The following is a 72,089-nucleotide window of genomic DNA, read 5'->3' on the forward strand; positions in this document are numbered from 1 at the left end:
TGGACGGCCAAGATGCAATAAACCGAAGGATCAAAGGAGCACAAGAAGACATGTCATTAATCCGCAGGAGGGGAATCTTTTTCTTTTGACATGCCTGAGCCTATATAAAGGGCTCTAGGGATCATTTCAAATAACAATCAAAATTTTCTCTTCTCCCTATTCCAAGAGTATAGATAAAAAGGGCTCTAGGGATCATTGGGGAGAAAAGAAATAAATTTTTTTTCTTCTCCTCATAATTTTTCTAAGTTTCTTTTGAGCTATCTGCAAGCGTGAACGTGCTCTTCTTTCTTCCTTGGAGGCGCACTGACGTGAAAAACGTGGTTCTGTATTGAGTCGTCGTATCTCTAGGAGATCTGTGCCAGCAGACCCGTACGTGGGGGGCATAAACTTTCCTGAGACAACGCATCAGCATGCTTCGATCCACAGGTCATCTTCTCTCTCTTTCTTCATTTAATTATTATATTGTCAAGTTAATTGTTTGCTAGTTTATTCTTCTTATTTACTGTTTTTGAATATTAGAAATATTTCATTTATCAATTATATTTGTGCATCTAGGCTAACACAAATTAGCATTTGCATTTCATTTCGTTCTTGCTTAAAGAGGTGACGGGAGAGATTAGAGTTTGCATTTGGAAAATTGCAATGGATGTGCTTGGAAGCTTCGATATGGTTGAAGGGACAACTAGCTCAACAACGTCTAGGAGATCATATGTTATGCCATGATCAAGTTAAAGCTGGGTTTTATATTTTATGGAGTGAAAGAAAGTCAAAAAGGAGATTTCTGCAATGCCGATTTTGGAAGGTACGATGTTTTTTTTTATTAGCTAACGTTAGGAGAGCCGGTACTTGTTGATGTAGTAGAAATGTTGTTTTGCATTTCCAATGAGTTGATCATGATAACATGATCATGGGAAGGAGGTGGCTGCTATATTCAGTAACCAAGGGACGGGCTTAGAGTGAAGCATCGGAGGTAGTTTGTGCCGCCATATATGTATCGTGATCCCCTGGAATGGACGGTGGATGAGATTCCTCGTATCTAATCTAATGGCCCTCCGGTATCGCACTCTTTTTATCCACGTAGGTGGAGGGTGCTGGATGAGATACAGTGTTCCCCAGCACCTGGCGATGACGCCTTCAAATTTGTGCACTTATTTTTTCTTTTTTCTAAAAGTTAAAGATAAAAATGCGGTTTAAACGGAGCTGCAGAGTTCTACGTGCAACTTTTCGTTTGGCGAGAATTGCTGACTTGGTCCCACTTTGACGTCTGTATCTAAATGGGAATTAGCGTATTGGTGGTTTTTTTAATAAAATTCCAAAAAATTAATAAAAGTTCAAAAGTTTTTTATATAAAAAATTAATAAGAATCCTATGTGAATTTTTTTAACTGATTTTCTTTTACAAATTTTTTATTTTTTTTAATTTTGGAGGGGCTCCAACTTTCTCTCTCTTTTCCGTATGAAAAAAAAAAATTAATAAAAATCTAAGTTATATGGAGTTCCTTTTTCATCTGATTTTTTTCTACAGGCTCCTTTCAATTTTTTTTTTTTTGTGAATTTTGGAGAGAGCCCTAACTTTCTCTCTCCTTTCCATTAAATAGGTATGGATATATATGATATTATTATTTTCATAATATTTTGATAGTTAATTATTTTCATAAAAATAATTTTTCTTTGATAGAAAATAAAAAATGTATTTCGTTTTATTTTAGAAATTTGAAAATTTTACTATTATGAATATCAGAATTATTATTACATTTCTATATTATATAATTTTTTAAATTAGATGATTTATGATTATTTTCTATTTATGCTACCGTAGATGATTGAAAGAGTAGTATTTAAAGTAGAAATGTAATTGTATATTATCTATATTTTATAATTTTAATTTTTTAAATATATTTTAAATGTAAACTCTATCTGGTGGATTGATTTGTTGGAACCTATGATCTAGATCGTTGGCCAGTCTGATCTTTACCATGGGTTTGATAACGAGTTTGAATAGCAAGATATGTGAGGAGAGTCCAACTCTAATTTTGCAACTATTTCTTAGCTTACTTCTCATACAGGGCCAAAAGTTGGACTCCTCTCCTCAATGTTGTTTGCGTGTCGGGGGTTGGGGGGGGGGAGGAAGTGGCGGGAGCGAACCAAGTCATTTTCAGATGTAATTGAAGGCAAAGGAGAAAGATTTAGGAAGCGGGGGGGGGGTTTATAATATTTTTTGACCAGCTCGTTTCAGAGCTCAAACAATAGAATTTTGGTCCTTTTAGATTCCTAAGAGGTTAGCTCTACTATGTAGATCTTAAAAAGTTATTTGATTTTAAAAATATATATATATCTCAATTAGTCACCGTATGACCAAATTATGGCCTTCAGAAGTTTGGCATGCAATTTGGCTTTTCAATGTGGTGAATTTTGCTCTTAGATCCTTTTCAACCCTACTCATAGTAGCCAAAATGGTCTATATCGAATCTTATAATCCTCTTAGATCAGGGCTCCTCCAGTTTAAAAGATTTAGCTCCTACTAAATCAACATTGAAGATAGGAAAATGCTTCACCATCTTGCAGTTGAACTACTTATCTTTACACGAGATGGTTTCTGGTCTTGGTCTTCTTTGCTAGATGGTAGATCATTCTCTCTAGATGTGGAAATAGCTTTACTACAGGACTTATTGATGTTTGTCTTAAAGGCATCACCAATCGAGACAAGATCTCGATGAGTTAGGTAATCATCTTCTCTAGTTATAGGAGATGTTTCTTCATCTCATCATCTACTGAGATAAAACTAGTAGCCATACTTGCCTTTGTCTTTCAATGCACTTCATGCATGGATAGTCGTTATCCTCATTGCTTGTATTGTTCGCACATCTTGACCATGAACTAAGACCCTCGTAAATTTAGAGGACTGAAACTCTGACACCAACTTGGTCCAATCGAAAAGCAGAAAGAATTTCCTCAAGTCGCCCAACTCGAATCTCTCAAAAGAAAATTTTAAAAAAATAAAATATGCGAAAGTTGGGTTTACATCTCTTTTCATTCATTGATGATGATAAAACAAAGGTACATGCCTCTATTTATAGAAGTAGTGATCAGATCCTCCTTTACACAATTTAGGTTCTAATAGTACTCACTTTCCTAAAATAGACATGAGCAGTAGAAAAAAAAAACTCGAAACAATTAAAATTCTACCGGAGATAGATCTCGATTCTATATCAACTTTGTCTTCTGCTTCCCCATCAATTTTTTCAGATTGAAAGATACGGTCAAAATCTTTTTTAAAAATAAAATTTTTGATTTGACCAGCCGCTTTAGGCCCAAATGATGAAATTTTGGTCCATTTTAACACCTTAAAGGATCGACTCTACGATGTTATTATTTTCATAATATTTTGATAATTAATTATTTTCATAAAAAATGATTTTTCTTTGATAGAAAATAAAAAATGTATTTCGTTTTATTTTAGAAATTTGAAAATTTTACTATTATGAATATCAGAATTATTATTACATTTCTATAATATATAATTTTTTAAATTAAATGATTTATGATTATTTTCTATTTGTGCTACCGTAGATGATTGAAAGAGTAGTATTTAAAGTAGAAATGTAATCGTATATTATGTATATTTTATAATTTTAATTTTTTTAATATATTTTAAATGTAAACTCTGTCTGGTGGATTGATTTATTAGAACCTATGATCTAGATCGTTGGCCAGTCCAGATCTTTACCGTGGGTTTGATAACGAGTTTGAATAGCAAGATACGTGAGGAGAGTCCAACTCTAAGGGCTCGTTTGGTTCACGGAAAAAGAAGGGAGAAAAGTGTGGTCAACGGAAAAGTAATGAGATGCCTCTTGTTTGGTTGGAGTTTTCAAAGGAGAGAGACGGAAAAGTTGTATTCCCATGGGAATATGATTCCCACATTTCATTAAAAAGTCTTTTCCATGAGAAACATGGAAAAGTTACTTTTCCATGAGGCGGAAATCACTCCATTTTTATTTTTTTTCAAAAAAGCCCTTCAGCATTAAAGAAGCATTAAAGAGGCATTAAAGACCTAATTTTTATTAAGGGCATAATAGAAATTATACATAACTTTTCCAGAAAAGTGGATGGTCAACCAAACATAAGCATTTTAGAAATTTGTCACTTTTCCATTGTCAACCAAACATGCCAAAAGTGCTTTCCTAGGCATCCTCTTCCTAGGAATCTATTTTTCAGGAATCATATTTTTAGGAGGAAAAATGCTTCCTGCGAACAAAACGAGCCCTAATTTTGCAACTATTTCTCAGCTTACTTTTCATGCAGGGCCAAAAGTTGGACTCCTTTCCTTTTAACTCTTCGTCGTCTCCGTCTTATGGATAAAGGAAAGGCGGCCTCCCATCAACCCTTGGCTCTGCTTCTTTTCACACCCCTCCCGGCCCTTTTCTTGAAATGCAGATGCATGTGCCAAGTACTAGCTTCTCTGGGACATGATCTCCTAAAGCTTATAATACGAACAACTTTCCTGCACTTTTAGAAGTACAATGACATGGAAGGAGAATGCAATATCTCTAGTTGGATAGTCTCTGATATATACATATAACATAAATAAGAATTGATAAAGATAAATATACAATATAAGCACCTTCGGTGGATGGGGACATGTCAACGTCATTCCAACAATTTGTAACTTAGCCCAGCTTTTTGGTAGTCTCAAGTAGATTTTTTAGCTTTTTCATCATCTCGGCGATTGCACATTCCGAGTTGCGACTGCAAAACTTTCGGGTGACCAATTAATCAACCATTATAAAGCCTTATGGATGCTATTTGACTTTCATAGGTTTTTTTTTGTGCCTTTTAATAATTCAATTAGAGAGTAAGAAAACTTTTCCCAATTCGCTCAACTCGAATCGCTCAAAAATAATAATAATAATAATAAAAAACAAAAGCAGGATCTCTAGCTATCTCTTTATCTTTAATTTATGATGATAAAATTGAGGTACCTAGCCTCTCTTTATTCTTTTCTTACATAACTCAGGTCAAATTCATCTCCTAGTTCTAATAGAACTCACTTTGTTGAAATAGATATGATTAGTAGAAATAAATTTAGAAAAGTTAGGCTCAAAAAAATTGAATTTTGGCCCTTTTAAACTCCCAAGAGGTTAGCTCTACAATGTAGATCTCGAAAAGTTATCCAATTTTTTTTAAAAAAAAATTATATTAATCAGTCATTGTATGACCAAATTATAGCATCCAGAAGTTTGGCATGTAATTTGGCTTTTCGATATGGCATATCTTGCTCTTGGATTTTGTTCAACCCTACTTGTAGGTTTTTCTTTCCTTTTTGCGATCGGAATACGAATGAGATCAGAGACGCCATCATTGGGGCAAACGATGCAATAGCTTCGGTGAGAGCAAAGCCCAAAATGGCATAACCAAATGATTGTTTAGCCAATGATGGATTTCGCGCCACGGAATGAATCGAGGAACTGAGGACGTTTCCAATACCGACAGCAGCTCCGGCTGAAGCAATTCGACATAGGTATTTCCTAAATCAAACGATTTTTCTTCTTTCAGTTTGAACAAAGGACAAATGTTTCTCTAGATTTTGTTGAGTCATTACATCCGGATATTTTGAAAAAAAGGGGGGTACCCCCACAAAAAAAACCTCAATATTCAAGTAGTGGTCAAAATGGTCTATATCAAGTCTTGTAATCCTCTTGGATTAGAGCTCCTCCCATTTAGGAGATTTAGCTCCTACGAAATCAACATTGAAGATAGAAAAATACTTACTTCACCATCTCGCAGCTAATCCACTTAGCTTTATACAGAGATGGTTTCTAGTCTGGGCCTTCTTTGTCATATGGTAGATCCTTCTCACTAGGTGTGGAACATAGCTGCGGCCAAACAAGGACAAATTACAGTAGGCCCAATTATGTCTATCCCGGTCAACGAGACCTAAACAACCAGAGCAAGGAGTTTCTCCCATCACCGTCTACTTCACAACCCACTTCCTCTATATCTACCACTCACTAATTCGCTGAATGGGGAATTTGACCATCATAAAATTTTAATTGGTGCAAAAAAAAATTGTGACCTATGCTCAACCTAATTAGAGATTGGGCAACCAATTGGGATAATGCTTTAATCTGATCATAATTTTCAAATAGAATACTACCTTTAAGATCCAAGTTGTGACAATGCTCTAATCCATACTCGATTTATTTAAAATTAATCTGATCATAATTTTCAAATAGAATACTACCTTTAAGATCCAAGTTGTGACAATGCTCTAATCCATACTCGATTTATTTAAAATTTGAATTAGAAAATTTTATCCATATCTTATTCTAATTTATTTTTTTTTTATCCAGACCTGACCAAATAAAATTAGGCATGGTCGTGTCTTTTTTGTTTTGGTAGAGGAATTTTTTTCTTTTCTAATCTCAACACACTGTGTGAAGAGAATCCAGACCGCACTCGTCATCCGATCACTATAAGCTACAACATTATCTTAAGAAGTATGCGAAGCACAGGATGGTAGATGGACGTCGAGGAGCTGTTTGCTGATGCAATCTGGATTTTTTTTTTTTTGGGGGGGGGGGGGGGGGGGGGGGAATATGAATCAATGGTGGCGGTAATATTTTTCTTAAAAAATTACTATGCCATAGGAAATAATTTGTATTAATTATCTTTGGCCACTATTCCTTCCTTTCTTTTCTTGTTTTTTTTGCCTTCACTTCTTTGGTTTCAACTCGATGAGTGAAGTGACAATTTTTATTCTAGGATCTTAATAATATTGGCCACTATTCCAAAACCGAGATCCCTCTACCCGAATCTCAAGCTGTCCAGATGCTGGTCAAAAATCTTAGAGATCCACTTCGATCTCTCAATCATTCATCCGGGCCTCCCCAGACTCACTCTACCTTCCAACCATGAAACCATTCGAGCCGACGATATTAAGGAAATAAATTATTGTTTATTTATTCATAAACAAATAAATTTCTATTGCAGCAGGATTGATATTAAGGAATTTATGCAGATTTAAGCAATTATGTTCCTATTCACATCTTTTTCATTCATATTTTTTCGATAAAAAAAAATATCGAAATCAAAATAAAAAGAAATAAATATAAAATAGAGAAGGTTGCTGTATCCAATTATTCACTCGACCCTACTGTAGGGGGGGGGGAGGAATATGTGGGTGCAATTAAAAAGTGGGGAGGGGGAGAAAGAATAAGTTTCGGGGGCAATTAAAGGGGGGAATATGTGGTGCAAAATGTCCCAAGCCATAATATTATCTTGAAAAGTAGGCGGAACGGGGTGGGTGTATGTGATGCAAAATGTCCCAAGCCATAATATTATCTTGAAAAGTAGGTATAAGAGAAGGTAGTTGATGCACGCCAGGGCCCAAATGATCCGCAAGGGTTATTAGGGTAGTTTTTCTAAAATTTTAACATAGGGCAGCTTATCTCTCTCCCTCTCGAACTCGAACTTACTATTTTTACCATCTGTCAAAATCTCATTGATGTGGGGAGCAAAGAAAAAATAAATTAATCACATAATTATATTTTATTATTGGTCATTTGTCTCGATTACCATATAAAGCAAAATCAAGCAAAAAAGAAAAATGCTATACATATCCCTTGAATGCCTGCAGCCCATTGAGTCTACTTAAACCAAAATCTCCGAACACATCTGTTGGGGAAAAATGGATTGCCCAAAATACATAGACGGTACGCCGGTACGTGATGACAAGCGCAACGGCAGCTATCCTTAAGGCGCCCGACCTCAAAGCGCCAGACCTCGGCGTGCCCGACCTCAAAGCTCACAGCCTCGCGGCCTTAATCTCGGTCGAGCTGAGCCCGACCGACCTCAAGCCCCAAGAAGACCCAGTCAAAGGATGTAGCAGATCTCTCCACTCCATCGAGAATCGAGCCCCTTTCCTTCTCATCCGAGATCCAATCTCGTGATCTCCGTCTGAGCGACTGTCAACAATTAAATGTGCACGATCTCCACGGATCTCCAGCCAGTCCAAAATCTTAGGCCATCTACGACAACTCGTTGACTCACTCAATCCCGTCCAGTCATCCACGGCAACTCATTAATTCACGCGATCACGCCCAATCATGATGGTAACTCATTAATTCGCTCAGTCACATCACAGGTAATCCTGGCACCCTTTCTATAAAAAGAGAAACTTCTTTCTTTGAGGGGGGGGATTCTTTGACTTCTACATGCAATCTCTTCCTTTCTCCATAAAAGCCATTCTCTGACTTAAGCATCGGAGGACTGGCGCCGAGAACTCCGGCCAGAAGAGTGAAGGTAGCGGGACGGCACGTTCTCTTGCACTAGAGCATCTGCTCGATAGAAAGTAAGGCCAAAATCGTTGTTGGGGACAGGTGGTGGAAGTGATTCATCTTGTCTGGGGAATGGTGGCCAAGACGATGGCGGCGCATACAGGGGAGGCTCAGTGGAGTGAAGGTGGCGGCGTGTATCACCATCCGGATCGTAGTCCATGGTTTGGACTATTTAGGATGGGCGGAGATGATGAATACGTTGTTGTGTGTGCGTGTGTTTTGGGGGCCGGGGGGCTTTTTATAGGCGTATAGGGATTCCTGGGTTGGGGGATGTTGGATTGCTAGCGTACAGGCGTAAACCAGCTGGCCATACCCCCAACCCACCCAAAGGCCTCGTGAAAGGAAGGGCCAGGACATCAAAATGCCTGCGATGGGTTCCGTTCCGGATTCTCAATGAAGTGCGTCATCTGCAACGTCCGTGGTGGGGCCGGGGGCATCATCAAAGTCATTTATATCGTGTCCGGACCTCAAAGTAGGGGAGTCATCTTGCGCCTCAAAATAGAAAGTTCATCCGAACGAAAACAAGCCAGGTCGACACCGCCAAGTCTACCGAAGAAAAATAAGCCAGGTCGACATCGCCAGTTCTACCGAAGAAAACAAGCCAGGTCGACATCGCCAATTCTACCGAAGTTCTAAGAAAAACAAGCCAGGTTGGTGGCTTGTAGAATTATTATAACATATATATATTATATAATTTTTTAAATTAAAATTATTTTTTATTTATGCTACAGTGGATGATTGAAAGAGTAGTATTTAAAGTAGAAATGTAATCATATATTATGCATATTTTATAGTTTTAATTTTTTAATATAGTTTTATATTTTTTAAAAAAATAAAAAAAATAGAAAAGTAGGATTTAAAGCGATTGCCACCCGGTCATCAAGTTTTATAGGGTCATTGTTTTGTCCCTTTGTTTACAATATGGGCCTAGCATGTGGCTGAGCCGCAGAGAGATCATTCCTTTTGTGCTCTTTCAACTTCCAGACTATTTCTTTTTTAGGATCAGATTGACGAATGACGAGGATGTGTCCCCAGTCAGCGACCGCATTGGATGGTGATTGATGCGCACATGCATTTCTATTGGCACTGTTGGAAACCAGCAATTTGGATTCCATGATAGATATGCTAAGATTTAGAATCACAATAATAGTGTATTTAAGTTTGAGATATACATGCGGAAGACATATTGAATACGATTCTTCAATCACCTGTAATAATAGCGTCTGAATCTTTTCTTCCTTACTCCTCACAAAAGATAGCTGTTAATGGGACAAGCTGGAAAGGATGGAGGGCGGGGGTTTGGGTGCAATTAAAAAGTGGGGATGGGGAGGGGAATAAGTTCTGGGGGCAATTAAAGGGGGAAATATGTGGTGCAAAATGTCCCAAGCCATAATATTATCTTGAAAAGTAGGCGGAACGGGGTGGGTATATGTGATGCAAAATGTCCCAAGCCATAATATTATCTTGAAAAGGGACTCTCTTTTGCGGGCTGCATCATGTTATCGCGCTAGTTTCTTTTGGGGTCGGAGTGACGCAGAAGCGCACCTGAAGAGCGACCGCGAAAAAATATAATTTGATGATAATAGAAGAATAATAAAATTTTAAAAATAAAATTAAAAATATTATTAATAAAATATATTTAATGATTACTGATAATGTTACTATTAACATCTAACCAACAAAAAATATTAAATATATAAACTTTAATGTAAGAACTTTTATGAGTATGAATATATAACGATTCATAAAAAATGTAAATATTGAATATTAAATATAAATGTTAATATAAGATATTAATTTTCTTTATTAAATAAGTATTAAAAAAAGAAAAACCTTTTATTTAACTTCTATATCAAAATATTAATATAAGAATTTATATTAATATGAATATTAATATAATAAAAGGTTCCCGTATCTTTAACCCACACTTCTCCACGCAACTTTTCTCGTCCTTTTCAGTCAGGCGAGCGACAATAGATAATGTATCTTCATGCGCCCAATCTTGGGGGCCTGCCGCCTGCGACAACCTTCGGTATGTTAAAATTAGAATATATGCGTGGTCCGTACAGGTAATTATTTCTCAGCTTACTTCTCATAAAGAGCCAACGTTGGACTCTTTTGCGTGAATGTGGCCCACCACGGCGCTTCGTCGTCTCCACCTTTATGGATACGAACAAAGGCCACCTCCCATCAACTCGCATATATACCTTGGCTCTACTTCTTTTGACATTTCCATCCCATCCCTTTTCTTTTACGGGAGCGGCCCAATATATTTAAGTGGCTAAGTTTATTTTATCTTTGAGATTTTTTTTTTTTTTTTTATAGTGGATCTGCCCTAAGACAAATTCATAATTTTTTTTTTCATTTTATCTTTGATGCTTTTCTTGTGGTGGGCCTTCTTTGAGCCGAAATCTTAGGCGACTGCCTAAACTGTCTAAAAGTTGAGCCGGTCCTATTTCTTTGAAATGCAGATGCTTGTGCCAAGTACTAGTTTTATTAAGTTTAGCTTCTCTGGTAACATAATCTCCTAAACTTATAATGCGAACAACTTTCTTGCAGTTTCGAAAATACAATGATATTGGAGAGGAATGTAATATCTGTAGTTGGATTGTCTCTGATACATACATATAACATAAATAAGAATTGATAAAGATAAATAAACAATATAAGCACCTTCGGTGGATGAGGATATGTCATCGTCATTCCAACATTTTGTAACTTAGCCTAGCTTTTTGGTAGTCTCAAGTAGATTTTTTTAGCTCTTTCATCATCTCGGCAATTAAGAGGTAACACGTACCTATACTTGAACCAGTGCAACCAGATAAGAAAGGATGAGAAAGCGACCGAGTACAAGAAAGTATGGTTTACATCCCTTTTCTTTCATCGATGATGATAGAATTAAAGTATATGTCTCTATTTATAATAGAACTGATGAGATCCTTCTTTGTACAAGTTAGGTCAAATTTCTCTTTTAGTTCTAACACTATTCACTTTCCTAAAATAGACATGAGTAGTAGAAAAAAACTCGAAATAATTAAAATTCTACTAGAGATAGATCTCGATTCTATATCAATTTTGTCTTCTGCCTCTCTATCAAATTTTTTAGATGGGAAGATACACTCAGTCAATTTTTTTTTTGAAAATAAAATTTTTGATTTGACCAGTCCGCTTCAGAGCCCAAATGATGAAATTTTGGTCCATTTTAACCCCTTAAAGGACTGGCTCTACGATGTAGATCTCTAAAAGTTATTTGATTTCAAAAGAAAAAAATCATCTCAATCGAGCGTCGTATGACCAAATTATGGCTTCTAGAAGTTTGACGCACGATTTCAGCTTTCCAATATAGTAGATTTTGCTCTTGGATCCTATCTCGCACTACCTATAGAAACTAAAATGGTTCGCATCAAGTCCTATTATTCTTCTAGGTCATTCAAAGAGCAAAAAAAAAGTAGTTTGAGACTCTTGAAGGAGGTTTCAATTTTTAATAGCAAAAAAAGGTTAAATGATAAAAAAATTCTGATATTTTTGCAAATTTTTCAAATACAGCATATTGTTTTAAATTTTTGCAATGGGGGCAGTACTTTATTAATTGTTGCAATGCTGGCTTGTTGTCAACTAGCATTCAATTTTGCTGTTAAAGTGCCCATGTGGAAATGACATGAAAAATAACAAAAATGAGATGGAAATGACGTGGAATAAACTAAGTTAAAATGGAAATTAAAAGCTTTTGTACGTAGTTAGAGGGGAAGAAGAGAGAGAGAGAGTAACCAATACATAGAGAGAGACTCATGAGATTAGAGATCGAGGGGACTAGGGGTTCTTACTAAGAAGGTTTGCATTGTGAAATTGGGTCCAAATTAGCGTTTGCATTTCATATCTTTCTTGCTTAAAAAGGTGAGGGGAGAGATTAGGGTTTGCAATTGGAAAATTGCAATGGAAGTGCTTGGAAGCTTCAACATGGTCGACGGGACAACTAGCCTAACAAACGCCTATGATGTCTGGAGATCAAATGTCATGCCATTATCAAGTTAAAGCTGGGTTTTATGGAGTAAAAGAAAGCAGGAGGTCTCTACAATGCCGATTTTGGAAGGTCTGATCTCTCCAAACTATTAGCTAGCTAGCGTTAGGAAAGCAAGTAGTTGGTGACTTTCAATTTTTTGATAAATTTCTTGTGCATATTAAATTTCTTTTCGTAATCCTTCAGCTTTCAGAAATTTCTATTTTTTATCGAACGGAGCCTATGTTCAAACCAAACAATGCTGGCCCCAAAGAGGGATTCCCTTTTGCGGGCTGGGACCAGTAGCCCTCCCAGACCCCGTGTCCGAGCAGGACGCATCCGATCTTCACAATTTAATCGACGCCCACACGTTTCAAACTCGGAACCGCTTGGTTGAAAGTAAGGCTCCGTTCCACTGGGCTACCACCTCAGTGGCGAAGCGCACCACATTAGATAGTCATGCATTCCTATTCCCATTAGCACCTCACTCGTCCTATCAAACAGTTATAATGATGTTATTATGATAATTTATTATTTATATATTACAAAAGTATTATTTTCTTTGTTATTAATATTATACAAGAATAATATCTGCACAATACATAGAAAAATAATGAAAATCAAAATATAATTTGATGATAAAAATAATAAAATTAAAAAAATAAAATTAAAAATATTATAAATAAAATATATTTAATAATTACTAATAATGTTACTATTAACATCTCACAAACAAAAAATATTAGATATATAAACTTTAATGTAAGAACTTATATTAGTATGAATATATAACGATTCATAAAAAATGTAAATATTGAATATTAAATATAAATATTAATATAAGATATTAAATATCTTTATTAAATAAGTATTAAAAATAAGAAAAACGTTTTATTTATCTTGTATATCAAAATATTAATATAAGTGTTGATGGTGTTTTGGTTCTCTCTTATTTATGCTGAAATATGGGCATCTACAAGCAGTTCATAGTTGATGGTGCAGTCATAGAAAATGGTAACTGAAATTCTGAAAAACTTAACTCATGCTTCATTATGAGTTACCAAGACCTTATTGCTGCTTGATACCTGCTGCTGAAGACCTGCCATGGTTGACTGCTGCGTCTCTGGGAGCGCAGAGAATAACATGGCAAAGACCCTGCAGCATCCCCCATGCTGTTGAGACTTCCTCCCCACTACTGGAGATCTCTGGATGGGAGTTGATGGTTGACCGGTCGGTATCTTTGTTTGTTTAATCTGCTGATCCTTCTGCTGGATGCTCATAGTTTCTGCTTAACTTTGTGTACAGAAACAATGAATTGAAGAAAAGGGAAGAGGGAGAAACTAGTGGTAAGGGCGTCTTTTATACTGATTTCTTCCTCGGCATTGTTCTATGAGGAGCACTGGATATTGTTGCTTAGTGATGGGAACTGATGAATTCGGCGATTTGTTCGAGGTTATTTAGAGGATAAAGATGGTATTATTTATATATTTTTATTTTATATGAGAAATGATAGAATATCTGATCAGCTTTAAGCAGTATCTGGAGGGACTGGCGGTGTTTTTTATGGAGATGCTTCTAATTAATCCTCCGGTGAAGAAGCCGAATGATGACACTGCTAATGTAGACGGCTCCTAGCTTGGATTACTCATGCTAAAGCTGGAGCATTTGTCCCTACTAAGAATGTTGCCTCTGTCTTTATTGAAGTCTTACCGGGTTGGGTTGGACTGGTGGAGGCCTAGATTCAGCCCACCATTGAAAGCAGGCCCAGACCTGGCCTCCGATAGGCTTCTATTGGCCCACTTAAGCCTAGGGCGGATGGAACCTAATCATGTTTTAGAACTCTAGGTGGTTGTTTGCCCATGGGCCTAAAATCTGAGTTCCAATTCGATCATTGACATTTTTGGATTGGGCTATTGGGACTGCAGGTTCTTTGATGCCTCTGTAGGTGATCAGGCTTCTTTTGTTTCTGGTTGAATGGAATTGCCCATGTCTATCCAAGTCATGGCCGAGTGACTCCTAACATTTTAATAATTACCTTACCTCGTTTCGCACATAAGAAAATTACTTATCTGGGGCTAATGAATGGAGCAACAGTAAAATACTACTTTGTTGAGTGACTTTTATGAATGAAGCAACAACCAAATGCTACAATGTCTTACTTACCTGCTAAAAGTAATTTTGTGCATGTAATGCACATGACTAATTTTATGACTAATTTTTCAGTCAAGAGAAAGAAGAATATATGGGTGAGTCATAATCTTATCAACGAATAAATTTTGCTTAGAATCTGGTATGCAGATGGCTGAGTGAGGGATAATGATGGATGACTGCAATCGGATTAATCAGTCGAAGAAGTTATTAAGGCAAGGCTTATGTCATGCGCGTATCTTCAACCATTTTATACAAGACATAATTATCAATGCAAGAATTGTATGACATAGCATCAAAGATCTGTTGTTACTCAGTAAAGTGGTCTTTTGATGGCTTAGGATGATATGTGAAAAATGTGAAGGAGCCTGCTAGCCTGTTGGCTTATCTTCAAACTTCTACTGTTGCTTATCGTAGAGGCAGAAGGTTTTTTTCCTTTTTGTCTTTTAAGGGAATAGACTGGGGCTCAAATCGATTAATAGAATGAAGATTACATCCTCCCAAAAGAGAGAATAAAAGGGAAGAAGAAGTTTCATCACAAGGGTGAAAGTTGGATTATATAAAGGTGAAATAGGGTTTGCTTTAGTGGTCATGCCCCTTTTCTTTAGTAACTTGATGTTTTATGTTTGATTTCCTGGATGGTGCATCTCGAAAGATATTGATTTAAATAATTGTAATACAGGTGGGTCTCCTTTCTTTTCTCTGGACAAGAGTTAGTTTATATAAAATGTTATTCAAAATTTATGGTCTTAACTTTTCCCTTAATCTTACTTTATTTAGAAAGAATTGCGTAGTAGGATATCATGTATATCTTAAAGTCCATCTAACATATTTTATGAAATGACCCTCATATGAAGCAGAAGTATGCTCTCAATGTGCTAGCTATTTGATGTTGATTAAGAAAGTTAACTGAAAATCTAGTGCATGACCGAGAGCAGACCCACGACTGGCGCTTATTTAAAGCACGACTCCAAAGAAGAGGCCCTACTTGAAGAGTGAATTTCAACTAAAGCTGCGGCTAAACAAGGACAGATTACAGTAGGCCCAATTATAGCTATCCCGGTCAACGAGACCTAAACAACCAGAGCAAGGAATTTTTCCCATCACCGTCTCCTTCACAGCCCACTTCCTCTATTCCCGCCACTCACTAATTTGCTGCCTGGGGAATTTGACCATCATAAAATTTTAATTAGTGCAAAAAAAATTGTGACCTATGCTCAGCCTAATTCGAGATTGGCTTTAATTTAATCATAATCGTCAACTTCAAATACAATACGACCTTTAAAATCCAAGTTGGGACAATGCTCTAACCCATACTCGATTTATTTAAAATTTGGATTAGAAAATTTTATCCATAGATCTCATTCTAATAAAGAATTTCTTGATCCACACCTGACCAAATAAAATTGGGCCTGGTCGGGCTTTTTTTTTTTTTTTGTTGGTAAGAGTCATGTCAACTGTAAGCTACAACATTATCTTAAAGAAGTATGCGAAGCACAAAATGGTAGATGGACGTTGAGATGTTGTTTGCTGATGCGATCTGGAAGGATTGCCCGCTGAGTGTCGTAATATTATGCTCAACATTCTTGTATCTTCTTCTATCGTCGGGAGCGACTTTCGGGCATGCAATTGATGTTTTGGAGAAGATGCCAGAATATGGTCGAATGTCAAGTTCATATCGATTTGAGGGAACTGGGGGGGGGGGGGGAGGTTGGTTGAGGCAATCAAATTCTTGAACAATATGGCATTCTTTGGGTGTAATCCAAAATGTTAGAAACCATAATATTATCTTGAAAAGTAAGTATAACAGAAGCCAGAAGGCAGTTGATGCACGCCGCACGCCGAGACCCAAATTATCTGCAGGGGTTATTAGGGCAACTTTTCTAAAATTTTTACATAGGGCAGCTTGTCTCTCCCTCTCGAACTCGAACTTACCAGTTTTACCGTCCATCAAAATCCCATTGACGTGGGGAAAAAGGAAAAATAAATTAATCACGTAATTATATTTTATTATTGGTCATTTGTGATTAATTTCCTATTCTCTTGACTTAATCTTCTTTTTACTTTTTATCATATATTTTATTTTCCTTTTTCTAATGCTTTTTCCCTCTATTCCAAATACGTGCGTCCGGTTCGTGCTTGCAAACTGCTAGTCAAATCAGTCAGACAGTTGGCTTCCCGGATTATGTTCTGCACTCTAAAAAGCTGAAGAGAGGTAACCAACTGAAATGTTTTATTCAACAGGGTTATGGAAAACCCGAGAGACTTCAAACTTAAACTTTGCACTTAGTAGTCGAGCCTATAGAGTCTCCAGGTGAAGCTCTGGATTCGCTGCCAATCTAACGACATGTAGTCCGCGCGTCGTCACTTAGGTTGTCCTGCATCTCATGTAGTCCATAAATGGGTATAAGTCGGATTTTTCTTCTAGGCAATGGGTATAAAATAGTTTGGCGAGAACAAGATGTGAGAGAGAGAGAGGTACGGAGAGAGAGAGAGAGAGAGAGAGAGAGAGAGAGAGAGAAAGAGATAGAACCTGGTCGTTTGTAAGGCCAGCGTCGCATGCCATGTTTTCGACACAGCTTTTTAAACGTTGTTACTGACAAGTTGAGCTTTCGTGCAGCGCGATCTCTGGGGAAGTCGGTATACTGTTCTAGCTCTTCCCTAGTCATATTCTTCGTCCGCTCCCTCTGCAAAGAAAATCACACAACAACGGACGGTAAAAGTTAGGAAGAAGGTTGCCCAAACTCAGATTACTCACTATAATAAATAATAAATCGCTCGAACATGTGGCATTGTAGCGCGCCATCCTGATATAAAACTCGGGCATACGAGTTACTGAAGCATTGCTCTAAGATAGCTATTCATCTTCCGAGCGAGATTTTCAAGCGTCCAGTGACCTATTTTAGTTAGACTAGTATTTTTTAGGGGTGGCAATCGGGTCGGGTCAGGCATAAACAGGTCGGGTCAAATACAGGTCGGGTCAGAAAACTATAAATCTGAACCCGACCTGTTTATTAAACGGGTCAGGAATTACAAACCTGAACCTGACCTATTTATTAAACAGGTAACCCGACCCGACCCGTTTAACCTGTTTAATAAACAGGTAACCTGTTTACCCAATCCGACCCGACCTGTTTAACCTGTTTGCCCAACCTGACCCGTTTAACCTGTTTAGACCTGTTTAATCTGTCCAACCCAACCTGTTTAACCTGCCCAACCCGACCTGTTTAGACCTGTTTAGACCCGTTTAACCTGTTTAACCTGTTTAACCCGTTTAACCTATTGAACCCGTTTAACCTGTTTAGACCTGTTTAACCTGCCCAACAGTTAAACGGGTTAAACGGTTTAAACGGGTCAGACATCTAAAACCCGTATCCGACCCAATTAATAAACAGGTTAAACGGGTCGACCTGTTTACGACCCGAACCTGTTTAGGCCAAACCCAAACCTGTTTATGGCGGGTCGAACACGGGTCGGGTTGGCGGGTCGGGTCATATTTTGCCACCCCTAGTATTTTTGTTTGGTACGTAAATGCCAAGTGCATAGATTGCATCTGATAATTGAGTACCTGGGCTGCGAGTCCAGTCTTCTTGGATCCGGTGAGACCACCCCTCCCTTCAGTTCCAGTAACATAGCCTGAACCAAGTTGTGATGATCCGCCTATAATCATCAAGACAGAATTAGGAAAAAAAAATAAAGGGATAACCGGAGAAAACAGTGGACCAATTGACTCCTTATGGAAATCACAGTCACCATGATAAAACTTCCCTTGTTTTAAAACCAACCTCGTGAGGCGTACCCAATTCTCATGATAAATAAAAGTACACTTTCTTTTGTATCTTACCAAAATCTGTCTCCGGAAGCAAGTCAGATTCTCCGATCAGCGACTTGGTATTGTCGACTGTCCGGGACGGCTCGTTCTCTTGCACTGGAGCAGCTGCTTGATATGAAGTAAGGCCAAAATCGTTGTTGGGGACTGGTGGTGGAGGTGGTGGAAATGATTCATCTTTCCGGAGGAATGATGGCCAAGACGTTATTTGTGGATCAAGGGGAGGCTCAGAGGAGTGTAGGTTGCGGGACGGCACGTTCTCTTGCACTGGAGCAGCTGTTTGATAGGAAGCAAGGCCAAAATCGTTGTTGGGGACTGGTGGTGGAGATGGTGAAAATGATTCATATTCCCAGAGGAATGATGACCAAGACGTTATTAGTGGATCAAGGGGAGGCTCAGGGGAGTTAAGGTGGCGGTGTGTATCACCATGATCCGGATCGTAGTGCTCTGAGTTGTCCATGGTTTGGACCATTCAGGATGAGTTGAGTCGGCCATTAGTGGAGATGGGGATGATATATATAGGAAGCCAGAAGGGTGGGGGAGGAGGATTTTGGCGGGCTTCGTCCAAGTTGCGCTCATTCAAAGTTGCGCCCGGACCTCATTAAAGAATGAGGCATCGTTTTACGTCGGTGGTAATAAATTATGCATCGCATCCACACGTCCCATGTGAAGCAAAAGTAATATTAAAAACAGAATTTATCAATATGTTATCAATTTTATTCTTTTTACCAATTTTTAATTAATTTTCAACATAAAAATTATGAATTCGGCCAATCCTCATCTCTAGATAAGAAAATTATTAGATTTAAGTAGATTAAGAGGTAACACCTATACTTAAACTGGTGCAATTATATGAGATAGGATGACAAAGCAACCGGGCCGCCGGTTGACGCGTTCAAATTTGTGCACTTATTTTTTAAAAAAAAATAATTAAGAGACAAATGCGGTGTAAACAGAGCTGCCGACTACAGGAGACTTTTTTTTTTGGCAAGAGTTACGGCTATGCCCTCCTGCCCTATCCTGCTAATAGCCCATCTCAATGGACGGGCGGAATTAGATGCCCCATCCACCTCCGTCCCACTTTGACGTCGGCATGTAAATGAAAATTAGCGTATTGGCAATTTCTTTTTTAATTAAAGTCCAAAATATTAATAAATTTTTAAATTATTTTTTATATAAAAAATAATAAGCTCTAAAAGTTATTCGATTTAAAGAAGAAAAAAGCATCTCAATTGATCGAGTTATGACCAAATTACGAGAGAAGATGAAGGTTAGTGCACTATCAATGTTATTCATCATGGTGTAACACAGTCAGCCTCGGAAACTTGCCGTGTGACTTTGTAAAAACCGACTATACATTGGTTCCTCGCACAAAGCAAGTTTGCACCAAGTGGTACTATTTTGAATAAGTTGGCAACGGTATGATGAGAAAAGAACCAAATCTCCATACAGTTACGTAATGAGTGACGTGGTTCTGAGCCCCACTACATGGACTCTAGAGTCAGATCAACTGTAGGATTGGCTTATTTTTTACTGATTCAGCTCTTGACGGGATCTCGTGCTGACATCATTCCTAGTTAGCCTTGCCAGTAGAAAGGAGCCCCTTCAGTTAGACAAGCAGTTTGCCAAACATAAACTAGTATCATAAACCAATGCATAGTTTTTATAATCTGGTACCATGCAGCTAACCATCAACAGCAAGAATATATAATGAATTCTCTAACATGTATGGTGGTTAAAACATATTGGTGGCTTTCTCTGGTCCGTCAAAATCAATCTGTAACCGTGAGGGCCCGGCCAATTGACTGGCCCGCTCACGGTTGGGCCATTGGGCTGGCCCAAAGAGGAAGACTCCGACTGGGAGTCTCCCTCGTCCCTGCTTCCGATCGCGATCACGATTGGAAAAGATGAGATCCCAAGCCAAATCAAACACAAACAGCTTGGATTTTCGCCTATATAAGATCCCCCATCCTTTCTTTTGAGATCCATCAAAAAAGAAGGGTTTTTTGTTCTCGATTTCAAGTTTTCTTCCCGAGAGTATTCTTCCATTTTCCATCTCTTCTTGTTTTCCTTTGTAGTTTGGGCTTTAGATTCCAAGGTTTTGAGCCGGTGATCGCCAGAGTTCTTTTCGATTTATAGTGGATTTCGATTTGAACCATATTCTGTACTATCTACAATGATTAAAGTGGTTCACATCGAGTTCTATGATTCTTATAGATCATTCAAAGAGTCAAAAAAAGATAGTTTGAGATTCTTAAAGGAGATTTCAATTTTTAATAGCAAAAAGAGGTTAAATTATAAAAAAATCCTTTTTTTTTGGAAACACGAAAGAGGGGGGGGGGGGGGGGGGGGGGGGTGGCGGCGGGAGAGTATTTTATTAATTGTTGCAATGCTAGCTTGTTGTCAACTAGCATCTAATTTTGCTGTTAAAGTGCTCATGTCGAAATGACATGAAAATTTGAAAATGGCGTGGAAAATAACAAAATGAGATGGAAATGACGTGGAATAAATGAAGTTAAATTGAAAATTAAAAGCTTTTATACATAATTAGGGGGGGGGGGGGGAGAGAGAGAGACAGAGAGAGTAACTGATACATAGAGAGGGACTCATGAGATTAGGGATCGAGGGGACTAGGGTTTGCACCAAAGAGAATTGCGTTGTGAAATTGGGTCCAAATTAGCGTCTCCATTTCATTTATTTCTTGCTAAAAAGGCGAGGAGAGACTAGGATTTGCATTTGAAAAATTGCAATGAATTCACCATGGTCGATCTAATGGCCCCCCTGTATCGCACTCTTTCTATCCACATACGTGGACGGTGCTGGATGCGATACAGTGTTCCCCAGTAGCGTGGCGATGTTGGCCGTTCCATCATGGTCACCAGGGCGAACCATGGCCACACTATCAATACTGGCCATGTCTTTGTTCCCCTGCCACCCAAAACCCAAAACCCTAAACCCCGCCTCCCGCTCTCTCTACTCCTCTCCCAGTCGTATCCAACGTTATCCGAGGTTTCTTCCATAGATATAACCTCCACCACAAGAGAGAAGAACACATTGGGTAAGTCCTCCATAGAATGGATGTTTTGGCGCCCCCCAATCCCCTCCAAAGCCCCACCCCACCCAATTCTAGGTTTAGGGTTCTCCTTTATCCCATCTCAATCCCCTCCTCCCCTTCCCTCAGTTCTTTCCTTGGCTTCGAATCCCGCCCCGAAACCACGAGTCCCAGCCGGAGAAAACCCCGAGTTCGAGCTATCTCCGCCGTCTCCGCCGCCGCCGCCGCCGCGCGCCGCAGAACGTGGAACGACCGCTTCGCCAACGGCGGGCCCTCCGACGACTTCGACGCCTTCAAGAGCAACGATGGACTCCGCCGCCTCATCCGGAACGGGGAGTTGGAGAAAGGCCTAGCCTTTCTCGAGAGAATGGCGGGCCGGGGCGCCGTCCCCGACGTCATCCCCTGCACCAGCCTCATCCGCGGCTTCTGCCGCGTCGGCAAGACCAAGAAGGCTGCTCGGGTGCTCGCCATCGTCGAGAATTCCGGCGCCTCCCTCGACGTCATCACCTACAATGTCATGATCGGCGGGTACTGCAAGTCCGGCGAGACCGACAACGCCCTCCGGCTTCTCAACCGAATGAGCGTCGGCCCCGATGTCGTCACCTACAACACCATCTTCCAGAGCTTGTGCGAGAGAGGGAAGCTCAAGAAAGCACTTGAGGTGCTTGACGGTATGCTCCAGAGAGGCTGCACCCCTGATGTCTTCACTTACACTATTTTAATCGAGGCTACATGCAAGGGTAGCGGCGTGGGGCAGGCTATGAAGCTTTTGGATGAGATGAGGTCGAAGGGTTGCACACCCGATGTCGTTACTTATAATGTTTTGATCAATGGGATTTGCAAGGAAGGGAGATTGGATGAGGCGATCAAGTTCTTGAACAATATGCCATCTTATGGGTGTAATCCGAATGTTATAAGCCACAATATTATCTTGAGAAGTATGTGCAGCACAGGGCGGTGGATGGATGCTGAGAAGCTGTTGACTGACATGGTTCAGAAGGGTTGCTCCCCAAGTGTGGTGACTTTCAATATTCTGATCAATTTCTTGTGCCGGAAGGGGTTGTTGGGGCGTGCAATTGATGTGTTGGAGAAGATGCCAGAGCATGGCTGCACGCCAAATTCGTTGAGCTACAACCCATTGCTGCATGGATTTTGTAGGGAGAAGAAGATGGAGAGAGCTATTGAGTATTTGGATATAATGGTGTCAAGGGGGTGTTACCCGGACATTGTGACATACAACACTTTGCTCACTGCTCTGTGCAAGGATGGGAAGGTTGATGTTGCTGTTGACATGCTTCATGAGCTTGGGTGCAAGGGCTGTACTCCTGTCCTGATTACGTATAACACTGTCATTGATGGGCTTTCGAAGGCTGGGAATACTGAAAAGGCTTTGGAGCTTTTGAAGGAGATGGTGGGAAAGGGTCTCCGTCCTGATATTATAACTTATTCATCCCTTGTTGCTGGTCTCAGCAGAGAGGGTAAGATCAATGAGGCAATCAGGATATTTAATGAACTGGAAAAAATAGGTATTAAACCAAATGCAATAATTTATAATTCAGTTATCTTGGGGCTCTGCAAATCCCGGCAGACGGATCGTGCTATTGATTTCTTTGCTTATATGGTGTTGAAGGGTTGTATGCCCAACGAATCGACCTACACTATTCTCATTGAAGGTCTGGCTTATGAAGGGATGTCTAAGGAGGCCTTAGAGTTGCTAAGTGAGTTGTGTTCAAGAGGAGTTGTGAAGAAGAGCTCCATGCAGAATGTTGTTGTTAAAAGTATAGGTACAAGCAAGCAGATTTCTTGAGATTTTGGATGCGTCACAGATAATGGCTGTCTGCAGATCACATTGATTTTTTTTTTCTCTGGCAACTGACTGAAATCATTTGCCAGTTTCCTGCATCAGCATAAGAAAGCTTCGACGGTCATGCGAGTCGAAATCTATCCAAGATCATTGTGCACTTGAGTTGTGCATTTTCATAGACCATGGGCTTGTTAACATATTGTACATTTGCGGTCATGTTGGCATGCCAACTCCTGTTTGTTCAAACAACTTCTCATGCTGTTTTGCTTTGCTTAATGTATACTTTTAAGGCACGGATGCTAACATGGATTTTGTATTGTCATTGGTTCAATTTTGTACCTCATTGTATGTACTGTTTCTTTCATGGATGCAAATCTGAGAGCTTGGGTAACTATGTGCAGTGTTCAACAGCTGTGTCGAGGCATGTTGGACCAGTCTCATTTTCGAGAAGGTATCAGTGTGAGTGGCTTCAGTATTTTGTCCTGAAGCTGTTCTGTCTTCATTAACTTTTTTCTGCCTATTTTCTTGTGAAGTTCTTAGTTCTGTTTGGTGTAGCATTTCATTCTTATCTGCTTATGGTGAACTTCTGTTGGCATATTATTCTCTTGCTCTTATTGGCAGATGAATGTGTTTCGAAATGGCCAGCCAACCAAGACTTCATTTTCCCAATTTTCTGCAGATTTTTAATACAAGATACGGTTTTCTTCACTTATTGTCAAGCAATGCACTCAGTTCATGTGCTACTGCTGTCTATTTGTGCAGTGTTTTGTATAAATATCAGATCATTTGTTTTCAAATTTTAATGAGATCTATCTATTTGTTTTGAACCCTATTTGTTTTTCAGAATTAGAGTCAAAGTCACAAATTTTGATTATATAGCTAAGATATACAAAGATAATGTTTTATTTAATCATGTCAAACCAGTCTAGTTTTGTTGATGTATCGACATTAAGCTATTGTTGAAAACCTAAGTCTATTTTGAACTCGAGTACCTCTCCTTGGAAATCCTTTTTTTCTCTTACGAGTAAGCCTGTCCTTGTAAATGTCGACCTAACCTAATACCTGCCTACAGGCTGCCGATTATTTGCTCCTTATGCGTCACGTGATCAAGATTTAGCATCCTTTGCTTTAAGATGACAAGAAGTATTTTGTTAGAAAGCGGTCCCAATTGCTAACAGTGCGAAGTGGAATGCTCCTTCCAAGTTGTGGTTAATCGTCCATCAGCATCGTATCACTAGCATAAACTTATAAATATACGTGGAAACTATATCTATTGCTCCCTGATAGGGCTGAAAATGGATCGAATATGGATTTAATATCAGTATATTCATATCCGTATTCATTTATATTAGGCGAACATGGATGTAAATACAAATATTAATTAGATATAGAAAATTCATATCCATATTTATTTTAAATGAATATGGATATATCTCGGATGCTGAAAATACGGATACAAATATGTATATAAGCTAGAGAGAGAAAATCAATAATACTACTGAATAAAAGGTAAATTAAGTAAATAATATATCATCAAAAAAAACTTAATAATGTTATATAAATTAAATAGGTCGGATATTTGAATACGAATCAGATAGTTGTCTATCCATATCCATATACTTTTTTTTTACGGATATATTGGATGCTCAAATTTGTATCTATATCTAGATAGATTTAAATATAAAATCAGATCTAAACGGATATTATCCAAACCACTTTCACCCTTGCTCTCTAGAATAATACCAATATGGAAGAAAAAAATATTTTATTTCATCAATTTCATCTTCTCCTTGACAAACTAAATTCCCAACTCTAACTCCTTTGATATGGTGTATTGGTAGCGCATCCCTAAGCGAAAACCTAACCGTTATTTAGTTTCAGCACAATTCATTATGCTTTAAACCACACCAAGCTTCGATCAAAGCTGAAACCGATCCAACTCAAAATTGGAGGAGGAGGGGAACGAGTTGGACAATTCTGATGGTACAGAATATATAAATAATTATTTAAACTTCAAACTAGAGCTGATTATAGGGTGGAATTTAGCAAAAAAAGATCACATTTTAAATAGGCTCAGCCCAAAGCCCGATTAAAAATAAATAAAGATTAGGCTTGAGACCTAGCCCTAGCTATACTTCAAACCATCCAATTGACACTGACATTTGATGCCTCTTTTTTTGTTTTGTTTTTTTGGTATCCATAAGTTACCATACTGTAAAAGATTGCAGCCATAACTAATCATCCTGTAAAAGACATGGGTATTCCAAAGTAACCTCTTAACTTTTTAGGTTATCTTTTCAAACTTCAAACCGGGTCTACCTCACAGCATAGTTATCTCATACAAAATGATGTATGCGCTAAATCCCCTTACCCTTGCTACTATTATTTCACTTCTAAAATGTTTTTTTAGGTTATAATCTCTTAGATATGGACGAATCCAAGTCATTTTATCTGAATGTTAAAATAAAATTTTGAATTTAGATCATACAAATTCACAAAATAGATTCTTAATCTAGCACAACTGAATCCAATTCATCAAGTGCAAACTACAAATTATGAACCTGAACCTGAAACAAATGAACCAATTAACCATAACCAGGTAACTAATGCATCCTCATGAAATTGATTCATAACATCTGTACAACCACCCTATAAGCAGATAAATGGAGCCAACACAAGCCAACAAAGTGCCACCTTTTTTTTTTTTCTCTGACAAGCATGCGACTAACAAATAGCAACCTCCATATAAACCACAGAAAATAGGAGTTTGGTTCCTATAGCAGACCAATTTCAGAAGTCATTCTCAGTTCATATATCTAGAGTTTGCATTTCACAGCACATCACAAACAAACATAAAGGATAACCATCTTTAAGAGAACATAATGAGCAATTAAGAAACCAAACAAGGAAAAGCTAAAAGAAACCAAATATCAATCATCCATTAGGGTTTCATGTGTTAACTAAGAAAGCCTGAAAGACAAAGTGGTCTGAGAAAGACGGAAACACCAAAGCTCAGGCCATGATCCGAGCTGACCTCACGTAAAGGCTGTCCACGACCTTGCCAATGTTGGCAATTGTTTCAAGTGTCGCAGGAAAAATAGCATCAGACTTTGGATCTTCGAAGATGATCAGGCAACCAGCACCCTGATCAAGAGTCCCTGCAAACTTCTTGTCAAGTATCATCTGAGAAAGCTTCTTCTCCACATGATCCACGGGCAACTCAATCATCTTTGCAACATGTTCAATCTCCACACTCGAGTACGGCTCGATCAACCTGCACAGATTCTGCTCCAAGAGGGTATCATATAAAGATGATAGATGTCTGTGAACAATTGGGTCTTCCTCCAACTGAGCCCTGTAATCTCGGAGAGCAGTTTCAAAGAGTTTTAGTGATCGTTTAGAGTGTGCATCAGCAACAGCTTTCATAGCATCCAAATCAGGACCCACATAATGCAAACCAGCCTTGGAAGAGATAATGCCTGCAACGTCATCAGCCTGGTTAACCATTATCTTGCACAGCAGCATGTATTTAAGGCTAAAAACTGCACGAGGATCCTCGAGTGCATTGAAAGCTTCAAATGCTTCAAAGAAGTAACTGTACGCAGTTTTATAATCCTTCTCTTCCGCATGAAGTATCCCACTCTGAAGATCTATTGTGCCCTGCTGTGCCGGAGGAACATAAATGGCATTAGCAGCTGTTCTTGCAGCAGTTAATGCAGCTTTGGCTTTTGGCAAATTTCTCAGTGAAAAATGAAGCTTGCTCTCCAAAAGATCAATGTCCACCAGAAGTAGTTTATCATCCAATCTTCTAACCTCCTTAATCAGGCCAGTAAGAAGAGTTAAAGCTTCGGAATATTCTTTGTTTTCCATTAAGAGAGCTGCAAGCCTTGCTTCAACTCGTTGCCTGAGAAATGTACGCTTCTCTGCACGGGTCCATTCCACCATCTCCTTGCAGAGAGAGATTTGCAGATCGGAGGTTCCTGGTATCTTGACAACTGCATCAATGATCCCTCTCACAATTTTTGCAGTTTTTGCCTTGGGAATTAAAGAGAAGAAGGGTCTGAGTTGGGTCAGAAGAGTTCTCAACTCTTCGGCCTTCTTTTCTTGTGGGAGTAGTTCTGTGAGATTTGAAATTGCCTGCTCTTTAATACGCAATGCTTCTGGGGAAGATGAAGGGTTTTCAAGAACACGGTAGAGAATAGAAATAGACTCAGAAGGATCTTTTGCCTCTAGGGCCTGTGCTATTGAATCAGTGGTAGCAGGAAGATATGATGTTTGCATTGCTGAAGACATTGCAACTACCGAGGAATCAATTCTACAAGATGAAAACAAGAAAATTTGTCACTAGAAGATTTTATGGCTAAACATTTATGAGATTTAAGAAAGGAGTCCAAATCTTTTCCAGTACATGCCTCAGATATGTACCCAAATCCAGATAATACTCTTATGGTCATGCTTTCAAAAATACCAAGTAAGAAAACACAGAATTAAAATGCTAACGCACACAACAAAAAGTAATCCAGTAGAACCCTAAACAGCAATAGGTACATTAGAACTAATAAAAATAATGAAATATGACAATGCAAAACGTTTATGAGTCATGATAACAAGTAAATGAAATGAAAGATTGAAATTTGCTCTTACGCTCAAATCTTAACTCTCTTGAACACATGCAATTTGGTTTTGTTATTGTTCATACTGTCCAATGTCAAGGGGCCTTGTTAAGTCAAATAAAATGCCCCTTAATTCAACACTTACATGGGGCATGCATGCGCACTATCAAGCCACCTAAAATCACAAATGGTGGCAGTAATTTTGAGTGAAGGGAGTGGAATCAATATTTCTGGCTCATCCCCTTCCCATTTTCCAACTACCACATACAACATAAAGGTTTCATGACTTATGTATATTACCAAGATAAATAATGTTCTAGTCAATAATTTTATGAAATAGTAAGTCGAAGAAGCATCATGTTGGTAGTGATGGAAATCACCTATTGAAAGGGGGGGAAATATTGCAACACCATCAACTAGGCCCCACCATTAACTTCTACCAGAAGGAACTGATGATATAATCTCCCAATTATGTAAATATTAATCTTTTTCCTACGAAACTGAAAATATGCACTTGATGCCATGCAAAAATCTCAAATCGTTTTGTTTAAATGTTGAATTATTAGTTCCATAAAAGTAAGACTAGATTTACAAAAAATTACATGACATAACAAGGATACTTAAAATCACTATCTTATGATGATGATTGTGTCCTTAGAAACATGCACAGATACAGTTTCATTCAAAATAATCGTCTTACCTTGGAAAGGTCTGTATATGTCATTGTGTCTTTCAACACAATAATGAAAAGAGTAATTCTTTACAATCAACCTATATCAGCAAAAGATCTAAAATATTGTTCAAGAGCCTGCTTCAGTGGTAAGCATCTGCCTTGTCTAACAGAACCGCAATAAACCAGACCACCACTCAAATGATCAATTTACCCTAGCTCTCGTCAGACATGGTCAATTTCATTCAAAACAGAATCCATTTAATTCTGCGAAATGCTAGTCCAGATAAACTCGAGTTGCTTTCATCCAATCCAACTATTCCGGATGACACAAAAACAAAGGAAAGAATATGGCATTATTAATTTTTAACACACATTCTTGGTCTTATGACACATGTTTGAACATATTCTAACCCATGCATCAGCCTAATTGTCCACCATGTGGGGACAACAATGCCAAAAGACAAATTAAACACACACAAGCTCACTATTACATCCAACGAAGGCAGATTATGAAATTCTAGCAGCACCAAATGATCAAAGTAGCCAGTTTAGTGACTGTACATATATGCAGATCTATACCCAAAAACCCACTGAATGGTACCAAACCATTTATTATGCAGAATTATGTAATAGAATCAGCAAACATAGGACTTATGGAGTGCAAATATTTTGAATCAATGCTACAGGGACAAAGCAAGATTTAGCTTAAGACTAAGAAAGATAATAGATGAAAACATACTAGACACAACTGTAACCAAACAACTTCTAAATTCCTACAAATAATGCAAAATCTATTCTGGACCCTCTCTTACATCTCCCATCTAAATTTTCTCAGACTCTCCTTACCGCTTTTAAATTTCTATTTCAGTTTTGGATGCTTTCCTTCTCTCTATTGCCTTGTCTTTTATTGAAGCAACTCCTAGGCTGCTTCTGATTATTCTTTTCTATCCTCTCAGAATCACTATGCTTTCACCTCTCCATTTTTTTCTGCCACACTAATCTAATGCTTCTGCAGTGTTTTTATTGCTTAAAGACTTCACATAAGCAAACGTTGTTGACCTTAGTAATATCATGGAAATCTCTGATTAAGTTTTCACCAAACATGATGATAACACAATGTGGCGAAGGTACATTCATGGTTAATCCACCATGTTTCAATTCAACTTCAAATTCTCCCAGTTTGTTTTTCTTTATAAAATGGTTTGTATTCCTGTTTCTATTCCCACTGAAAATGTATTTCAAATACTATCTGCTGGCTAAAACAATTTTTCCAACTCCAATTTCAATTTTTTTCATGAAAATTCTACTATAGCATTTTGTTAGTTTACATGTCACTAGGACATCAAATTTGATCAATCTTGTTGCAGGATCCAAAAAGAACAATAAATAATAAAGCCTTATTATCTAGTTGCTGTATGTGTCAGCTTATTGCAGAAATCATTTTAGGATCTACTACAAACAAAAAGAAGGTGGGGTGGGGAGGAAAGGACTACTCCACCAGGACAGATCAAATTCATTGCAAGAAGATACTAGAGACACACTCATAGCCTTTCCTTAATTGATGGTAATCTGTGTATGCTCATATATTCAGTCCATAGATATTCTCCTTAAATCTAAATACAGCTATGGTTACTTAAACCTTACATTTTAAGGGCTCAGGGAATTTCTACAAAATAAATTAACCATTTCTAGTTGTCTCTTCTTTATTTGCCATTTCTCTCCTGTTCATTTTAGTATTAGTTAGAGATGAATTCATATCAGACATGGACTATGATTCTCATCCTAGGATCACATCAACAAACACCTAGAGATTTTCCCCTGCTAGCCATTAAACAGAAGGTGATGCTTTTGTCATAAGATTATCCAATACAATTACCATGCAGAATGGACTAAAGCTTAACCTCACCCATTAAACTAATGGAATTGAAGAAGGGAACAACCAATAACTTTGGTGAGTTTGGACCAAGCAACAGCAAACCTCATACCTCAATAGGAAGGTGGATTTTTCTATCAAGATAATGCTTAACTAAGATAGACAACCAGAGGCACCATCCTCAAGTCAACTGTCAAACTTCTGAAACCAAGTTCACTCAACAAAGGCATCACGAAACCGTACAACTTTGGAAAACTCACAACCTTACCTTTAATTTATGGCCACCTGAATCAATAGTTTATCCTTCAGGTCACTTTGCATTTGGAAACATGGATCAGCTATTAGTGATCTTAAAATCAAGTGGTCTCAGCCCTCTAACTTCTAACTTAAATCACCTAGTATTGCTATATTTTAGTGAGAGGATGAAATCAGAAAAAAAAGACCTACAAGACATCAAAAGTTGATTGTTATGCATGTACACATACCCAACGAATGTGTAAGATGGTTTCAACTTTGCTTCAAAAGAAGGCAATATAATTTCCAGTACCAAATCTGGTCAATCCTAACAAACTACTTGGAATTTGGTGCAATATCATAAGTGCAGGGTGCAATAACTATTACCAAATGATGAAGTTTTGCATTCGAAACTGTTGGTACTGAAGGATATCAGATAATTCCTAACATACAAATAATCATCACTTATTTCTGTGAATAATCAATAATCTGAAAATAACAAGGAAAATGAATGAATACACCTTTTGGCAAGAACAAAATAATATCTTTTTACCACTAAAAATATTCATTATTTTATTGCACGTTTAAGAATAGATACAGTTCAAACCATTTTTTTTGTCATTCTGAGAGTTAGATAAAGGGGCACTGTCAATGATCATGAAATGGCAGCTTGCAGATCTGGAGTGAGAAAAAAGTTCATACAGGTTACTGTTGATGATGCAAGGTGATGATTGTGGGCAGAGGGAAAATGAGTTCAAAATCATTAACTAAATTTTGTCAAACATGCATTGGAGTTAATCTAGAGCACGGATAATATTATTCTATACCGTAGCAGGAATGATGATCATGGCTCCAAGAAAAACCATTCTTCTGTTAAACTTGGCCCAGTCAATAGGGATCAGGATTTATGCCCTACTAAATTGGCCACAACCTTTTTTGACTCATTCGCAAATAAATAAATGCTGATCTGAAGGATGTGGTAGAGCAACAATCTAAAAGATTAGATCTTGAGGTACATGAATTACTCCAATAAAATTGTGATAATAAATGAAATAAGGCCTTAGCAAGTTCAAGCTTAGTCCATACCTACCAACGACAATGAGATGCCGAGTAAGGATGGTATGTTAGAAAGATTTCATTTTTTACTTCATGTACACTATAAAAACTACAGTAATAAAGGTCCTATTACCAAAACACAAACAAGAATTTAAGTTTAATACGGTGAGATTGCTCATAGCCTAGAGTACAAAAGATCTAGTGAGATATCTAAAGGTTCTTACCTAGGCATTGATTAGTAATACATTTTGGCCTATCATAGAGAAAAAAAATCTCCTACCAAACATGAGAAACAAACATCAATGTCACCATTCAATCACTATGCAGGTTCAATCAACTAACAGCAGCAAGCAAGCCATGTTTCATCAGTATGGAACTGGCTAATTGAGAACAACTCAATAGAAGCAATCCTAGATGGTTTGGCAAGATTTTACAACAAATAGGATAAACAGCATGAGCCTACAACTGGTTCCCTAGCGTTCATGTCTTGTGCCAGTAACGTGTAAAGGGGCAAACCAAGAATACAAGAGATGGGGAGAACAGATGAAAGGAATGAAGAAGTAAATAGATATTAAAAATAAGATGATGAAGATCAAGATAAAAGCAAGCTAAAGTTGTCTTTATCTTCAAGAAAGTGTTGGAAGTGTCTAGACCTAGTTCTAAGAAATTGAGTTATAAAATATTAAGTTCAGAGAAACTGAGTTTTGCTTCTACCTGGAGGAATGCAATGCATTGAAAGTACAGTTTTTGGCATTAATTTTTTATTAGATTATTACTAAAGAGAATTATTTCTTAAGAAAATATTTAAATAGTTCACTATAACAGGAGAAAGAGTGGGTGGGCATTAAAGTAGCATTAAGTGCCCCACTCACCCACACAGAAGAACTTGATTATGGAGCCCTCAAAGACAGAGTCATGTTTGGTGTTTTTGCTGAACTAAGAATCTAAGTTCCTTACTTTAGACTGAGTTACATGTAAAAAAACATCTGAAAGTGATCACCTCTGGCAGAATTGCACTTCAGGCTGTTCACTTACATGGAAATAAGCACAGTAACATATCCTAAAATAACAACTAAAAATAGCATGGGCTTTGTAATGAGTGAAAGCCACTAAGAAAAGGTGACATATAAAGCAGAAGCATGAGGAATGCACAAACTCTAATTTATCTCACCACACAGACATTACTGCTACTAATAATTTCCTCTCTCTTTCAAACACTACATTACCACAAATCAAGAGCCAACAACTTATCTGATATTTAGATCCAGCTTCTCTATTTAATTCTACCAAAAACCTAGTAACTTGATAGAGGAAGCTTCCTGTTACCTCTGGAACCAACTCTGTAATAACCATAAGACAAGACCTTTTAACTCCTTGCAGAAGTTCTTTAGTCTGTCTAACATACCCAAACCATATCAACCTGTATACCATGTACGTTATCGGTGCACCTATCATACTACCTCCAAGTGCTTGAGTTTAAATTTCTTTCTTCCTAGTTGTACCACTGATCCATCTCAACATCATTATTTTCATCTTTAGATTAATACTTCCTTCAAACCCTAAAACTGCAGCATCTATCACATAGCTATTCTAGCTACCATTTAATGTGTTATACCAGTGAGTTCCTGGCGTGCATCTACCACCAAGGCCATGTTCTCCATTTCACCTACCCTATTGTAAGACCACTTCAAAATATTCAAATCTATTTCTCCATCCTTTCTTTTATAGTAATAACAAGAATTGTTAATGTAAGGTATGCGTCCCACACGGTTGTCATGGATGACAAACAATAGTCGCTAAGAAAATTTTGCACCTAACCATGTGAAATATAATAGTCTTCTGAAAGGCTATAAAGGACCTGGAGGGATCTAAATGCTAGTTAGTTATAAGATTCCCAAATAGCTTCAACAAGGGGTGAAGGCCTTATCTAATAGTTTTACAAGTTAGTTTATCTAGTGATATGATGAAATATAACAACTGAATAATAAAAATCCTTCCATCTGATGGGCCCTCAAACCACTGAAGATGCTACATGGGGAACACTAGCTTAAGCTACAAACATGTTATTTCAGATTTCGACCATTAGGTCAAGGTCAAAAAATGGAAGAACAGCTAGACTTTGCAGTATTTATTGACAAAAGTAAGAGAAGGATAAATAACGGGTTTGTTTCTCCAATTACTGCAAGTTCAAGGAGCTTTCCATACCTAGTATGACTATAGAATAAACAAATAATCATGGTGGCATTAAAATCCTAAACGATTTCCGTTCATCCAAAGTAATCCAGAAGGAGATATCATTGTTGCTTGAGTTTATTATTGATATGCGTCAAAACAAGAGAAAAACTCCTATGAAGAAGAAGAGATATATGGATTGAAAAAAGCAAATACACAAAACCAGAATAAAAGAGAGCTTAAACCTGATCTCCCAGAAATTTTCTAACAAATCAAAGCAACTAATATCTCTTTATGTAACATCAAATATTACAATGATATATCCTATAATAAACATAACTTTATCAACATAAAATACATAAATTTGGAATCATTCGTGACACAACCTCGATCCTCCCATCGAACAAACACGATCACCTGAATTTGACAAAGGGTCCTAAAAACATCTCTAACGAATTCTAATAACTACCCATAACCCTCTGAATCAAGCCCCCCAAAAAAACCAACTTTTTTTGCAGAAAATTCCGAGTTTGACATCCAAGGCGCGCATGGTCCCCTAAAAAGGGCTATCTTTATCCAGATCTTGCTCGAACAGGCAAGAGCGGAACAAAATCTCCCCCAAAAATGGGGGCACTGCTAAAAGAGCAAGCGGAATCGAATTAGATCGCCCTAATTAAAATTCGAAATTTCTATCCTAAAAGATGAAATCGAGGAGACGAACCGTAAAACCCTAGCCACGTTCCGCAGGGAGGGGAGAGAGAGAGAGCTCACCTGGTAAAGAAGGGAGAACCCAGTTCTAAGATCGCCGAAAACCTAGAGGTTTCCCTAATTTTCTAAGGTAGGAAAGCAGTGTCCTGGGCCGAACCGGTCTCAGGCATGGTTGGCGCAGGCCCAAAACAGCGGAAGTTAGCCTAAGTAGGGGTGAGAGTAGATCCATCCCGAATTCCCGATCCATTTTCGTATCCAAACCAATTCGAATATAGATAAAAATTTAAATATCTAATTAATATTCATATTTATATTTATATTTAAAAAAATTATAAAAATAAAAATAAAAAAACTATCCGATTTGTATCCGGATATTTGATTTTATTTATAACCCTTTTTACTTATATATAGCAATCATAGACATTTAAGAAAAATAAATGACGATATTAGCATACTATTAATTTAATTTATCATCCACTTAGTAATATTTTTGATTTTATTATCATAAAATTTTATTATCTGATTTATATCCATATGATATCCATATGATATCCATATTTTTGATATCCGATTTGTATCTGTATCTATTTATAATAAATATAGATATAAATTTTTGTATCCGACTAACATCTGTCTTCATATTTGTATTCGTCAAACAAAATAAATAGGGATATGAATATGCTAGTATTTTATCCGGATTCAGCCCTACTAACACACGCGCACACACATTTTAGACATTAAAACGTCAAACTTACGAGGTCACTGTTAGCACTTGATTTGCTTAGAATCCTTTCAAAAGAGGTAAAAAGAAAAAAGTGAGGGAAAAAATTAGTATACATTTAGAACATATTTCACTAAGGGAGTTGCGCTCTAAAATGAGAATGAATGAGTTCTATTCCATTTATTTAGTTAGAGAAAGTCCTATTCGCATTCCAATCCTAGAGGGTATTGGAATACCTCAATCCTCCTAATCTAATTCCAAGTCCTTCTCAATATTCAAATTCCATTCCAATTCCCATTCTGCTTTCAGTGACGAACGAAATGTGCAGGAGAATATGATTATTCTGATTTCCATTCTAGTTCCGATTTCGATTTCGATTCTAATCACGAACGAAATGCACCCCTAAAGAAATCCTAAAGATTATTTTAGTAGCATGATAATAATATAAATTAGTAGCTCTTCGGATAATATATGGCACAATTCCAAGGACAAAGACAATAGTTAAATAATAAGAATACTTGATCTCATATTTCCACAACTATATATTATCCTTATAATAATAATTTTTAATATAATAAGTGATCATTAGTGCAAAAAAATTGTTAATTAATCACCTGCACCCAAAAGGTTAGGGTTGCTTTTGGTGGTGAAACTAAGAGCTTTTTGCCCGGCTTAGTCCACTTTGATCTGCCAAGTATTTCACCAACTTATTTCAGGAGTAAGGTGGGCATTTTAAAAAATCAGTAGAGCTACCTTTTCACCTAATGGAACAGATTATTTCATTATGTTTGGTGGAGTGGTTTATTAAAGCAAGTTAGGAGTAAACTAACTTACATATTCTAGGTTAACTTATTTTACAAACAAATACAACCTACGCTTTTGCATCTATTAGTTACTATAGCCAAGTATACGAGAGATAATGAGTTTGTGTGACAATGCACTACGAAACTCTGGACTCTAAAAGTATGCACTTTTTTCCTTGCATGCAAACACCCTCCAAAACAAGGTCTCCCAATAGTGGACTCTAGAAGTCTGCATTTTTTTTTCCTTCTTTGTTTAAAGAGGCATAAAGAAACACCCATGTGCAAAGAACGAAGAAAATATTAGTTTATATATTTAATCCAACTATCATTTTTGACAAGCCCCGAGCCCGTCATTTGGGTCCGGAACGCGACACGGCCACATACTTCCTAGGATAGAGCTCTAGAGAAATGCTAGGCCTGAAAATTTAATACAACCTCAATATCCATAATCAACAATGATCTCAATTCATGCCAAATAACAAAGTTGATTCAATTATAGAATTTAATCATCCAACCAGTATCAGTAATGCTCTATCTAATCATTTTCTCCACCTATAATCTCAACCATAGCCATGTACTATGTGTTAGATTTTTATTAAATAATGATTAAAAGTTTTCATACTTAAAATATATATGTTATACATATATGTTAAAAAGGGAGTATGGCTTGATGGTTGGTGCGTTGGTTGGGTGGGGATGAGGTAATCTTTTTATGTCTATTACGTAAAGCTCGGTTCTCTGTGCCTGTGCTTGTCCGACCCGAGGTTCTTTGCGGCCGAGCTGTGCCTGTGCTTGTCCGACCCGTCTGTCCCGAAGAAGTCTATAAATGGACCTTTTCGGATTAGACAGGATATATAATTGAAAACAGAGAACTTCTATTCTCCCTGTTTACTATTTTTCTTTCAATCAACGGGCTTGCTGCATACTGATTCTGGGTTCGAAGGCTTCTTTGATCCGTGCAAATCATTGAGGCAGAAGAAACAGTGCGAGAGGCTGTTGTATCTCAGGAGTAGAACGTCATCTAAGCCTAGTGCACTGTAAGGCGGCGAAATCTACTTCAAGGAAAGTGACCAACATACCACGCCTCAGCATCTCGGGTTCCATTTTTCCACTTTCTCTATTTATTTTCTCTAAGCCTATTTCTGCCTATTATTTGTTGAAGTAGAGTATTTTAGATTTAAAATTTTCTGGGACAGATTATTCCCAACATTCTTGAAGTAGATTATTCCTACATATAATAGGCTAGTACTTAGAGTTACCCCAATGGCCAATGTAAGTGACCCGGTTCCTCCTGAAAAATTTAATGGAAATAACTTTAAGCGTTGGAGACAGAAGATGGAAATCTTCTTAACCACACTTGGGTTATTTTCCATAATCTTTGACTCTCCTCCAAATGAGGAAGAGAATGAACCAGCTAGAACTTGTAATTTGGAGGAATTTAAGAAAAAAAACTACCTGTGTAGGGGAAGGATTCTGTCCTATCTTACTGATCCCCTTTTTTATGTCTACTGCACTTTTAAAACCTCCAAGGAGATTTGGGATGATCTTAATAAGACATATGGTATCCAAGATGCCAGAATAGACAAGTATGCTGCTAGTCAATTCCTGTGTTATAAGATGGTTGACACCAAGCCCATAGTTGACCAAGCTCATGAGTTAACAATGATTTATCATGAATTAGGCTTAAGGGGAATGGGTATAACTGAGAGCCTTCAAGTTGCTTGTACCATTGACAATCTCCCACCTTCTTGGAAAGACTTTGGGTTATCCCTGAAACATAAAATCGAGGATATGACAATAAAAACTCTATTGTCTGCCATTAGGATCCAAAAACAACACCTTGAGAAAGATAATGAGCAACTCATGAATCCTGAGCTTCTAACCAAGGTGAACTTTGTAAAAGGCCAGAATAAGACCCATAAGTTCAAGAACTCCAAATTTGAAAAGGGTGGACCTAGAAACAAAAGAAAAGCTATGAAGCCAAAACACCATATCAATAAGAATGATCAGAAGCCGATTTGCTACAATTGTGGAAAACTCAGTCATATAGCTCGAATATGCCGGATGAAGAGGAAGAAATATCAGAACTATGAACATGCGCCTTCTCAACCTGCAAATTCACAAACCAACATGGTGCTATCCAGTACTGGTCCTACTAGTACTGATGATCGGTATGCAACTTTAAGTCCAGAATTAAATTTGGCAATTTGCTCTACCGATTGGTTAGTGGATACAGGTGCGAATGTTCATATGTGTACTGATTATACCCTTTTTACTACTTATCAGGTCCGGAGCGGCCTAACAGTAACTATGGGGAACTCCACCTCGGCACGAGTGCTTGGAACTGGAAAAGTACTTCTAAGGCTTACGTCTGGGAATGTGCTTACACTATTTAATGTGTACCATGTGCCCGATGGAAGGAGGAATCTGATCAGTGGATCTCTTCTAAATAGGAGTGGTTATTCTTTGTTATTTCAATCTAAGAAAGTGATTATAACAAAGAATGGAACATTTGTAGGCAAAGGCTATGAGTGTGATGGCTTGTATGTAATAAATAATGTATCTTTGGATTTTTCTTCTGATAACAATAATAAAATTGTGCTTTCAATATATTCTTCATCTCTTTGGCATGCTAGATTAGGACATGTGAATAATAATACTATTAAAAGAATGATTAGCTCTGGTTTATTGCCTAATGTTTCATTAAATGAAAAGGAAAGGTGCCAAATTTGTGTTCAATCTAAACAACCTAGAAAACCATTTAAAATAGTAAATAGAAATTCAACTTTATTAGAATTAATACATTCAGATGTATGTGATCTAAATGGAACTTTGACTAAAGGGGGTAGAAGGTATTTCATTACCTTCATAGATGATTATTCTAAGTATTGTCAAGTTTATTTAATGAAATCTAAAGATGAAGCATTTGAGATGTTTAAGACTTATAAATCTTTAGTAGAAAATCAACTTGACAAGAGAATAAAGATTCTCAGGTCAGATAGAGGAGGAGAATACACCTCTAATAACTTGAATGAATTCTGTAGAGTTAATGGAATTCTACATGAAGTTACACCTCCCTATTCACCTCAGTCTAATGGAGTGGCTGAAAGGAAAAATAGAACTCTGCAAGATATGGTAAGATCTTTGCTTGCCAACTCAGGTTTACCTGAGGTTTGGTGGGGGGAAGCAATGCTTACTGTATGTTTCCTGCTTAATAGGGTTCCATTTAAAAGTTCTAATGAATCTCCTTATGAACTTTGGAAAGAAAGAAAATCTAACCTAAACTTTGTAAAAGTTTGTGGTTGTTTAGCTAAGGTTAATATTCCTTTAATCAAGAAAAGAAAATTAGGACCTAATACTTTTGATGCTGTGTTTCTTGGTTATTCTCTTAATAGTGTTACTTATAGGTTCTTAGTCATTAGTTCTGATATTAATGGCATAGATAAGAATACTATAATTGAATCTAAAGATGCTTCTTTTTTTGAAGACATTTTTCCATTTAAGGATAAAATAGAAAAGCATGTAATAGATAGATCTAATGATGCATCTTGTAGTTCGCCATCTAATTCTCTAATTATTCCTAATAATGAAAATGAAAATGAACTTAATAATATTAATGAACTTGGTAAAGGGAAAAGAATTAGGAAAAAGAAAGATTTTGGATCTGATTTCTATACTTTTATGGTTGAAGATGATCCTAAAACTTATAAAGATGCTATGAACTCATTAGATTCTATGTTTTGGAAAGAAGCTATTAATAGTGAAATGAATTCACTTATGACTAATAAAACATGGTTTTTAACTGACTTACCACCTGATAGTAAGGCTATAGGTTGTAAATGGATATTTAAGAAGAAATTAAGACCTGATGGTTCTATTGAAAAATATAAAGCAAGATTAGTTGCTAAGGGCTTTTCTCAGAAAGAGGGTATTGACTACTTTGATACATATTCTCCTGTGACTAGGATAACCACAATTCGTATTTTAATTGCACTGGCTTCAATCCATAATTTGATAATTCATCAAATGGATGTCAAGACTGCCTTCCTTCATGGTGATTTAGAGGAAGAGATCTATATGGATCAGCCAAAGGGATATGTGGCTCAAGGACAGGAAAGAAAAGTTTGTAGGTTAGTCAAATCCCTCTATGGTTTAAAACAAGCTCCTAAGCAATGGCATAGGAAATTTGATAAAATAATTGTTTCTTATGGTTTTAAAGCAAATGAATCAGATAAGTGCTTATATTCTAAGTTAGAAAATGATTCATGTATTATCTTGTGTTTATATGTTGATGATATTTTAATTTTTGGTACTGATATGAATATGGTGACTGATATCAAAACTTTCTTGTCTAATAATTTTGATATAAAAGATTTAGGTCAGGCAGAGATAATTCTTGGTAACAGGATTACCCGAATACCTGATGGTATAATTTTTGATCAATCACAATATATTGAGAAAATATTGAAGAAATTTGATAAGTACAACTGTAAACCAGTGAGTACACCTTATGAGCATGGTTTGAACTTGAAGTGCAATAAAGGTGATCTAGTGGCCCAAGAGAAATATGCTCAAATTATTGGGACACTGATGTATGTTGCAAATACAAGTAGACCTGATATTTCTTATGCTATAGGAAAGCTTAGTAGGTTTAATAGTTGCCCTTGTCTTAGTCACTGGGAAGCACTGGATAGAGTACTTAGATACTTGAGAGGTACAATGTATTATGGTTTACATTACTCAAGATTTTCCACTGTATTTGAAGGATACAGTGATGCTAGTTGGATCACTGATTCAGTGAATCGAAAAGAAACTAGTGGATACATATTCATGTTAGGTGGTGCAGCTGTTGCTTGGAGATCATCCAAACAAACTGTGATCACAAAATCCACTATGGAGGCTGAGATTGTAGCCTTAGATTCTGCAAGTCAAGAAGCAGAATGGTTTAAGAATCTTATGTCTGAAATACCTATTATGGAAAAGCCTATACCTGCTATCTCTTTGTTATGTGATAATGAAGCTGCAATTAATACTTGTAGAAATACTGAGTATAATAAGAGAAACAGAAGACACATTAGTGTGAGACATAAGATTATTAGATACCTAATTAAAAATGGTATCATAACTTTGGAATTTGTTGGATCTAAAGATAACCTAGCAGATCCTTTAACTAAAGGACTGGCTAGAAGCAAAGTCATAGAAACATCAAAGGGGATGGGACTGAAACCCATAAGGAATCATTAACAATGGCAACCCAACCTAATCTGACTGGAGATCCCAAGACAAAAGGTTCAATGGGAAAAACAAGTTGTTTAATGATTAGTTAGCACTATTATAAAATGACTTTATGTCATTTGGTCTCTTCCTGTGATGTGAGTGCTAAATACAGCAGAGGTATACGGAAGAGTTTAAAACTCTGAATGAGTCCGAGTCTATGGCAAGGTGCTGTGCTGCGAGCACCCTTGGAGGACTCACCTATGTGAGTGTGACTGTGTGGCCGCAGTCTATGGGGATAAGGGTTTAACCCTTAGAGCACTCATAAAACTGAGAATTGGTGCATAAGGCCAGAAAAAGAACCACCTATGATGAACCCAGTATTTGCATTTGTTATGGGTGAAGTATATAGAAATCTGAACCAAAAGATTTGGTTCAAAGCTTTGTAGCTACCACTATACCTTTCAGATGAAAATATACTTTCACTAGGTAAAGGTTCAAAGCCGCAAGCTACCTTTATTGAAGTCGTGACATAAACAAGCCCGATTTGACTATTTTCTGATTTTATAAAGTTTTGAAAACATTTTAATCAGGTGGGGGAATGTTAGATTTTTATTAAATAATGATTAAAAGTTTTCATACTTAAAATATATATGTTATACATATATGTTAAAAAGGGAGTATGGCTTGATGGTTGGTGCGTTGGTTGGATGGGGATAAGGTAATAGGTTCGATTCCCCATTCCCTCCTTTTACGTAAAGCTCGGTTCTCTGTGCCTGTGCTTGTCCGACCCGAGGTTCTTTGCGCTTGTGCCTGTGCTCGCTCAGCCATGCTCGTCCGAGGCTCTTTGCGCCAGTGCCTGTGCTCGCTCGGCCCTGCTCGTCCGAGGTTCTGTGTGCCAGTGCTCGTCCGACCCATCTCCTCATCCGAATGATGAGCCCAGAGGAGCCGAGGTCGGACAACGGGTGCGATGAGCCAAGAGGTGCGTGGGCCGTGCCTCGCACCCATAGCACGAGGAGCCACGTCGCTTCCTCGTTAGCACCTCTTCGCAACCGACCTCGCATCCGCTGGCCATACTTCCAGTGTTTTTTCAAACTTTCTTACCGGTTTCGACCGTTGGATCGGTTTTGGGTCGCGTCTGTCCCGAAGAAGTCTATAAATAGACCTCTTCGGATTAGACAGGATATATAATTGAAAAGAGAGAACTTCTATTGTCCCTGTTTGCTATTTTTCTTTCAATCAACGGGCTTGCTGCATACTGATTCTGGGTTCGAAGGCTTCTTTGATCCGTGCAAATCATTGAGGCAGAAGGAACAGTGTGAGAGGCTGTTGTATCTTAGGAGTAGAACGCCATCTAAGCCTAGTGCACTGTAAGGCGACGAAATCTACTTCAAGGAAAGTGACCAACATACCACGCCTCAGCATCTCGGGTTCCATTTTTCCACTTTCTCTATTTATTTTTTCTAAGCCTATTTCTGCCTATTATTTGTTGAAGTAGAGTATTTTAGATTTAAAATTTTCTGGGACAGATTATTCCCAACATTATGCAACCTGCAACTTTGAAAAAGAGAGAGAGAGGAAGGAAGTTGTAATTTTTACGGCCCAATAAAAATTCTAAACCACTACACCATAAATAATAAAAAAATAATCAATTAACAATATCAGATAAAAAATATCGCATCAATATTTGAAAAGCTCATAAATAACATGCACATAAGTTCCAATATCATCTTTTCAATATATATATATATATATATATATATATATATATATATATCAAATATAGCCAATTGTTCAGCAACAATTTTTATGTAATTTCATCCGTTTCTCATTAACTTGATTTTCATATTTCTCATTGATTAACTTCCAACTTTAGACTAACTAAAATTATCACCCAATCCAAGACTGACAAAATTCTACGCGTAAGCCCATGGAGGCTCTCCCCATGCGTTAGCCATAGGCGCTATACCATGCTTAAGCTCATGGAAACTGTTCCATACATAAGCTCGTGGAGGCTGTCCCTATGCGTTAGGCCATATATGGGTGCTATCTCATGACAAGGTTAGTCTAAACAATATCTTGTCTATTTGATTTACATATTATTCTTGTCATTAGTTACTACTTATACAATGAATTTCTCTCAAATTCAAGATATCTTTGTTTGCATAATCATATTCTCAATATCTGATATGTATGATAACCATAAAAATATATTTGTACTGGAAACATATCATCACATGCCAAACTAAATCTATCGATGCCAATCCAGTAATACAAACTAATAAACACACACACGCACACGTGTGTGTGTGTGTGTGTGTATATTTGGTGATCGAGTATAGGGGCTCTTACCTTTAGAACTAGAGTGTAAGATCTCGTTGGGCATCTTCCTATCTAGATGACTGCAGCCCCATACAAAACTAGAGTTGACTATGAAAATAGATTCGCATAGGATGAAGTATAAGGCCAGCTAGATGACAACGTCCAATTGTTTGATTCGATCAGCACAGCATAACTCAATCTATCTGATCAAGAAATATATATCCATTCAAGAAAAAGATAATAAATTAGGAATTATCAATTATGGGTCCAATGGTAGCTAACAATAGTTAAGATGAAGGAAGGACAGGGTCGACTAAGTAACAGCATCCGATGATCTGGATCGATCCGCTCTGGCTAATCCAACCAGTCAATCATGAAACAAGAATTAGATTATGGTACAAGTAACACAATAATGATAGAGTCTAGCAATGCTCGACAATGGTCGGGGTAAGATTAGCACGATGGGTAGTTATAGCAACATTAGTCCAGAACCCTCTATTAGAGTCAACCTAGGTCCACAATGAGCACATATGGGACCCTCCTGCTGGGTCCATAGAACCATGCTAAGAGAGAGAAATAGAAGAAAAAAAAATCAAGAGAGAGGAGAGAGAAAGAATAGAAAGAAGAGTCTCTTCTTCTTTCTCAAAATAGGGGAGAGCTTGTCTCTCCCCTTTTCTTCTTGAATCAAAGGGGTGACACAGCCACCAAGGCGGCCCTAGGACTCCAACTCTTAGTCGGAAATGCCAGAGGAGAAGAGGACTCCAACGGGAATCTCTTCTCTCCTACCTTGTGCACATGGCACAGTGGCCTTGGGCCTAGCCTCTTCGGGCAGGTCCACAAGCCTACAAAACTGGGCTATTACAAACCCACGCCGTATTAGTCTCTATGTAGATCGGAATAAACATTATTGACATATTCTCTATCGACCTAAGCTTTTAGGATATTATTATTTAAATAATTTTATCTCTATGATGGTTTTCTTTGGCAATAAGTATCCAATTTTTATTGTTATAACAACCAATAACAGTTATTTTCATCATAGAGAAAGTTTGCATCGAGCATACCAAGTTCATCTCTGGGTTGAAGACGATTTAAAACTGATCACGGACATGCTCAGAGACTATAATATTACACAAACTAATATCAGTCCTATTTTTCATAATGGACATATTCTTCTTCGACGTTTTGCCTCTGTGCGTATTTAGGGAAGTCAATCAGCCAACTGGTAAGAGGGCCTTAGTTTTGTTGGTCTTATAAAGGCTGATAGGAGCGATGTCCTGTTTACTTGCGTTATTAATGAAACTACTCATGCTTTGTTTGAGTGGGCCAGCCCTTTTAAAAGCCTTGCAAAACATAAGGCTCGGCCCAGCCCATTTGTATTCTCGCTGGCACAAAACAACCCACACGCATGTTTAGACTTTTAATTATTTACAATGATTGGTCATCCTTGCATTGTCTTATAATGGTGACAATGTAGAGTTGGATTCTTTCTTTCTTCTTTTTTTTTTTTCAGAGAATAATGGTAGGAGTACCATCAATTCGAGTCGCTCAGTCTAAAATACTAGAAAATATTTATATTTTGGCCTGATTTTCTCACGTTCTAGTCATCAAATTCTTATAGTTACTAGCAAATATATATTTATTTACGAAGAAACATTCTATTAGACTGCGACCATCAGTCTATAGCTTAGCTCAGTTTTATGCGAAGGTGGGCTCTCAGTTTTTTATATTCAGTCACGTCATGCTGATTTAATTTTGGTAATATAGGGACACTAAGCTACTACGGAGAACCTTACCTAGCCCATTCCCCCTCTTGAATTCAAGTCCCTGTCATTGCAAATATTGACTTGAAGTAAGCCTCGCCTGCAATGATCGAGACAGCATCTGTTGCTCGAAAACGACGGCAAGAATTGTTAGAAAGCTATGCTTACAGCCAGAAAAGTAATACTCCGTGCGCTCACCTTGCTACTAAAGTGTGACCAGGCTAATTAGCCTCTAATGACCAAAAACAACTTCTCTTTTTGGTAAAACAAAAATAATATTCTATCTTTGATAAATGACAACTAAGACAGTAAATAGGTCAGATAGACTCGTGATCCGACTCGATCCGTTTAGATCCGACTCCGACCCACTTTGGAGGATCCGTAGGGCCGGGTCGGATTCTCAAATTGAACCAATCCATTTTTTGGGTCGAATTTGGATTTACTGAATTCAGTCCCGATTCCACCTGATTCATTTAAAATTTGAATAAATTATTTGGGCTCGCGGAGATGCAAACAAATTCTGAAAGTCATGAATGGGTTGGCTCAACTTGGACTCGACCCAAATTCTAATTTTTTGGGTTGGGTTCGGATTATACACAGACCCGACCCGGCTCGAATGATTCGTTGGATCAAAAATTGCAGCGGTGGATCCAATCCAGTTCGATCTTCTTTTGGGTTGGATTTGGGTTACTCATGATCCAACTCATTTGTACCTCTAATGACAACCCTTGCTCTAAGTCCCATTTTGATTTACATAATGGCAGATATAGAAGAAGAAGAAAAAAAAGGGGAAGAAGAAATAATTGATTCCGTCAGTTGGATTCTATTGCCTTCCTTTATTAATATAGCATCATTTAGATATGGTAGTTGTTAAGCAACCACCCCATGCGCATACCTTATTAATTCAATAAAACCCTCTATTCTGTTACGATCACCGGCCGGTGACTGAATCAGCTTATCGACTGCGCAAAAGCCGAACCCGGTTCAAGGATAAAACAACTCATTCCATGAATCCATGACACGTAATATATAAGAAAACAACCCGGTTCGATCCGACCGGTCTGCAGCCAATATAATCCAATCCAACCAAAACGAGCAGTTGCTGAAATACGTACCAGGTGTGACGAGACGCACCTCTCGGCGACAGCCACCGCGAGACGTAGTGGCCCCGGATCATCACTAGCCGTCCATCAAACTTATCCTACGAACATCAAAAACGCGGGTCCCATATCCAGAAACAGCGCAGCTGCCACGTCGACCAACATCCCTCTCTCTCTCCCTCTCGCCGTGGCCTCCCTCCCCATACCTCAAAGCTTTAAACCCCCCACCTTCTCCTCCCTTCTCCCATTCTTCTCCCCTCCCTCTCTCTCTCCTCGTTTCCACTGCTGTCTGCATCAGACGAAAGGAGGAAATAAACAGTGTAAAAGAAAAGAGAGGAAGAAATCACCAAGAGAGAGAGAGAGAGAAAAAAAAGGAGAGGAAATCTCAGCTTTGTTCTTTTTTAGTTGGCTCCATTTTCTCTCCTCTCTTTGGCTTTGTTCTACTATCAGAGAGAAAGAATGGAACGGTGGGAGAGACCGCCGTCGCGGCGCGGCCGCAACAAACCTTCCTTCTCCTCCTCCCTCCTCGACGCCATCTACCGCTCCATCGACGAATCCGACGGCGGCGGCGGCGGAGGACCAACGCGGAGTCACGGCAAAAGCGGAGCGCCTGACCCATCCTTTTCCGTCTCCTCCTCCTCCGCCGCTGCCGCTAGAAAGAAGCAGAAAGCGGACGAGCTCAAGTGGACGGCTGCGGCAGTGAGCGAGAGGGCGGTGATCCGACGCGGCACGGTGGACTACAGACCCGGTCTGGTCACCCCAACCTCCAGCTCCTCGGATTCCTCCAGCTACGGCGGCTTCTCCTCCTCCGACGCCGAGTCCTACTACTCGGCCGGGGTCAGGCCGGTCCGATCGGACCGGATCCGGTCCGATCCGGAGATCCCGCCGGAGAAGAAGAAGGCCGGGTCGATCCGGAGCCGGCTCCGGGATCTGAGGAAGAGCCGGGCCACCGGCCCGACGTCTCCGGGGGCGCGGCTGGCGAGCTTCCTCAACTCGCTCTTCGCCGCCGCCGGAAACCCCAAGAAATCCAAGATCTCCGCGCCGCCGCCGCCGCCTGCAGCGGCGCTGGAGTCCGCGTGCTCGTCGGCGTCGTCGTACTCGCGGTCGTGCCTGAGCAAGACGCCGTCATCGAGAGGGCGGCGGACGCCGGCGGCGGCGTCCGCGGAGGGGGGCAAGAGGTCGGTGCGGTTCTGCCCCGTGAGCGTGATCGTCGGCGAGGACTGCCGGCCGTGCGGGCACAAGTGTCTCGTCGACGAGGATCTGGCGCCGCCGCCGGCGCCGTCTGTGGTGGCGAGAAAGGTGGAGAAATTGCTCCGGGGGTTGCAGAAGGAGGAGGACGAGGAGGAAGAGGATGCGATGAGCGATTCGAGCTCGGATCTGTTCGAGTTGGAGAATTTGACGGCGATCGGACGGTACAGGGACGAGCTCCCGGTGTACGAGACCACCGATCTGGGGACCAATCGCGCGATCGCCCAGGGTTTAGTTGCGTAAAAAAAAGGAAAAAAAAGAGAAAAATATCAAATTTAGGAGGGCAAAGCATGTATTTCTTGGGAAATTAATGTGTTTTCCTTTTTTTGGATATTAAACACTAAATTTTAGACTAAATGCCAAATGGGTGAAATAAAAATGGTATGTAAATAATTATATGTTTTTATTCTGTTTATATTCCTGAATCTAGAAAAGATGGGCATGTAGTTGGAGAGGGAGGAGATGGTCATTAGAGAAGGAATTTCCCTCTTTTAACTTGAATTAGTATTATAGTAAAGTTTGGAAAAGGTAAAGAGATCTATGAAGGTTCTATAAGATGGGGAGATACACACGCTTTGTCTACGAGAGGAAGGGTATAAAAATGATGAGCAAAGAATCTCGTACGGAAATATTGTATTAGATTAATTTAAAGCCTAACATGTGTAAAAATTAGTTATTTTGTTTAAGAATCTGAATCCCAGGTATGACAAAGGAGATACTACTAGATGCTGTAATGCATGCATGATAGAGAATGCAGTCATCAATCATCATTTTACTTGGTATAATTGTTTTTCTTCGGAACATCAGATGCTAAGATATTCATTAGGTCATGTATATTGTCTTGTATTGTTTTGTTTATTGAAGTTCAACATGCATGTAAGTTAAGTGAATTTCTAGTGGTCTCATAATAGTATTTTAAGGTGCCTTACGATAAATCCATAATGTAGATTATGCGCATGTAGATAGGCTGTGATCGACAAGGTTTAAAATTTTATTGGAATTCAAGATTTCTCGACTTATTCGACGTGGACTTCTCAAAAGAAAACAGAAAATAAAGAAATTGGTGAAAGTAGAGCTCTAGATTTCCTTTTTTTTTAAATATTATGTTAAACTTACTTATAATATCTCAATTATTAAAAAAAAATATTTTATATTTAGATGTCAATTTCTACATTAACTTTATTTACAATCGCTTTATCTAATTCTTCTAAGATTTAGAGATATGGTAGCCAAAATATTTTCTAAAAGGGTACTTTATTTTGCAAGCCCTGGACCCGTTCACATGTCGAACCTCTTGGTGGTGGAAGCGCTATTGTGATACTTGTTAAGAGCTTCATTTTGGTGTCTCTCACACTAAAAAGAAACGTTGATAAAAAAATTATAGTCTTTGAAAATTAAAGGTTTGTGACCGAATCTTGGTTGTGGTGGAACTATCTTCCTAATCTTATCTAAAACTACCCTAGATGGTCAGATCACTGCACAATAAATCTCTTCTCTTGGATCAGAGATTAAGGCACTTATACTCTTGGATTTAGTTTCAAGGTAAGTGATTGCTTTCACAATATATATAAATTTTTTTTTTAAAAAAAAATCCTTGTTGTTAATGTTCTGGAAAATTGTTTAAGTAGCTGCGTATGATAGAAACCGACAAAATCTAAATTGTACTGTAAAATTATTCCTTTGTATTCAGATATGGATAGTAGTTGGTTGAAGCCAGGGGCGGCTCAATACATTTGGGGGCCTAAGGCGAATCCAATAAATGAGGCCTTTTTTTAATAATAATTTTTTTAATAAATATAAAATATTTAAAAAAATGATATAAAAATGGATAGCTATTAATTACATTATTTCAATAAAGATACATGAATCTAATAAAGATAGGCAAAAAATCTTTTTAATTTAATATTATTTTTGAATGAAAGTGCAGAAAAAAATTATCTTAAAAGAAAGGCCATGAAACTGATTAAATAACTGAAATAATGCTTGGCAATATTGTTTATCATGTCAAGCAAGAGCCGAATAGGAAAAGGTCATCCCACGGCACTCATGATCAAGGTAAAGAAAAGATTTTATCTAGAAAAGAGCCTCTCTATAAGAGAAAGTAGAGGCATTATTGGAAATTGACTCCATCTAATTAATAAAAGTCCCATCCCACCATCTCCCCTTCAAGTGAGTACCCAAAGCAGCAACCGCAACATCACAGCACAGCAGCCAGTCAACACCCTCCCTCCTTCTCTCTCTACCACCCAAGAGGGGAGAATGAAACCTGAGAGGAGAAAATTAAAAGAATCTCCACCTCCAAGAAGTCCATTTCCACTCCCCCTTTCTTCCTGATGGCCCAGCTGGATCAGGAGTAATGTGAGGGAAGGAAAACCAAGACCAAAACCAAACAAGAGAAGGGATGAAAGATAAGAGTGGCTTCAGGCGTGTATCAAGCCAACCAAATCCCTCCTTTCTCTCTCTCTCTCCCCAACTTCCTAAATTTCCCCTCTGCAGGCTAGGAAACTCTCCACCTCCCTTCCATCAAGGGGGAAGACTCGTAGCCAGCTCCTATTCCCGTTTTATATGAGGCCTTTGCTTCCTTTTGGTCACGGTCAGACCAAAAAAACTTCCCTCTCTCTCTCTCTCTCTCTCTCTCTCTCTCTTCACCTCCCAGAGGCCTTCCATTGGCCCGGGGCCTTAGGCGACCGCCTCGGTCGCCTAAGGCTCGGGCCGGCCCTGGTTGAAGCATATGCATTAGAAGACAGCAAAGGATTGATGAGGACATTCAAGCTACAAAGATGCTTGTCGCGTGAAAGAGACCAAACTATAACTACCAAATCGTTGGTTTCCGTGGTTTTGATATTGTTTTGTTTCCTTGAACTTATGTGGTGAGTTGGATGTAATTAGGATAGGCTTTATCTAACTTTAGGTTCGGTAGAATATTTAGACAATTAGATATCATTAAGAGTAAATTTAGATTAACCAATAGCCTACTAGATACATGCAGTTAGCTGATTGAGCTTTCTTTATATTTCAATGATAAATATTTAGAAATAATGTAGAGATGACTAGAAGTTAAACTAAAGAATGTTTACTAAAACTTGTCAAGGGTCCCAGCAATGGACCATTGTGAACTGGCTACAAATTTACCATTATATTTCCTAAATAATATAGAATTAGACCAGTCAAGTTATTTGCAGGTTGAAAATATTAAAGCAATTGAATGTGAAGAAGATTAGGGCCAGTTAAACAAATTAATGGGAAGAAACATAAGTAACTAGGAATAATAATTGGTGCTAATCGAGTGTATATTTAAGTAGGCACACCAAAGTTAGACAAATTGATTACCGTCATGCAAAAATCCAAAGGAAAGGGTAGGTACACCAAAGGTGCTTCCAATTTGAACTATATATTTAAGTAGTTTTGGCCTTCCCTGGAAGCTTAGCGTCACAGCAATGATTGTAGGATTAGACACTTAATCCAAGGATTATTCTCCTTCTCGAGTGTAACTAATCCTCAGCAACTTTTATTATACCTATAATCTCCTTTTTCCTCCTATCCTTTTCAGCTTTGTGACAAAGCTCCAGATCTCCAGTCAAAAAGAAATAAAGAACTCAATCCCTATATTCTTCGAAGTCCAAAGTCACATCACCATCTGTTTCAATTTTAAAGTCACAAATCCATTGCACTTGAATTCATACTGGTCTTCTAGGTTCATTTTTTGACTAAAAGCTGAAGGTAAAATGTTCTTAAACTTTAGTAATCATACTTTGATCGATAAAGCTGCATGCATATGATGGTGTAATTGGTGCCTGTCGAGCTTGCTGGAGTTGGAGAATATGGGCTTTATCTTGGACGAGAAAACCTATGGTTAAAAGAGTATAGAGGTCTGTAGCCAAAGAAAAGAGCATAGAGGTTCTAATTTGCATAAGGGATACACTTGTTTATATCATCTACAAAATGATTTCAATATATAAAGCAATAACATGGCCTATAGATAACTAAAAATTCACTTCAAGATTTGTGTTAATAAAATACTTTCTGCTAGAGTAATGCTATGAGGTTTGACCATGAAAAAAAAATGATAGCTGATTATGGTACGAGGAGACTGATGCAATTCATAAGATTGATAGGGTTCTAGTATATCACACCAAATTTCGCGTAACACATGATGGCAGAACTTCCCTTTTTTTTTTTTTTTGGGCATCATGGTTGGGCTCCCATGCACTTTTCATTAGGAGATGCATTGGCTGTCTTACATAATCCAGTGAAGCCAATATGTACATTACTTTTGGCCAATGAAATTTCTCGCTAGCCAACCATCCAGTAGAGCAAATCAGAACCTACAACTTTGCTTTCATGCGAAAGCAGAAGCTTAAAATCTTGCTTCAACTTCTTTTCGATAAAAAAACCCTAGTCGAAAAGCCATTCCTTTCGCATCATCATTTTCATACCTATATAGTTATAGAAGATCAAAACTTTCCAAGGAAGAAATTACAGATCAGATAGCCATGGACTTTTTTCTTCAAAGTGTTTCCCCTTACTAGATGCTTGTATACCATGGGATTTTGACAAATATGAAAACAAGTAGCTGTAACTAATATAACATTGCAATTAAACTATCTTAAACCTTGAATCTTTGAAATTAAGCCAGGTTACTGTACATATATGTGAGAGTAAGGACCACTAATCCTTAATGACAATTTGATCATGAATGTGATTGATATCTAAAACTCATAGAAATCTAACATGACAACTAGCTAACACTTGTAATTATCATCACATTTGAGCTTAATATTCTTACATTAATCATCTTGAAAGCTTAAGAATTAAGGGAGGGATGTGAGAGTAGGGACCAAATTAACATCCAACAAGGTGTTTTGGACCACCAGCCTCCTCCTTTTGGCAGCTAAACTGACGACAATGCGATCAACAATGTCTGAATGCGATTAAGACCTGACACAAGCACGGTCTCTCCACCAAAATCTTGTGGTGTGCAACTGGGCATTTGGGATGCGACAAAGATAGCAAAATACGACCAGCTGTCGACATAAATTACTGAGCTGTTTGGAGCCCGGGGTGGACCACGAGCCCTCGGCATGCACATAATAACTCCTTGTCCTTCTCTCTTCCATCCCTTAATATAAATGGCTGCTTCTCCCTGGACTTCTCCTTAAGTTTCTCTGAATGGCAAAAGGAGTTTTGTTCCCTTCCACATGGAAAGGTTCTTTCATGGTTTAGTTAATATGAGCTTCCTCCCTTCTCCTCAGTACGGTTGGGGAAGTGGAGGCTGAGTTCTATGATGGGATGGATTAGGGTTGTGTTGGTGGGCATAAACCATAAGTATTACGGCATGGCTTAGGACATGCCTACCCACTAAGTTTGACTCCCACCTCTTTTGTTCACCCAATTATTTCATATGATTACTTCCATGACGACTGCCTATCCCACCATTGGGTGGTGCCTTTTGGATGCTCATGCCTATCTACCTCCAACATTCTTTGACATGATATTATAGTTGTTTTTTCTTTTCTTCTTTTTTGAACAAGAACTAGTGGAGTTTAGTTTCATTCTTTCAGAGTGAAAGATCATTTAATCACAAGTGGAATGCTTTTGTAAATTATTAAAAGAATCCTCCATAATTGGTCTTCTTAATTTTATACGATTGATGATTCTTTTGAGTTAGCTTCCGGCAATAGACCTTTCCATTGTTTTATAGTTAGTCTAATTTGTACTTAACCACCAATTGGTAGAAGTATTTGATGCGTTCGAGCATTTAATTGTGATGTATCTTGTGAATTGAAGCAAAAATGAAAAGATGATGATGAGCAAAGATTTATGAAATTGAGTCCAAATAGTTGGATAGTACTGTAGGCCATTTATATGAATTATAAACCAATTATTTAGCAATTCTCAAGATGTTCATGAATTATGCGACACCATATGTACTTGTTCTAGTTTTTCCATTTTTATATATATTTTTTTAACTCTTCTACTTGTTTTTTTTTCTCTTTTATTTTTTTTTTCTAGGAGTGCTTAAGATTGTTATATTGTGACGAAGAGGTCATAGGTCCGAAGTATTAAAAAATGTCTTTTTGGATATAAAGATAAGGTTGCTTACATCTGATCCTTTTTAGACCACAGTCCAAAACCATGCAACAACAGGAGCTAGCCCCATATGCGAGCCCTGATTCAACTCTTAATTCTGTTATTTTTGTTTCTTTTGCAAATATATATTAGTTTTTTTTTCCACCATCTAATGTCATATTTTTTTATGATTATAATTTTTTGACATTTTTGTTGAACTGATCTATTAATTATCTATGGGGACATCATCATATAGGAAATTATATATTGGCTAGGAACTATCTTATTCAACTTAAACCAGTCTTGAGGAGACTAAGTTGTACTAAGAAAGAAAGCGCTATAGGAAACCTATTCTATAAAAATGAGGAATGGAGTTGCCATGGAAATTATAAATCTTCTCTCCACCAATGATTTGTAGCAGTAATGTTTGAACATACTTGAACTCACTATAAAACAACCATGGCACCGCCATTACCCCACAACATATAATTAAACTGTTTATAATGCAAAGAACACAAAATCTAATAAAGTAATACCAAGAGCACATGCTTGTGGCCTTGAGAATATTTGGTTGCTTATTGTTTATGATGATAGGCAAATATAAAATTCAATTTGGAAACCTTCTAGAACCCTCCCTTTCCTTTTATGTTACATATTCACCAACACCTATTACAAGGCTAGCAATAGGTTAGATTCAGGTAAGATTCTCAAATTGAAATCCAAATCTAATATCTAGTTTAAGATCCAAACAAAAGCCCAAATCCACCTATCTCCACATTTGGTTCTTTGGATCAGCTATCTACCTAGGAGATGTTTTAGGTGGCCATGCAATGCGATTAGAAAATATGATGGATTGATGAATGGGAATCCTTTACAATAATTCCATGGTATCCATGTACTGCATTCATTTCAATGGGAGTCCATACGATCGATTCACATACATTAATTTGGATTCTTTTTCTAAGATAATGTGACAGCCTTTGGCCACATATTTCAGTTGCAAAATGTGATAATTGGTGTATTGTACGATGTACGTACACATTTGTATGGTATGATGCATAATATTTGCATCATTCAAAACTTGTATCGAACATTAATGAGAATCTTGATCTAGTTTCTTTTGTTATTGTAACAATCCAGGACCTCACCCAAAATGGCTAACCGAAAGGTATTATTTGGGTTCCTTGATCCTGTATAAGTATCCAAGATCTACCCAGCGAATAACCGATGTAGGACTAAACACACGCCCGCACGGATCCTCACATACTCCCCCCGTTCAAGCCCTGACGTCCTCGTCAGGCTAAGGGTTCAAATCCATTCAAATCTAATCACAAACACCACGATCGATCCGTGGTCAACTCCAATGAATCCGTGCTGCAGTGTTTCCTAATCCACATAAGTTATGGGCTGGGTCCGTTCTGATATCTTTTGTAACAACCCAGGACCTCACCCAAAATGGCTAGCCAGAAGGTATTATTTGGGTTCTTTGATCCTGTATAAGTACTCAAGATATACCCAGCAAATAACCGATATGGGACTAAACACACGCCCGCACGGGTCCTCACAGTTATTATGCAATTCGTTTTGGTTCCAGGACCTATTTCTTGGTTATATTCTTACATTCACAAGGTCTTAGTTCAAAAGTCTTTCAGTATATACGTACCACATTATATTTTTTTTTCTCCCACAAGAGATGCCCGTTGAAGTTTCAAATTAATGGCCTTAATTATCTCTTAGATAGTTCAAAAGAACATACAACTACTTCTAGTGTGAAACATGTTTAAGTTGGCTTTTCAACCATAATTACAAGAGCATATGCTGAAAGATTAATTGTATGCCCATAAGGCATAAAATTTAGATGGAGCTTTGATTGTTCAACAAGCTAATGTGGTGACATTGTAAAAAGAATATTCTCCACAAATGGATCTATACATTATAACAAATAAAGACTATAACGATGAAATTTTAGCGATACTCGACAAAATTTTGAAAGAAAAGAAGGAAGAATTTTGTTTTTTAGTATTCATTCTACAGCTGGATAGCATAGAAAATTTACTTTCAACATCATAATTACAGAGGCCTTCATTGCGTGTGGTGTAACTTTGTATCAAATAAATTTAATTTATATCTTTAAATTCGAATAAGAATATCATTGCTGGCAGAAACATCTCTACTTTAAACATTATCATTGATGGGCACGGGCGAAAAGAATATCATTGAAGATGAAGGCAAAATTGCCAACGCAGATGTTGTCTTTATATCTTTCCCCATCCAACATCAGGCTTCTATGAACTTTACAAGAAAAAAATATATGCGCTATATTATTTTTTGCTTTAAATTTTTTGGAGGAGAACCAGCTGTAAGCTATTACAATAGTGAAGGAAAAATTCCCTCAAAATATTGTTTATGTTTCATTCTTTTTGCGTGTGAGTTCTCTGGATTTTTTGCATGGTCATTTGAATGGGTTCAAATGCCAATTATTGATATACTATATCTCCTCTAATACAAATTACTAGTCACAAATTTTGCAAATGAGTACATTAATTTTTGGAGGATCATGTTTTAGCTGCTGCTCTTAAGATGTGAACTGTTTTTTTTTTTAATTTTTCTGCTGCTTCGGAATCCTGTGTCTAGGTGATTTTTTTATTTCGCCGGTTTTGTTCGGTCCTTTAGGTTTTACTTGAGTTTTTACTTGGTTTGATGCGGCATCTCTTGCATCTTCAACTTCTGTCTTTGAGCAAGTAGTAATCTACCAAAATCATTACTAGATATTTTTCACTAAAAAAATATAAAAAAGAGAAATTAAGATAGAGTGAGAATCTTTGTGCAAACTTTATGAAGCCAAATCATGACATTGTTTGAGATGGAAGCATTAATTTTGAGGTGCATGAAGGCACAAATCTCTACATTGTTTGTATGCATGCAATGCATCTCAAATGAATTATAGATGCGACAAGCATTATTAAAGCAACCCTTCTTCCATTGTGTCCTTGGCCAATGGAATTAGCCCCTTCTTTTTCTTAATGAAATAAGCCCATTAATTTTCACTCTTATGCAACTTCCATTTATATTAGCATACCTTATTTGACATGGTTGGAAGGTAGGGCAATCAAGCTCCAATAGGTCATTTCATGTAGTTGTAATCTTCTCCATCATGGACCAAACGAGCCAAATGATCCTAACCTAAGCTCATGGTCCATACCAGACAGGCCACAGCCATCATTTATGAGAACAGCTCACCTTGCTTGGCATTACACACGTACGGACAGCTACGCACGTGGGGACGCACTTGGGCCCACGAAAACCGCGTCGTGGGGTGGGATACGACCTGGACCCACCCCTCTCACGACCCACGTGAGACGCACCATCTGCCCCGTGGTCCTGCACACGTGTCATGCATTATATCATATTTTTTAATTAAGTACGTACCTAACACCTACGTGTGATAAGGAGAAGAATTAAGTTGGTGGAAAAGTCTTCGATCGGCCTTCTTGATGCATGCATGCATGAAACGATACGAGTGAGGTGGCTTTGTTTCTTGTAGCAGCGTGTATATATATATATATATATATATATATATATATATATATATATATATATATATATATATATATATATATATATATATATATATATATGTACAAGAATCTCCAAACGACTTCCAAAGGTGGCAGCCGCAAATACATAAATACGGGAGTTAGCATGGACCCTTGTAGCAGTACAGAGAACTATAGATACGCTACAATGAGCAAAGTACGTATGCATGTTTCTTGTAGCAGCGTGTGTATATATATATATATATATATATATATATATATATATATATATATATATATATATATATGTACAAGAATCTCCAAACGACTTCCAAAGGTGGCAGCCACAAATACATAAGTACGTACGGGAGTTAGCATGGACCCGTGTAGCAGTACAGAGAACTATAGATACGCTATAATGAGCAAAGTACGTACTCTCCAAGAGAGATGAAACAATAGCTGCTTTGTAGGAGCTGAGTGATTTGTGGAGTGGGCACCAACCTTGGCCAACCTTGGCTTCTAGCCAACGCAACCAATTACCTATGGCCGGGAATGATGCTCAAGAGATGTCGGAGTCTACCGGTAATCCCCTCATATATTTGGTTGCAAAATTAGTAAGCCAGTCAGGATAACTAGGTAAAGTTATGTCCTAGCCCTGATTGAGGAGAAGAAAGAAATTTTTTTAGCTCATTCAATTCAATTCTTCTGAAAGAAGGTAGAAAATAGACCAAAGTAAGACTTAAGCCATATTTTCTTTTATTAATAGTAATAAAACAAAGATACAAGAGTATTATTTATGCTAGTTCTATTTCTATACAATTCGGATTGAATTTCTCTTTTAATTAAAGTGACTGCAACACTTCCAAAATAGACATGATTAGTAAAAATACTTTTAAAAAAAGTTAAAATACTCTGGGAAGTAGACATGACTTTTATAGTGATTTTGCTTTCATCTAATTCTTTCTGAATTTAAAAGTATCTCAAGTTAAATTTTTTTTTGAATTTTTTTTTTTTACTTTGACCTAACCATTATAAAATTTGGCTCCTTAATTTATGGTCAAAAATTTTTGGCACGGAATAACTACTTGAATTAACTGAGTCCAATTTGGACACCACTATGGCTAGATCCACCATTGGATCATTATAAAATTATATATTAATGAAAGTCCCATGGCTTGCTTTTCTTCAATCATAACGGATCATTCGTTGCTTCAATAGAAATGGAAGAATAACAATTGCAAAAGGCATCTAATTTTTGTTAGACAATAGTATTGGATCATAGCAAGCTATATTGCCACAACTTTTTAGAAATAATTAATTGTTGGATTGGTTTGAAAATTAAACATAATAATAACCCAAATGAGTTTGGGAACTTATCAACTTAACTGTGACCTGTAGGTTCATCTGCTAATATGATATACTGATCAGTAATTCAAGGAACACCATAACGAATCCAATATTGGATAAATATGAAAATTTAACTATATAGGATTTAGTTTGTATTGCTTAAACCAATGATTTTTTTTATCAGGTTTTTGAGACGAGCTCCATGGACTCAAAGTTTCAGGTGCTGAGAAAGTAGTCAGAAATTTAGATCCATAGATCCCTAGAATCTAAAAGGTACAGAGACTAATCAAACTGTTATATTAGCCTAAATTCGTAAATCTCAATGTACATGTTTTCAATTGTTCTTTCATCCCCATTTGATAGAAAGTCAACCAGGTGGGCAAATCAGATGTTATGATCATTAGAGTAGACCATTATATATTTTGGATTCCTGCAAGTTTGGTTCATATATATATATATATATATATATATATATATATATATATATATAATTAACTGATCTCCACCTTATAGAGATTGTGCATGGCTTGTTTAACCATCCAACCCATTCAAACTCACAAAGGCATGGCATCCAACTAGAGCATGCGCATCCCAAACAAGTTTTATACCGTAACGTTATACATCCCGACCTGACCCAATCCGATCTTCATTTGAATTGGGTCTGGATCTAAAATCAGGATCCGAACAAAAAACCGAATCGGGTCGATCGAGATTGTTGTCGGCGCCCCGCACCGGAACTCACTCACACCAGTGCCGCCACCGACGTCGGACAAGCAAGAGAGATACAAACGGATAAGCACTCTCTCGCTCCCTCGACTCCGGACTCAAGGATCACCTCTTCGCTCCGCCTACGAAGGGCAAAAGATTACCCCGTGGTATCAGTAGGATAAAACACTTGAGCACCGCAACGGATTATCAAAGATCAAAGGAAGAAGAAGGAAGAAAATAGCAAAGCAAACACAAAATGTAACGAGGTTCGGCTACAAATAGCCTACGTCCTCCACCGCTCCAAATCTCAATAAGGATGAACTGATTACAGAGATAGCACACACCCGAACGATCACAAGCGATCGATCTACAAGAGATTCACACAAAATTCCCTTTGCACAAGAAGTAGGATCCCAATCCTCTTCTTCTCTAGAACCCTAGCCTCACAAACAAGAGTCTCTCTCAAATATACGGCCAATAATCTTACCCTAGAGCTCTCATGAGTCCTATATATAGTCTCAAGACCTTCAGATGATCATAGCCGTCGAAACGCCACCAAAAACACCAAAAGAAAATCGTCCGTACGATTCTTCGCGAGCCCGAGTCGACTCGGCTGAAGTCCAAGTCGACTCTGGAACGTCTGAACAACTTCCAGTTTAACTGGCACGATCTCGAGTCGACTCCACTGTATCTCGAGTCGACTCGACGATGCTCCGAGTCGACTCGACTGTAGTTCGAGTCGACTCTGACAGTCCAGACAGAAACATGGTTTTTGCGGCTTTCTCCTCTCGGGTCGACTCGACAGACCTCGAGTCGACTCGACTGTTCCCGAGTCGACTCGACTGAAGCTCGAGTCGACTCCGACAGTCCGCCAGACAGAAAACTATGCAGAATTGATTTTCCTTCAATTCTCTTCATCACCAAAGGTCTCCACATACCCCAACAATCTCCCACTTGGAGACCTTGGGTATATCCTCTTGTTACTTGGCTCTCCTCTGTGCTCCCACTGAAACTAAATCATCCTAGTGAAATAGGTACGATGCCTCCTCAACGTCTTCAAGCATGAAGACCAGCAGAAGCTGAACAACTCCTCAGCTTCTCCACCGTGACGACCTTCGTCAACATATCTGCAGGATTCTGACTTGTATGAATCTTCTCCAACTTGACGAGTCCCTGCTCGAGCAATGACCTCACGAAGTGGTACCGTATGTCAATATGCTTCGTCCTTGAATGGAAAGCTGAATTCTTTGCCAGATGAATTGCACTTTGACTATCTGAATATAACATGCAATCCTTCTGTTCCTTCCCAAGCTCCTTCATCAAGACTTGAAGCCATATTAGTTCCTTGCACGCCTCTGTGGCTGCCACATACTCCGCCTCCGTAGTCGACAATGCAACAACTGGTTGCAACCTGGAAATCCAACTGACGGCTCCACTGCCCAAGGTGAACAAGTACCCTGTCGTGCTTCTCCTGCCGTCCAAGTCCCCTGCCATGTCTGAGTCCACATAGCCCTGTAACCGGATCTCAGAACCTCCATAGCACAATGACATGTGCTCAGTGCCTTTCAGATACCTCAGTATCCATTTGACTGCGCGCCAATGCTCCAAGCCTGGGCAGCTCATGAAGCGACTCACAACTCCCACTGCTTGAGCAATGTCTGGTCTCGTACACACCATAGCGTACATCAAGCTCCCCACTGCCGATGCATACGGGATTTTTGACATATTGAGCTCCTCCACCCGCGTCTTCGGACTTTGCCCTTTTGAGAGCTTAAAATGGGCACCCAGCGGTGTGCCAACAGGTTTGGCACCCTCCATGCAGAATCTCCTGAGTACTCGGCTGATGTACTCTGCCTGAGATAGTCTGAGGATATGTTTAGGCCTATCTCTACTGATCCGCATCCCAAGGATCTGTTTTGCTGCTCCTAGATCCTTCATTGCAAATTTTCTTGACAGCTTCAGCTTCAATTTTGCAATCTCATGCATGCTAGCTCCTGCAACTAACATGTCATCAACATACAATAGCAAGATAATGTAAGATGTACCGAAGTCCCGGAAGTAGCAACAGTGATCCTCCTGACATCTCCTGTATCCTATCTCAAGCATGTAACTATCGAACTTGAGATACCATTGTCTGGGTGCCTGTTTCAAACCATAGAGGCTTTTCTTTAGTTTGCAGACTAAGTCACCCGTGCCAGCTGCAATGTATCCCTCCGGCTGCTGCATATATATCTCCTCATCGAGATCTCCGTAGAGAAAGGCCGTCTTCACATCAAGCTGCTCTAAGTGAAGATCCTCTACTGCCACCATGCTCAGCACCGCTCGAATAGTACTCATCTTGACTACAGGAGAAAAGATCTCTGTGAAGTCGATACCTGCTCTCTGCTGAAATCCTTTTACAACCAGCCTGGCCTTGTATCGCTTCTTCCCGCCTTGCTCTTCCTTCAGCCTGTAAACCCATTTGTTTGACAGTGCTTTCTTCCCCTTGGGCAGATCCACCAAATCCCACGTTTGATTCTGCTCCAATGACTTCATCTCATCATCCATAGCCAACTCCCACTCCTTCCTGGTATCAACCTCCAATGCCTCCGTGAAGCATTCAGGTTCGCCATTATCTGTGAGCAGCAAATAACTAAGAGTCCCATCATACCTTTGAGGAGGCTTCCCATGAGTACTACGAGTGGACCTTCTTAGTTGTGGAGGGGGTGCCAATGCTTCAGGTTCTTGCTCTGACTGAGTCTTCTGACCAGAATTTGTAGACTCCTCTTCAGGATCCACAAAACACGGCTCAACAGGTTTTGTTTCTGATTCAGTGCTCTGCTGCATTTTCTAATTGAATACCACATCATTACTACGAATGATCTTCTTGTGTTCGGGATCCCAAAACCGGTACCCAAACTGTTGACCTCCGTATCCAACGAAAATACACTTCTTTGATTTGGCGTCTAGTTTGCTTCTTTGACTGGAATCAACATGGACATAACTGGTACAACCGAATACTCGTAAGTGCGCCAAATCAATCTTCTTCGCTGTCCATGCTTCCTCAGGAATCCCAAATTCAAGTTTCTTTGATGGCCCTCTGTTGATCAAGTAGGCAGCAGTGTTAACTGCTTCCGCCCAAAACTGCTGTGGCAATCCAGCATGTATCCTCATACTCCTGGCACGCTCATTAATTGTTCTGTTCATCCTTTCAGCAACTCCATTTTGTTGTGGTGTTCCTGGAACTGTCCTTTGCCTGACGATCCCAGCATCTGCACAGTAGTCCTCAAACTCCCTGCTACAATACTCACCACCGTTGTCCGATCTCAGGCATTTCAACCTCTTTCCTGTCTCGAGTTCTACCATCACCTGCCATCTCCTGAAGACCCCAAATACCTCTGACTTGTGCTTCAAGAAGAACACCCAAAGCTTCCTGGTAGCATCATCAATAAAAGTAACATAGTACTGAGATCCACCAATGGAAGAAACTGGTGCAGGCCCCCACACGTCCGTGTGCACGAGATCTAGCTTTTCTTGCTTCCGAGGTTTACCTTCTTTGTTGAATGAAACACGCTTCTGCTTTCCGAGAACACAATCCTCACAGAAGTCCATCTCAACACTCCTGAGACCCTGCAGCTTTCCCAACTGGTGCATCACCTCCAGTCCCTGATAACTCATGTGCCCAAGTCTACAATGCCATAACTTGGTGTCCACATCTGCTGCAACAACTCCAATAGAGTTCTCCGTGCCGTTGGTGACATAAAGTATCCCAACCTTCTTGCCACTAGCCACCGTCAACGAACCTCTGGATATCTTCCACTGATCAGCTGTGAAAGTAGCCTTGTACCCCTGGCTCGCCAACTGTCCAACAGAAATCAGATTCCTCTGCAGTTGAGGTACGTGCCGTACGTCCTCAAGCTCAAGTGAAGATCCAGAAACCAACTTCACTTCCGCGCTTCCCCTTCCTTGTATGGTGCAAGGCTCTCCATCCCCTAGGTAGACTTTGCCAAAGTCTCCCTTCTCATATCCTTCAAGAAGCTTCCGTTGGGATGTAGCATGGAAAGACGCGCCCGAGTCTATCACCCAAGACTCGTCACAGGTAGACAAAGATAGAACGAGGGCATTCATATCACCGTCTTCAGCAAGATTTGCCAGATCCTTGCTGACTCCTTCGGTGTGGTCGCCTTGCTTTCCTTTAGGAGATTTGCAATCCCTCCTAAAGTGCCCCGTCTTCCCGCAGTTCCAGCACTTCGCTCCCTTGTTCTGAGGTGCTCGAGACCTGCTGGATCTCGACTTCGAGTCGCTTCGAAAACGACCGTCCTTCTTTTGTCTTCCCCGGTCAGAGGTGTTTAGTGCACTTCCAGATGACTCCGTAGCTCCAGAAGATTTCCTTCTTGCTTCTTCACTCAGAAGCACTCCCACAACGTCATCAAAAATCAACTTCCCCGTTGCCGAAGAGTTGCTCACCGCCATCACTAGGCCCTCCCAGCTATCAGGCAATCCGGAGAGGATTAGCAATGCCCGAATCTCATCGTCAAAACTAATCTCCACTGACTCCAACTGGGCCGTGAGTCCATTGAACTCGTTGAGGTATTCTGCTATGCTGCCGCCATTTTTCATACGAAGATTAAACAACCTCTTCATGAGAAATACCTTGTTTGATGCTGAGGGTTTCTCGTACATCCGCGACAATGTTGCCATCAACTCCATCGTCGTCTTCTCGTTTTTGATGTTGAATGCCACTTGGGATGCAAGTGACAATCTGATGGTGCCGAGCGTCTTCCGATCGAGGACCTCCCAGTCTTCATCGGACATCTTCTCTGGTTTCTTTGCTCTACCTCCAAGAGGTAAATAGAGATCCTTCTGGTAAAGGTAATCTTCTATTTGCATCTTCCAAAACCCGAAGTTCGTGCCATTGAACTTCTCAATTCGCAACTTTCCTTCATCCGCCATTGCAGAATAACCAATAGCTCTGATACCAATTGTTGTCGGCGCCCCGCACCGGAACCCACTCACACCAGTGCCGCCACCGACGTCGGACAAGCAAGAGAGATACAAACGGATAAGCACTCTCTCGCTCCCTCGACTCCGGACTCAAGGATCACCTCTTCGCTCCGCCTACGAAGGGCAAAAGATTACCCCGTGGTATCAGTAGGATAAAACACTTGAGCACCGCAACGGATTATCAAAGATCAAAGGAAGAAGAAGGAAGAAAATAGCAAAGCAAACACAAAATGTAACGAGGTTCGGCTACAAATAGCCTACGTCCTCCACCGCTCCAAATCTCAATAAGGATGAACTGATTACAGAGATAGCACACACCCGAACGATCACAAGCGATCGATCTACAAGAGATTCACACAGAATTCCCTTTGCACAAGAAGTAGGATCCCAATCCTCTTCTTCTCTAGAACCCTAGCCTCACAAACAAGAGTCTCTCTCAAATATACGGCCAATAATCTTACCCTAGGGCTCTCATGAGTCCTATATATAGTCTCAAGACCTTCAGATGATCATAGCCGTCGAAACGCCACCAAAAACACCAAAAGAAAATCGTCCGTATGATTCTTCGCGAGCCCGAGTCGACTCGGCTGAAGTCCGAGTCGACTCTGGCACGTCTGAACAACTTCCAGTTTAACTGGCACGATCTCGAGTCGACTCCACTGTATCTCGAGTCGACTCGACGATGCTCCGAGTCGACTCGACTGTAGTTCGAGTCGACTCTGACAGTCCAGACAGAAACATGGTTTTTGCGGCTTTCTCCTCTCGGGTCGACTCGACAGACCTCGAGTCGACTCGACTGTTCCCGAGTCGACTCGACTGAAGCTCGAGTCGACTCCGACAGTCCGCCAGACAGAAAACTATGCAGAATTGATTTTCCTTCAATTCTCTTCATCACCAAAGGTCTCCACATACCCCAACAGAGGTTACTTAAGACCTGATCCGATCCAACCCATTTGCACCCCTAAGTATTACCTGTTCAAAACCTGGTAAGCCACCAATTAAGGCTCATAGATGTGGCTATCAGAGGTGAGTGACACTCTAGACAAAAAGGCTCGACATGGCTCTGCCTCCATCAGCATTCCTACATGATGTAATCTAGTGTGACAACTTCCCCCTACATGCCAACCCTCTAAATTAGGACACTCTTAGTGGTCATTGCTAACAAGGGCACAACCAAAATAGATCACCCCCACACTCTCATAGATGTATTGTTGCCGGAATCAATTTTCAAGAAACTGACATGAATTTCAAGCTCCAAGGGACTAGAGAGGTTTAGACGCATTGCCACCTGGGCGAATATCACCGCTTCGAATATTTGAGTTTTAGCACAAAGATAACATGTAGGAGTCGAGATCTTTTGCGATGCTTGTTTTGCACTGCAGAGGCCGGTGCATGTTTGAATAAGCAACACAGCACCGAGCTTGGAGATGGAAGGCTATCGCCCACCGTGTTGGCATGCCAAACATAAAGGGTTGAGTGATCGGTGATAGCCGTCCATCTCTGGGATGGACAATGTATCTCTCATCCAAACATGCACTAGCTAGAGAAAATACTGAAGATGGAGTTGATATTCAGTGGTGAGAGTCTCCTTCCCAACCACCAGCTTGCTAAAAGCTTGACATCATAACATGTCATTCTTTTTTAGTGCTAATAACTCGCATGCCCAAGCGTAGTAAACAGTGTCCCATCAAGCCCTAGCTGGTGGATAAGCATCATATTCTACGACAAACATGGCTACAAAGTTTCCACAAGCATTAATTATGTTTTGATTTTAAGTGCAACGAACCCTTCTCTTGTAGGTTAGTTATGGTTCATTATGATTGGCTATAGTTGGTTCAAATAATGTCTCAAGCCAGGACAAATTATATCAAATCGTACCGAAATGTTAAACCACGATCAAACACTATCGAGTCATGTATGCAGCAAACCACACTTTAGTGGCTATCATCAACGTTCAACCCATAGCGACCCTGTAGGATTCAAATGCGACATCTCAAATCATGAATGACTGTACTTGTCTCAACATGATGCTCCTGTTGTGATGGCTCTTTAGAGTTGGTCCCAAACTTTCTCTACTCCAAACAAAAATATAATCACCCTCATTTTTATAAGATGCAAATTAGTTTTCCATGGCAGGTTGAACTCAAAACCTCAACTGCGAGAACTTATATGGGCGTGTGTTTAGTCCCACATTGGTTATTCCTTAGGTAAATCTTGAGTACTTATACAGAATCAAGCAACCTAAATAATATATTCCGACTAGTTATTTTGAATGAGGTCTTAAGTTGTTACAAATTATATCAGAGGAGACTTCGTCCATAACCTATTATATTGACGCTGACCACGGGCCGATCGTAGTGCTTATGATTAAATTTGAATTGATTTGAATCCTTAGCTCGATCTTGAGTATTTATATAGAATCAAAAAATTCAAATAATACCTTCCAGCTAGCTGTTTTGTTGCTACATGCATATTATCTACTCTTTAATAAAAATAAAAAAACTTTCAAAAATTAATCGTCCTATCTTGTTCTGCATGCCTCCATCATACCTCTATCTTTAGAGCACGAGGTAAGATAAAGAAAGAAAACCAGAGAAAAAGAGGAGGAGAAGCAAACGAGGGCAGCACCTAGTAGCTCTTTTTTCCATCTTTTATTTTATTATTTTTCTTTTTTTCCCTCTTTAGATCTGCACTGGATCTACTTTCTTTTTAACAGACAGAGACCTAAACAGGGAAAGAGATATCGAAAGAAAGAGAAGTTGGGGAGCGTGCGGTATTGGGATCGGATCCGAATCCGATACTGTTGGGCCGTGGGAGCGAGCTTTAACCGGCCAAAGCTGGGCCGCGCCTGGCGCGCTGTCTCCCACGCGTGGCCAGCCCACGTGCAATCTCTCTTGCACTGCTTTCATTGCTTCCCCCCCACGCCCTTTTTATTAAATTATATTGCTTAAAGTAACGGCTGTAGGTATCCATTATGTTTCCATTGTGAAAGATAGGAACTAGAGAAGCCGTTATTTGATACTATATTCACTTTGTTTAAAAAATATTAATTAATTTTATTAGTATAAGTTTAGAGATTATGTGACAACCTACATCATTTATAATATTTTTTTATTAGTATGATTCTATATCAATTTATATTATTTTTTTATTGAGTAATATTTTTTATTATTAATATGATCAGTTTGTATACGAGATTATGATGGAATAGAGAATTAAAATCACTTTTTCCTCTCTTTTTTTTATTTTTTTCTTCTTCTTCTACAAATATTTTAAGAAGTTTTCTTACAAAATTATATTTTATTTTATTAATAGGGATATGATCATATTTATTTTTGCCCTACAAACGCAATGCACATGCCTTACTTAAAAAGAAAAAAAAGAAGCGGAAGGGTTGATCCTAATTTTGTGCTGAATATCCAAAGAATTAGAAACATGTAATATACATTTAAACTTTTTGATAAATTATTTTTTTCTATTTTGGAATTATTCTATTTTTTTATTAAAGTTTGATTTTGCATTTTAAAGAATAAATTCGGCTTTGCATTGTTCCGAAAGAAATATCTAGCTATAAATGAAAGTGCAAACTAAGCCTCACAATCTGAATCAGTGTGAAATATATTTTCATTCTTATTTTTGCTATTGGCTAGCATTCAGCATGTGTTTTAGATAAACTCTATAAAAAATTAAATTGGAGAAAGAGGCGTAGAAGAAAAAGGGAGGTATAAAGATTTATATTACAATTACTAGAATGAAGGAGAAAGGGAGGTATAAGTGGGAAGAAAAAGAGCCGAATGAAATACAAAGGATATATATGACGTTACGTTGTAATTTAAGAGTTTGCAGTGCATTGGTATAAAGATAAAACTTTAATCTAAAAATTTTGATTAATTAAAGACCGGCATAAACAAAAAAATAGCCATTCTTCAATTTATAATTTACTATGAGCTAAGTAACAACTTTGAGACGAAGACTTTGTTTTCATCCGAGAGGCCAACGGGGTAGCAGACAGTAACCTCTTATGTGGCTAACTATTCTGGAAAGACCTTCTGGTTGGGAGAGGAGGAATTATACGTAGTGCTTCGGAACTTGTTATCTTTTGAATTTTTTTTAGTGCATTCTTACCTGTCATATATGATACATTTGCTTTAGTAAAAAAAAAAAAAAATCAACGGCGTTAATTTGACTACGGCCATGGGAATAAAGGGCAGAGATGAGAGGAGATAATGGAAAGGACGAATCCCGTTAGATTTCCATCTTTTGTACGATGTCCGAGCTTTAGGTCTCCGCCACGCTGTTCACACGAGGAGGTGGTAGGAATGGAGATGAGATTTTGCAAACAGCTTCCTTTTTCTAGAACCGGAGCTCCAAAATATAATGATTAAGATGGAGTCATGGGGATGGTTAAGACGTGCAGCTTTTATGGGACATGCAAAGCTGGCTAGTGTCTCTAGTTGTCCAAAAGTCAACGCACAAAAAGGTCAGAGAAATGAGTAGTTTGGATTGTGGGAGATTTAGCAAGAGTCATGGCTCAGATCGAGGATGCAAATGGATAGGGTGGACCATTTTGGGATTAAGTACTCAACCGACTTGAAATTAGCTGATCAACTTAAACCTAGATTTTTTTTTTTCCAAGGCTTGGATTTTCTTTTCTATTTTTAGTAATTAATTATTGTAAGATCATCACATGCTATTTTAAGTAAATGATAAAATGCGATCAATCTAGGAAACTTTTAACAAAACAGCTATTAAGGTTCGAACTTATGCAATTGCTGGGAGGTGGTAGCCACCGCTTGTCTTATTAGCACCAATTATAAGTAGGTCTCGAATTAGTTTTGTTAATAATATCCTTGTATTGTTATGGATAGTGTTTTATGCTTGTTTGACATAAATAAATAATCTTTATACATGTTTCTTAATGTTTACGTTTAGGTTGACTTAATTTTAGTTAGATCTATAATGGCCTGAATTAGTAAATCAAGTGTTAAAACAGAGGTCTAGTTTAGTCCACAACAATGGTAGATCGTGTGTTGCCCAAAAAATAAAAGGAGATTGGACATTAGTTCAACTTTTTGGTGCATTTCCAATAAAGACCTAGTTTGGATCATGACAGTATGCAATCGAACCCAATCCAATCCATGTGGATCGCTGGTTCTAAAAAACATCAGTTGTAATATAACAGCCAATTTATCTACATTAATTATGATCACCTTTTTTCATTTATTTGTTTGAAGTACTGACAATTTTTAACACTAGTGTCATGTAATATTTGTATCAATTGAACAAGTTGTTTGTCGACATATTTGGAAGTTTGATATATTAAGTTGACGGCTCATTTTCTAGTAGCTTAAACTTTTGGAACCAATTAATTGATAAACATATAAAAATCATTTCATATAATATCAGCTTTATCAAATAAATATTAGCTTTTACCATAAAAAGACTACCAGTTTTTGATACGTAACCATTACTTAATTAGAAGAAGCAATCAATGACTGGATTGGACAGAGAAATGGATAGATAACGGCCTTTGCAACAACTACTATTACATAATAAAATTTCAAGGTGTAGTGAACGAATAATGTTGCATTACAATGCTCCAAAATCTAAAGCCATTCTAAAGTGAAGTAATTGAAGCCTTTGTACTTTCCACCAAGTGAAACCCACAAGTGATGGTGTCAATAGGTTTTGAGAAGAATGAGCAAATGAGGGCCCAATATAGATTAAGCCCAACCGTTGTCCTAAATCCTAATGTACATTTTTTTTCTCGAGTCTCTTCTTCTACTTCTTCTTATTTCCTTTATTTTCTTTGAGTGGCAGGTAGATTCCATTTTCTTTTGTTTTGTTAGACAATACAAGATTGAAGCTAGGCATCTGCTATCCATATAGGAGATGTATATTTGCTGAAACTCAACCTGAATATTTTTGAGACAATTAGGCCAGCGGAGCCCATTGATATTTTTTTTATTATTTTTATTATTTATTTATTTGCTTTGACGGTTACTTCTTACAATACGTGTACGAATACACCTAATAAAATCAAAAAACACAAGCTTGCGGAGTGCCTGTGGCAGCTCCCCCTCTCCTGACCACAGGATGTACCCTGAATCGTGGATCGCGTAGGCAGCCGCCCAGTCGGCCGCCCCGTTGGCTTCTCTAAATACATGCTTGGCCTGGAAGACCACCCCATCTCTCATCATCATCCCTATGTCCCGAATCAGGGGGTGGTCCTTGCTCTCGCCCCTCGCCCCTCCCTGAATCCACCTAATAATCATGGCCGAATCGCCCTCCAGGATGATCGAACTAGCCCAATATGCAATGCATGCGAGAAAAAACAGTTTATATTTTCGCTCTCACATATAAGTATGAAATGGATGATGACAGTCCAGTGTATGATTATATTGTCGTATAATTTTGAGTAAAAATATCTAAACTATTCTCACCTTATTCACCATAATCTCAGGAAACTCATGGAGCACGCCACCATAATTGAATTATGGGAGCCGGTAATCAACATCTTCAAATCTAGGAGAAAAGATGGGATCTTGGAGGGGTTTTGGGAAGTTTCTTTGGAAAGGGAGATATGGTGGTGCATGATGTTACCATGAAACTTGATCGTGGAGAAGTTGAAGCCAGCATCAAGTTCTAGAGTATGAGAGCGGTGGAGAAGGGAGCACGTCGTGTGCGATGTTAATATAGAAGGCAACAACGCTCTTGGCATTTTATTAATTTTCGAGGTCTCAAAGAAAGGGGGTGAAAATATATAAGAATTTTTGAATGAAAATTGAAAAGGAATGTAGCTTCAATTTCTTCAGAAATGTAAATCAAAGCATGAAAAATCTTCGAGTAGGGTTCTTCTCCTACCAGTATCGAATAGAACATGTTGAACAAAATTTTCATATCAAACCTATTTGATCTGGATCAGAAAAATCATATGAATTTTATGAAACCAAAGACTAGAGCATCAAGAGAGTAGGGGCAGAGAGGAGGAACTAAAGTGGAGGAAAGAGGTATGGAAGGGTTACAATGTTTTCAGTGATGCACCATTATTTATTGCACCGATGTATGCTTCATATATGAGTGATATATATCTATATCTTTAGACTCAATGTGTATTAATGGAAAGTCATATATATGCCATCTGCAACGATGCTTACTTTTGGTATTCTAATATATATTTCAGCCGTCGAAATTGTACAACCTTCGGCTCCAACTAAGATGGAGTGAGAGATAAAAGGTACTTTTGGATCATGCTTTGCCAACTAGATGGTGTTCAATGAGGCGAACCTCCCAAAACTGATAAAAAAAAAACTGGAACAAATCAAACTTAACCATCCAACTCCCAACTGATAGAATTAATTTAATATCAGATCGGTCAAATTAATTAGGAAACTATACTATCAAATAGATGGACCAAAATTTAGTCCCAAATGTAGATTAACACTGCTTCATATCCAATTTTATCCGGACTGACCAAATTCCGCCTGTTTCACTCGCTCCGTTTTAGAAAGGAGATCCCTTTGTGGCTTTCCATCAATAGGCGAGCAGCCTTTATAGCAATAGCATAAGTTAGGGGTGGCAATCGGGTCGGGTCAGACATAAACGGGTCGGGTCAGATGCAGATCAGGTCATAAAATTGTAAACCTGAACCCGACCTGTTTAATAAACAGGTCAGAAAATTGCAACCTGAACCTGACCTGTTTATTAAACGGGTAACCCGACCCGACCCGTTTAACCCGTTTAATTAAAAAAAAAAATTGGGACAGCAATGATCACAGATT

The 72,089-nt window shown here is 38.5% G+C and overlaps 3 protein-coding genes across 6 annotated transcripts; 2 read left to right on the forward strand and 1 right to left on the reverse strand.

The window, feature by feature from the left end:
* The first annotated feature begins 20,885 nt into the window (after positions 1-20,885).
* On the forward strand, positions 20,886-23,556 carry LOC103708672 (Pentatricopeptide repeat (PPR-like) superfamily protein). The gene has a single exon (XM_008793708.6). It carries the CDS (start codon positions 21,384-21,386, stop codon positions 23,166-23,168), a length of 1,785 nt encoding a protein of 594 aa, XP_008791930.4. The 5' UTR covers positions 20,886-21,383; the 3' UTR covers positions 23,169-23,556.
* A 2,397-nt stretch (positions 23,557-25,953) lies between these two features.
* On the reverse strand, positions 25,954-46,557 carry LOC103708657 (26S proteasome non-ATPase regulatory subunit 11 homolog). 4 transcript variants are annotated; one of them, XM_089930608.1, is made up of 2 exons: positions 46,433-46,557; positions 25,954-27,480 (listed from the first exon to the last, which is right to left on the reverse strand). In XM_089930608.1, exon 2 carries the CDS (start codon positions 27,456-27,458, stop codon positions 26,178-26,180), a length of 1,281 nt encoding a protein of 426 aa, XP_089786734.1. In that variant the 5' UTR covers positions 27,459-27,480; positions 46,433-46,557; the 3' UTR covers positions 25,954-26,177. The 4 variants fall into 4 exon arrangements, with proteins under 4 accessions (XP_089786734.1, XP_088577545.1, XP_038985362.1 ...); XM_088721419.1 differs by lacking the exon at positions 46,433-46,557 and adding an exon at positions 34,558-34,706; XM_039129434.2 differs by lacking the exon at positions 46,433-46,557 and adding an exon at positions 34,508-34,603.
* Positions 46,558-46,876: 319 nt separating this feature from the next.
* LOC120108784 (protein BIG GRAIN 1-like) lies at positions 46,877-48,727 on the forward strand. Its single transcript, XM_039122503.3, has one exon. It carries the CDS (start codon positions 46,877-46,879, stop codon positions 47,906-47,908), a length of 1,032 nt encoding a protein of 343 aa, XP_038978431.2. The 3' UTR covers positions 47,909-48,727.
* The last annotated feature ends 23,362 nt before the right edge of the window (positions 48,728-72,089 follow it).

Source organism: Phoenix dactylifera, chromosome 5 (genome assembly GCF_051530095.1).
Source record: "Phoenix dactylifera cultivar Ajwa chromosome 5, Ajwa_hap1_PhDact_Kaust_v1.1, whole genome shotgun sequence".
NCBI lineage: Eukaryota > Viridiplantae > Streptophyta > Magnoliopsida > Arecales > Arecaceae > Phoenix > Phoenix dactylifera.

Excerpts from the sequence above, each read along its gene's own strand:
- LOC103708672 (XM_008793708.6), top strand. The coding sequence starts at position 21,384 with ATGGATGTTTTGGCGCCCCCCAATCCCCTCCAAAGCCCCACCCCACCC.
- LOC103708657 (XM_089930608.1), bottom strand. The coding sequence starts at position 27,458 with ATGTCTTCAGCAATGCAAACATCATATCTTCCTGCTACCACTGATTCA.
- LOC120108784 (XM_039122503.3), top strand. The coding sequence starts at position 46,877 with ATGGAACGGTGGGAGAGACCGCCGTCGCGGCGCGGCCGCAACAAACCT.